The 72,089-nt window shown below is 28.1% G+C and overlaps 3 protein-coding genes across 9 annotated transcripts; all 3 read left to right on the plus strand.

The window, feature by feature from the left end:
- Positions 1-1,715: 1,715 nt before the first annotated feature.
- On the plus strand, positions 1,716-19,669 carry Rich (Guanine nucleotide exchange factor subunit Rich). Its single transcript, XM_015512987.2, has 22 exons — positions 1,716-2,143; positions 3,322-3,429; positions 3,509-3,661; positions 3,741-3,918; positions 4,000-4,133; positions 4,206-4,297; positions 4,362-4,758; positions 4,906-5,109; positions 5,175-5,544; positions 6,157-6,344; positions 8,309-8,537; positions 9,003-9,112; positions 9,174-9,305; positions 9,388-9,630; positions 9,863-9,977; positions 10,037-10,161; positions 10,228-10,367; positions 10,645-11,054; positions 11,122-11,287; positions 11,348-11,536; positions 12,357-12,694; positions 18,481-19,669. The coding sequence occupies exons 1-21, from the start codon at positions 2,006-2,008 to the stop codon at positions 12,691-12,693; spliced, it is 4,158 nt and encodes a 1,385-aa protein (XP_015368473.1). The 5' UTR covers positions 1,716-2,005; the 3' UTR covers position 12,694; positions 18,481-19,669.
- Positions 19,670-26,042: 6,373 nt separating this feature from the next.
- On the plus strand, positions 26,043-27,398 carry LOC149057433 (uncharacterized). Of its 2 annotated transcripts, XM_089221828.1 has the most exons (3): positions 26,043-26,355; positions 26,422-26,781; positions 26,842-27,398. In XM_089221828.1, exons 1-3 carry the CDS (start codon positions 26,241-26,243, stop codon positions 27,129-27,131), a joined length of 765 nt encoding a protein of 254 aa, XP_089077954.1. In that variant the 5' UTR covers positions 26,043-26,240; the 3' UTR covers positions 27,132-27,398. The 2 variants fall into 2 exon arrangements, with proteins under 2 accessions (XP_089077954.1, XP_089077953.1); XM_089221827.1 differs by having other exon boundaries at positions 26,086-26,355; positions 26,422-27,398.
- Positions 27,399-30,873: 3,475 nt separating this feature from the next.
- On the plus strand, positions 30,874-46,322 carry lig (ubiquitin-associated protein-like lingerer). 6 transcript variants are annotated; one of them, XM_015512989.2, is made up of 20 exons: positions 30,912-31,034; positions 31,633-31,703; positions 31,812-32,015; positions 33,608-33,685; positions 33,793-33,897; positions 33,986-34,085; positions 34,162-34,326; positions 34,381-34,638; positions 36,160-36,377; positions 36,444-36,600; positions 36,683-37,197; positions 37,442-37,792; positions 40,807-40,945; positions 41,069-41,238; positions 41,302-41,475; positions 42,240-42,359; positions 44,423-44,689; positions 44,772-44,942; positions 45,021-45,050; positions 45,711-46,322. In XM_015512989.2, exons 3-20 carry the CDS (start codon positions 31,881-31,883, stop codon positions 45,831-45,833), a joined length of 3,276 nt encoding a protein of 1,091 aa, XP_015368475.1. In that variant the 5' UTR covers positions 30,912-31,034; positions 31,633-31,703; positions 31,812-31,880; the 3' UTR covers positions 45,834-46,322. The 6 variants fall into 6 exon arrangements, with proteins under 6 accessions (XP_015368474.1, XP_015368476.1, XP_015368477.1 ...); XM_015512988.2 differs by lacking the exon at positions 31,633-31,703 and having other exon boundaries at positions 30,874-31,034; XM_015512990.2 differs by lacking the exon at positions 31,633-31,703 and having other exon boundaries at positions 30,874-31,034; positions 44,423-44,683.
- The last annotated feature ends 25,767 nt before the right edge of the window (positions 46,323-72,089 follow it).

Genomic DNA, 72,089 nt, shown 5'->3' on the forward strand with positions numbered 1-72,089 from the left:
GGAAATAGCAAATCTACGAAGTTCTGGACAATATTTTCTAATTGGTGCCATTCCAGCATTTTTCTTAGCAAGCCTTGTAATTAAATGTTTATTCTCACCAAAATTATCCAGTAACAATGTTGATGTATCTTCGTTTATTAAATTGTTATCTTTAAGGTTTGAAATGATGCATTTTAAAGATACAATTTTTTTTCTCTGGCGTCGAATTGTTTGGTTCAAAATTTTAATTTTTTTTGATTTCAAATTAGTGTCATGAGCTAGGACGGAAATTCCTCGTTTAAGAAACCGTCTTCTGGGTGTGTCATCGTCTTCCACAATACTGGCTTCAACAAACAATTCTCTATTGACCTAGTAAAAACAATAAGAACAATAAATACTAATATAAATATATATATTTAAAATGTTAAAAAAACATAAAAAAAAAAAATTAAACATACATTGGTTGACAATTCATTATTTGATACTAGACTGTCATTGGTAATTGCAATTTTGCCTTTAGAACTACTTGGTTCCAGACACTCAACTCCATCCATTTCAGGTTCAAATACCTTAGGAGATTTTGAAATGATGCTAAGTTTATCTTCTATATCATCCACTTTTTGTTCCTCATTAGAATTCAAATTTGTTGTTATCTCGGGATAATCTAATTTACCCTAACATAATACAATAATATTAAATTTAGTACCTATAATGAATAAAAAATTATTATGTACAATTAACTTACAAAACGAACACGTTGAACTATTAATGATGGTATAGCTGTAGGTTTCAACATAGTATTTTTAATATACACATTAAAAGAGTCAGCCACAAAATGAGCGGAACACACAACACTTTTATCATTTACTATTATGCTTCTATGCTCATCATAGTGTCTACTGAACTCAATCCACTTTTCACGGATCTCTGGACATTTTGGATACCTGTGTAAGCAAAATCATTCAAAATATTATATTAGGAAAAAAAAAATAATAGCGGAACTATTATAGATTTATAGATACTTTATAAGTGTGCACAACAGCACAACAATACAATTGTATACAAGGTAATGACTTGTCAGTGGATTAAATATTAATAAATCTCACTCACCTGTGAAAAGTAATTTGTTTCTCTTTACTCTTAGAGTTTTGTGTTCTACCACACAAATTACAGCTTGGCATTGCAATTCAAATTAAAACTGTACTTGAAATGTATAGAATTAATAATTTAAAGACGCACAACAAAGTCGATAAAGTAAACAACAACTAACAAGTAAAAATTCGGCGAACGCGAAAGCCGAAAATGCGAAATATGAAATGAATTAAGATTTGAGTAATTGTCAATTGAGTATGAACGATTGACCGTATGAGTCAATTCAGCAAACACAAAAACGTTATTGAAAATAAAATTTTTAAAATGAAAAACGTACAAAATATAAATTTGAGGTTAGGTTTTGCACGCTATCTTGCGGCTTATAGTTTCGTTAAGTGAGTACTGTTCCGATTGCCCGGCTTCACTTTCTTAACACGTACGGTATACACTATGCCCTCTCTATATTACTCTATGACTTTATTGAATCATCTACGCCGTGCTTGGATCACGGAATAGATTGTTGTTTAGTTGTTATTAATCTATAACTGCTATAATAAATTAAAATATTTATTTTCTAGATTTTACCCAGTACTAAATTGATTGGTGACTAACCACGTCCATGTTATCACAGAACGATATTATTATAATATATTATCTTAGTCCGTGGTTCACGATGACACCAAAGTGTATTGATAAATGATAACGTGTACATTAATTGTTGACGTTAATGTTATAAATTATAATGTTATTATTAAAATATTAATCCAGTAACCCACTAAAGTATAATGTTAATTTTTATAAATGCTTGTAGTGCAGTGGAGTAGTACACTATTGTACCAGTAATGTCAAATTAAAACGAACGTTGGTTATAAATTGCAAGTGGGATCTATGTGATTGCGAAAGCGCGTATTTTGTTCATCCTAGTGCAATAACCATGTATTTTCCGATAGGCTGGCCAAAAGTTTTGGCTTCAGCTCACGCTGCTGGCACCCTTGTCCAGGTGATTTGCAACAGAGACAAAATTCTATTCGCTATATTGTCTATTGAGCGATTGGAAATTTGGTTTTGCAAGGTGAGTTGTGGGCATCCTCAAGTAATGTTAATGCACATTGCTGTCTATCTTAAGTTATACCTCTTCTGTGCTGATTTGACAGCTTATAAATTTTCTAACATTCAAAATTTCTCCCGATTTAATATAGGATACTAGTACTAGTTTAAAAAACTCCAATATCTGCCTAAAAAATCCACTCAATTGTAAGATTTTATTGACGAAACATTAACCATTTTAAATTTAGTTCAAATAATGTGTGCATTGTTTCTATAAAACAATGTGTTTGTTTAAAACAGCTCAATATGAATATTAAGCTTTGTAAGTTAAACATTTTTATTATGATTAAATAAATAGTCTCGTTTAGTATCACCTAATAAATAGGTCAATAGTTTTCAAATACCTAATTATTATTGATAGGTTTTCAAACTTATCCTATTACTAAAAAAATAATGATTAATTATTATTTATTCATGTGGATCAATTAAAATATAATACATTTCTCATTATATGAAATTATAATTTATCTTAAAAAAATATATATATGTACTATATTAAGAAAATTATATTAATAATAAGGCTGATAAATCTTAAGGTAGGTATTTATCTTAAACATGAGATAAAACCCTTCCTTAGACTCTAAATCTGCGATTTAAATGACTGGCCTTGTTAGTTATAAAATATAGAAATATTCAAATTGATTCACTGAGCATCATATTCGCCCCCATTTTTTCCTTTAATTAAGGTTAGGTTAGGTTAGGTTAGCCAAACCTAACCTATAAAAATATAAATTATAATTTAAAATATAGCAATATATATATATATATATATATTTTAATAGGATTTTCATTTTTCTATTTTTCGTATTATAGCGCTTATTTAAAGATTTTTTGGTCATATTATTGTATATGTTTCAGTTATTTTTAGTACTTTAAAATCCGATCCCTGATTATGATAATAATCCTTAGAAATTTTTTCTTTAAATATAAAATATATGTAATATTGAATTAGTATTTATTGTACAATTGGCCATTTTTACAAATTATTAGTAAAAACTACAATTTTTCAATCACCATACACTTATGTATAGTTTCCAAACTCATTATCATGGATTAATTATTATTTCAAGCCTTATTATTATAGTTGTTTCCTCTTTATTAAGTTTAGAAAATAATTATAATTTAACCCAATATCTTTTATAGCCATGTGTGAAAATCACTTCATACACAAGATCTCCACAGAGTCTTGATGAAATTGGTTTTAATCGACGTGTAGAATGGAGGCCAGATTCCAGTATGTTGGTCATAGTGGTTAGTATTTATTTTTTTATGTTCTATAAATATTTAATAACTACTAGCTAAAATATATCTTTATTTAACTGTTTTGTAGACTACTAAAGGTTATTTAATATTTTACAATTTGAGTATTATTGGTGATCCTGGAAGCTTGTATCACTTAGAAGATTCCCATATATCTAGTCTAAAAAGAGAAAATGATGAGCTATTTGTGAAAGAGACCATACCATCTTTACATATTAAACAAGTAATATACCTAATATTTTAAAATTATTTACATAATTTATGTAAGTGACATTTTGATTAATTTTGTTTAAATTGCTTAGGATAAAATAGTTTGTGTTGATGGTAGTGTTGAATGTATGGCTTGTATTCGCGATGAATTAATGGTGTCTACATGTAAAGGACATGTATTGCGATATCACTGGAATAGTTCCATCAATCGAGATTATTGTTTAGATCTTCGTAGAACACCATTTTCAATTGATCTACATGTTTCTAATGGTAAACTATTGTGATTTGTTACTAAATTTAAATATTTGTATGTAAATTTGTATTATTATTATTTGCGTTTCAATTCTATAGCTGTACCACTAACTAGCAAAGATACTTTTATTATTGATATGGAATACTCACCATTAGTTGGAGGTTTTGGAATTATTTTGAATGATGGTCGTGCAGCATTACTTACAGCATCATCTTTAAAGTTTGATCCTAATGTAAGGTATATTTGAAAAATAAAGTATAAGAACATTTAAAAATAACATCTTATTGCATTTTTATCAAAATAGCAAGTACAAGGTATTTGGGCTCCTAATATTGATACTGCTACTTGTACAAGTTTGAACCACAAGTATAGATTGATTGCGTACGGACTAAAAAAGTTAGTTATTGTAATAAATTTAATTTTAAAATAATTATTCAACGCTTGTATTTTGAAATTTTAGTTCCCAAGGTATTGTATTTGGTCTTGATGAACGCACCGGTGGCTTACAATTATCTCATAAACTTATGATTCCCAGCCAAGTATGGCCAGGCGGAGGATTAGGTTCTGTGAGGTGTACTCGATGGACGCCTGATGGCTGTGCCTTAGTAATGGCGTGGGAGAATGGTGGCTTCGCTGTATGGAGTACTTTTGGAGCTTTATTAGTTTGCTCATTGGCATGGAACTTTAGTGTAAACATCGATTTAAGCTCTAGAAATCCTCTCAATATTATTTCCATGGAATGGTCTATAGAAGGCTACCAACTATGGATGATTAATGGAGCCTCAAAAGATACACATGATGATACAGTATTACAAATGTCATTTTTAAAAAGTGCTCTAGCTGTCAATCCAACTATGGTAAGTTATTAATAAAATATTATGTTAATTAATTTCAGAATTACTATTTGATTTGAATATTGTTTTCTAATTAATTGTAAAATAATAGGTCATTCAAAATAAAAATATTTAATTACGAAAAGCATAATATGAATTTATGTATTTTAGAGCCATCGTCCGCATTTGTATCTCCAAGGTGAAGATAAATTATATTTGAATGTAACATCTGGTCTTACCAAAGTGTATAAAATGACTCAATCCAATAACAAGACTAAAGACCAATTAACTATCACCAGTGCTTTAGTTGAAAATAAACAATGGATCATTGTTTATGCACCTTCTCCATATTTAGGAACAAATTGGCCAATTAGAGTAAATTTAATAAATTTTTTTTAGATGTTTATTCTATATTTATTAACAATTCATTTTAATTCCAGACGTCTTGTATTGATGATGATGGCAAACATATAGTAATTGCTGGGCGTTGTGGTCTTGCTCATTATTCTTTAATTACCCACCGCTGGAAACTATTTGGCAATGAAATACAAGAAAAAGATATGATAGTAACTGGTGGAGTTTTATGGTGGCGATGCTATATCATATGTGGATGTTACAGTGTGCCTGTTGATGAACATCAAGTGCGGATATATAATGGAGATTCTAGATTATCTAATGATCATATGATTTCGTACCAATTAACTGGACAAGCTTTATTACTTGATTGTTTGGGAAGCCGATTAGCAGTATTTTGTTCTGATGGGATTGTCAATTTATTTAATATTGAAATATCACCTAATCACAATATGGGTAATTTTAAATGTATATTAAATTTTCAAGAAAATATTGGTGCATTTTTAGATTATTTTGTTTTTTCGAGCCGCTTACAACATTACAAAATTTATGTTCAGCTGAGCCAATCTTGTGTACTTAGCTTAGTTTTAGTATTGAAGTGAATTAGCATTTATATCACTCTCAAAGTTAAGAATATTTAATGTAATTGTATGTTAGCTTCTTATAATATTTCAATTAGTATTCAAGTTATGATTAAATCAAATATAACAATTTAAAAATACATGTATTGCAGAACAGATTAAATATTGTTAAAAAGTCAACATAAAAACAAAGAATAATTTAATTTCAAGTTTTAAAATAATCAGTCAATTCATTCTTATATTAAATAATAAAATCCAATTCTAGTAGGTACAAGATTGGTTCTGTTGAGTGGTAATTTGTTATATTGTGAGTGGGTCAAAAAGATAAAAACAAATTTAACTTGCATTAAAAGTTAGCCTACTATATTTTGTTATTTAAAATATCAAATATCCATATGCACGCTTGTAAGTTTTAAAACCTTATAGTGTGATCGTAGTGAACTTATATAATTTGATGATTAATCATATAATTTAATTTTAATTTTAGCAATATTAGACAGAGTACAAACTATTGATATGTCAGCTTTATGTATACATCCTACTTGTGTGGTTTCTGTTCTACTTACAACTCTTCGCATTGAACCAAAAATTAAAGGTTCTACTGTTAGAGATAATTTTTTACTTAATATTAATGGAAATTTGTTGTTAGTAAACCAGCAAAGTTGTGATGATCAGGTAATGTATTAATTAGTTTTATTATTTTAAACATTAAATTATAATTGAAATTGAATATTTTAATTTTTAATTATAACTGTTCTTCATATATTACAATTTGGTTAGTACCAGTTAATCATGTGATATATTATGATTTGTGCTCAAATGTTTATGTTTTAAAAAGTTGAAATATAATGCTAAAAATAATTTTCTCCAAATTAACCTACATTTATTCTCTTAAAAATGAGACAAACATTTATTTTTATTAATAAATTAATGAATATCAAAATATGCTTTACTGTGAAAATTAAAAAAAAAAAAAACGTTGGCTAAATTGTATACAAAAAAAGTTGCAAATTACTATAAAGCATGAAAGAACTAATAATTATAAAAATATTAGACCATTTTATTTAAACCTAAAAAAAAAATTATTAGTTGAAACTACATGCATAAATGATTTGTTAGACCAATAAATAAATAATCATAAAAATATTGCTTTGATAAATAAATTTAAAACCCAAATATGCACATATACTTACATTGATGTTGTATTGATTTTATTTTTAACATAGAAAAACATAGGTAACTTAAGTATAAAAAATGTAGTGAGTTTTAGATACACTTCAACTTCCTAGGTTTAAACAAACATGTAATAACTGATAAATGATTTTTAAAATAGTGTTATATCTACATTCATCTTGACATTTAAAACCTTTCAATTTTTTGTTGTAAATCATCTGTCCCTTAAAAATCTAAAAATTCCAAAAGAATTTATGTTACACAAAAAATTAATTTTATTATTGTGTGTTAAGTGGATGTTGCTGATTTCCAATCCAAAATTTAAAAACCAAAGTCTAATACACCTTAAAAAAAGTATTTTCCATTAAAAAAAAAACAACCAAAATCAAATCATTCTATGAGGCGTTATAATCATTTCCTGTCAGATATTTTTGAACAAAAAACAGGCCATATGCTAGCCTCTTGAATCATCTTAATTTTCCACTCTGGAACAAAATCTGGATTTGAATAATGTACATTGCTTGATTTTTGTTTTAAAAATAATGTTTTATTAGATTAATTTATAAATCTTATAAATTGTGAATCTTTGAATATAATTTTTTTTACTTCTCAATAAATTTAATTTATCAGATTTTTTATTCATAACTTCATATCTATTAATATAACTTACATATATAATTTTATTTATCTCATTTATGGCATAAAATAATATTAATTAACACATTTTGTTGTCATGGAAATTGCGGGGTGGAAATCAAAAACATATTGCCAAAATTGAAAAATGCGAGTTAGATATTGATTATTAGGGAAAAGACATCGACAAATTGATTTGCGTCATCAGAATAGATAAAAACATACTGTTTCCCGGTTAAATCAGCATTTAAGTTTTAGAAGTTTAGGTATAGATTATACCCTAACCTAATGGTAGAGCCAGAGAAAATAAGAGAATAATAGTTACATAACAATAATAAATAGAAACGTCTGGAAATATTAAAATATTTTATTTTGGAAAAAGCATGTTTTGGTATACATTTTAATAGTTTTAATAATGAACTATTTCCATTAAATTTTCCAATACGTACTATTGTTATTACTTCAATGTTTTGGATTATTGTACATTTTGAAATGCCATTAAAATAGGAATTATACTCAATAAATGAATTTTTAAAAAACAAGGAATCTGTAATCCATTATACATTACATTTCTTTGGCTTCGGTTAAATTACATTTATAATAGAAAAAATGATACAGAAAATCAGTATTTTGACAATAGTACGGTTTGGATTTCCATCCCTTAATTTAAAAATGTATTAGGTATTAGGTTGTATACTTGTTTAATACTGTAAGACCTTAATGCTATATTTAACTGATGCCCAAAAACTAAAAATATTTATTTTTATGTATATAAGCAATATGTTAAAATATGTAAGTTAAAAACTAATAATATTTTAATTATGTTAATTTAGTCACAAGTTATTCCATCTCCTATTTTATTGGCGTCTTGTGTAGAGAATGCTTGGGTTTCAAGCCAATACCGCCGTGATAAGCCTCATCTGACTGAAGCGCTTTGGTTATTTTGTGGTGCTCATGGAATGAGAGTTTGGCTACCATTATTTCCAAAAAATGGGGATAAGTCACATACTTTTATGTCGAAAAGAATTATGTTGCCATTTCAACTTAAAATTTATCCATTAGGTATGATTTCCTCTTGAATTTATTAATTAATTAAGTATGAACTACTTTAGTAAATATTGTAACCATAAGCGTGCGTAGGTATTCTTGGCAGGGGAGGCAATACTTTAGCTAAGGAGGTCCAGACTCCAATCCCCCCACCCGATTTTCACCAATTGGTAGATATAATATAATATTTTGGTGTAGAGGAAAATCTCGCAGGTGAGGCAACCGCCTCCACTGCCTCCCCCGTGCGCACGCTTATGATTGTAACCTACTAGTATGATTTCAATACTTCTATAGTCTAGCAGTTTTACAAATTACAAATAACCATTTGCTTAAATAAAACATACACAGTTTAGGAGATAGGATTTTAAAGACATATATAATCATATAAAATGTATTTAAAAAGATTTGTTATTTCTATTATTATGTCAATCAAAAGTGATGAAAATAAAAATAAAATAATTTCATGTTTGATTGTTTCAGCTATACTTTTTGAAGATGCTATATTATTGGGTGCAGAAAATGATACATTATTATACACATCTGATACCACTAGTGTTTTTTCATTGCCATTTTGTCAAGTAGAAAGAACGGTATTTATCAAATATGAATTTTATACTTATTCAATTTTTATAATCAACTTAAATTTTACAGAGCCAAGTTTATTTACATCAAATATTAAGACAATTGATACGGCGTAACTTAGGTTTCCATGCTTGGGAAGTAGCTAGGTGCTGTACAAATTTACCATATTTTTCTCATTCTCTAGAATTATTGTTACATGAAGTATGTTTTATTTCACTTATTACTTGAACAATTTAATAATATTAATAATATTTTTAAGTAATAAATTATTTTACTTTTAAAGGTTTTAGAAGAAGAAGCTACTAGCAAGGAACCAATACCAGATGCTCAATTACCTAGTGTTATAGAATTTATACAAGAATTTCCAAATCTTTATTTAGAAACTGTTGTTCAGTGTGCTCGTAAAACTGAAATTGCATTATGGCCTTATTTATTTTCTGCTGCTGGTAAACCTAAAGATCTATTTCAAGAATGTCTAAAACGACAAAATTTAAATACTGCTGCTTCATATCTTATAATACTCCAGGTAAGTTCAAAAATTGGTTTATTTAATATTATTAGTTGTAACAAAAATACTAATCTTTCTATTTATATAACCTTGATTTGGTATATTGAACTGAAATTTAAATTATAATTAATTGTTATTTAATAATTGATATTTAATAGAAATTCAAATACACATGTCTTATATAAATTCATTTAATATAATAATTTAATATATATTGTTCTTTTAATTTTTTTTTTTAATTTACCTCAAGAATTTAGAATCATCTTCGGTCAGTTGTAAATATGCTACTTTGTTATTGGATTCAGCATTAGATAGTTGCCAATGGGATTTATCTAAAGACCTTGTAAGATTTTTGAAAGCAATTGGTAAGAAAATACTCAGACTTTTTTTACAGATTAATTATTTAACTCATATTGTGGTTTAGATCCAAATGATGCAGATTCTCCAAGAACATCATGCATTTTTCCGGCAAAATATAGTATGATAGGACAAGCAAGTACAGTGAACCCAAACGAGGAAGACTTATCATTTTTAATGGGAAACATTCAGGTACTTAAAGTGACAATAAACAAAATTAATTTGAATTATTAATTATTAAATAACAATTATTTTCAGGTAAGAGGAAGAAGTATTAGTACCAGTACTACACCTAAAATAGATATGAGTTCTACTTTTGTAAGAACTGATAGTAGAACAGAGCAAAATAGTTCACAAAGAAAAAGGTCTGTACTTTCAAATGGAAAATCAGAAAATGGGTTTGTGTTATTTTTGTCTATTTAATCATTTATATCAGGGGTCACCAATTAATATTTTTGAAGTGCCATTAAGAATCTTAAAATTGTTTACAGACCTTAAAAATTTCAAGTATCATTAAAAACTAATGAATTACAACACTAGAATTTATAATATTAACTTTTTTTTCTTGTTTGCGGGCAGGATAAAATTTGTGCGTGGGCTGCTATTTGGTGACCTCCTGGTTAATACTATAGTATATTTATATTATTTTTGTACAATTATGTAAATGCTTTTTAGAAAGGATACAGCTACTTGTAATTCCATTCTTGAAGAATTCTTCACTGACACAATTCTTCAAAAACATGCTGCTAAATTATTATCTAACTACAAGCTAAGAGCACTTGGATATTTTGCTGCTCGATTAGACTTTCATTTAGTTGAATGGTTAGCAAAAGAACGGAATGGAGCAGCTCGAATTGATAACTATATAGTGGCTTTGCGAAGTCTTTATACTGATTTTTCTATATCAAGACCACTAACTCCTATTCAGAAACGTTCTCCACCTCCATCGGGTATGTTGTTTAATATTGATAAACCTAAATGGGTAGATGGTGGTAGTGCTGTTGGAGATAGTGGTTATATGAGTTGTCAAGATGTTCCTCAAGTTTCTTCACAATATCCACAAGATGGATTCCTTACAGGGATTGGTTAGTAAAACATTTTTAAAAGATTTAATCTTTATTATTTGCCTTAACGTGATGGTTTTATTTAAAGATGAAGCTAGTACTATTAGTGAATCTGAAGATGCTCTGTTATGGAATGAAGAAAGAACACAGGCTAATATTGATAACTGGAATATTATTCCTAATGCACATATGTTAGAACAACTTTCCAGTGAACATTTATCACAAGACACTTCAAAAGCTGAAGTTCAACTTAGGTTATTACCAATAGTTTTAATTAATTTTATAAATATTATAATAAATACAATTTATTACAGATATTTGTTGCAATTATTATTTGAAGCTGGCTGTTTGGAGTGGAGTTTTATTGTATCAGTATTTCTTCGTGATGCTTTAGCTGTACAGAGACTTATATCTATCGCCAGGTCACCGGAACATAGTTATGATTCTGTATCTAGGTTGAAACAAGCATTTATTTTACTGTACCAATGGAGTTGCAATGAATGGTATTATATATTATTTATACACAATATACATAACATTTAACTAAAATCTTTTATCATTATTTAATATTTATGTATTTTATCTAACAACTTTTCTGAAAACTATGAAACAAATGTATTCAATATTAATAGATTCATTATAAAAATCAGTTTGTACTTTCTTACTTGAAACGTCTTATTTTTTATACCTTAAGTCGTATAGAAGAAGTAGTATTTTACAGGACAAAATCTACTAAACTGATTTGTTATTTCTTTTAAATACATAAAAGTACAACATTATTTTTATTTTTAGGATTAATTTATTTACCAAATTGTATTATTACTTTATTTGCAATATAGAGAGATGTTAAAAATGTATTCAAAGATCATGTTTAGCCCACAAACTATGTCTTGATTCATGGCCTAACTATTAAAAACATATTTTCAGGATAACAAACTAACCATTAATCAATATGTCAGAAATCTATTTATTAAATGCAATAAATCAAGTATTATTAACCAAGAAAAAGATAAGAATATAAGACTTATATAAAACAATTTTATACATTACCTATTTGGCCACCTATCTAATATTTGATATTATTTGAATAATTTTCTAAATTATTTAATTAGTGGATTTACTTTTTAACATAAATTTTCTGAAATATTGTATACTTGACACGTTGACTGCTCTGTGACCACTGGTTAGGTTAGGTTAGGTTAGGTTAGGTTAGGGAAAATGGCAATATACACCTGACAATTGTTACATTTATCTTATCACTAAAAATAAATTTAAAAACATTTTAAATAAATAATTATATATTCTGTTTTATTTAATTTTTAGCTTTGGTTATCGACCTTTCATGTCTACGTGTCAAGCACAATTAGGTGTATTAAATCGAATCATAACATCTAAACAGCCAGCACCTACTGTTACTCCACAAGCATCTTCTTCTTCACTGACCAGCGTTCTGACACAATCATCTAGATCACGATCAGCAAGTGAAGGTACTGGTGGTAGTCATACCACATCAGAAATGACTGATCATAGTATACAAACAGATTGTCATCCAGTTATTGCACTAGATTCTAGTTGTGATGAAATACAAGACAATACAACTAATTTTGATACAGCATCTGTAGTAAGCTTGCAATCACCTACTAGCTGTTTACTTTCTTGAGGTAAAATATTTATGATATATCTTGCATAACAGCTTAATAATTAATTTGATATTAAAAATTCAAAAAATTCAAAATATTAATAATTGGTATATACTAAATATTATTTAGACAGACTTAAGCAAATAAAGATACCCTTTTTATTATTTTATTGCTGTGTTTATACGTCCAATCATGGTTTGTAAGATAAGGTACATCTGACCAGTATTAACAACTTCTATAGTTGGATATTGAATATAATTATATATTATTTTGGCTTGAAGTCGTAGATCATATATTAGTATAATATGATTTGAGCATAATATAGTATTATTATAAATTATATATTTGGCTTTGTAACATCAACTTAAAACTATACAAGGTGATTCTTTTATCAAAGAACACTCATTATTTAAAAAAGTGTTGACTTATTTCAAAATATTTTTTTACATAGTTTCAAATTGTTAAAAAACCAATGTTTTTATCCTTATAATTTTTTTAATTTTTTACTTTTTTGAATGACAACATAAAGTAAAAAAAATTATAAGAATAAAAAATATTTTGAAAATAGTTAATACTTTTTTAAATAATGAGTGTTTTTTGATAAAAGAATCACCCTGTATACTTAAAAAATTAAAAAAATTATTTCAATAAATAAAAAATGTTGCATATAGGTATACATAACTTTCAATATTTATAAATAATTTACGACAATTTATTGAACAAGGGGATGTCATATTAAATTTTCTAACTATTTGTTCTAGAAAAACAATTTTTACCAACAAATGTATCAAAAAAACCTAAAAATTCAAAAATTTTACAATGCATAAAAATAGTAATATATTCAAAGTAACGTTTCTACTTTTTTTAAAAGTTTTTAAGGACTCTCAAAATGAGGTAGGGGTGTTGCTATACCTTATGCCAAAATAATTTATAGTTGTAGTCTATTTATTTTTATATGTAAGTTACTGAGTGGTCAATAATGTCACCAGTGTCTTCGGCTGTTCTACATCTTATAATGATTGTGGTCGTGTGTTTAGGCACATCATTGTTTTATTTGTTTATTATTCAAAGGCTTTCAATTAGTAGACTTTATAACTATGAATTTTATTTTTATAATTATGTTTTGTGATTTAACAATACATTTAAAAAATGTCCAATATAATTCCAAATTACTTGCACCGTGTAATATTGACTGATTTAAATTTAAAAAAAAACTTGTTTAAATGCCTAATGATTGAAATAGCCTAAAAATATAGTATAAATAATTTTTTTATCTTGTTATGTTATTATCTTAACATATTTGTGATATTTTGTTATTTATTATTAATTAATATATAATATTATGTGTCCATTATTGTTAGATGATCAAAAAATTATTTTTATCGAGCTTGTTTTGTTTTATATCAAGTTTTCGGAAAATATATTGTATACATATTCCCAATGCATTGATATATAATATATCACTGGTGACGCGGTAATACAACGTATCTCAATTTTGGCTATTGTTCAGGAGAGACTGACTACTGATTTATTCAAACACCAACCATGGTTACCAACATATTTTAATATTATCCAACACACACTTTATAATCATAGTATTTCACATTGAAAAGTCGTTACAACATAGAATTCTTTTAGATACATTTTGTTGATACGGCTTATTCAAATTTAAATATATACAGATACGTGGTATTTTGTGAAAACCTTTTTATTTTAAATTATTATTATTACTTTGTATAAAAACATTATTATAAACATTTAATAACAGCTATTAATAACAGTCTCATTTTTTATTAATACAATTAAAAATACTCTAAATTATACATTAATTAACTTTACTACTACTAATAATAAAATAAATATTAAAAGTAACGCCACTTGTGTTAATTATTAAAAATTGTGATAACAAATACACAAAACTTATACATTTTTCTTTCTTTGATTAAATAACTACTAATAACAAAATTAATATTAAAAATAACAGCCTTTTATATTATTAATTTAAATTTGTGATTACAAATAGGTACACAAGAAATATCATACTTTGATTTTCTTTCCTAGATGTAATGTAGTCTCATGTTTCAGTCCATCATAAAAGGTATGTGTATCACTTGGCAAATATGGTTTTAGACGTTGAAGATCATTTCATTTTGAGAGTGTCAACAATATTGAACTTGAGTATAGTTTTGATAATTTTAAACTCTAAGTACTTTTTGTGGAGTTTCCAAATAGGTACTCATTATCAAATGAAAGCTTGTAAAATATTTTTTCTGTAGTTGGATAATATTTCAGTGATCGAATAACTTTGACTTCCGGATCTCCTTTAAAGTGCGTACACACGATCGAACATTGTGCTATGTTCGAAGTGAGCTCATTCGAACTCGAACGAGCACACATAAGCATTTGGATAAATTCTGTTTGTTCGTGTGGACAAAAAACTTATGTGCTCACAGTATTCCTTTGAGCATGACAAAAATACTGACAGTGATCGGCTCGCCATGTAAGTCTATTCGACCTATTCGGCAAATGCTGACGAATACTTCCGAATGCTCGTGAACATTGTCTACATACTCACATGATGAGTTGCACACGCACGTGCATGAGCATTCACTAGTTTTGTTCGCTCGTGTGTATGCGCCTTTAGAATTACCAGGCTTAATGGACTTATATCTTTGTTTATATGATTTATAATTTAAAAAATCATTATAATTTAGTTGAGTTGCTTGACATGGCTTAGCTGGTGATTTTTGTGATTCTTCAGTCAACCTTCCAAATTTTTATGGTAAATATACTTCTTTGTCTTTCAAATGCCGTTCTATTGTAATATGCACACTATCACACTCCATCTGTGTGACGCCTTAGATAAGATATTTTTGTTTGATTTTGATTTTATGAATGATTGAATAATGTAATAATGCATTAGATAATATTAAATTTCTGTTTTGATATCCACATCCATCTGATGTAGAACAATTTTGTTGTTGCTGGTTTTAAAATACACAAATTAAAAATATGTTTTATAAGAATTGAGCAAAATATTGATGCTTCTGTCTCTTTGTCCCCTTCATGCCACCAATAGTTCATGGATTCTCGATTGGCTTAGTTGTATAATGTGAAATTATGTACTTTAAGTTTCATGTTATAATACAATGCACTAGCTTTGAAAATGGTACACAACTTGACAGCCATCATGTCCATAGTAAATACTGTTACACTTGTATCACTTTCTGCTATAGTTTTATCTAAATTTTTTTCTTCTTGTGCTCTTTTATTTTATTTATGTGTTGGCTCACATGTTTCTCCTTGAATGAAATACATAAATCACATTGATCATTTCTTGGCCCAAATATTGAAAACTATTTTATTTTCATAAACCAATTAAAAAAGTCTTGCTTAAAGATTTTTGTATCAGATTTTTACAATAATTCACATACAGTTCAAAATTTGACTTATACTTTCAAACGGTCGTTCCAGGTATAATCGGTCTTTGGTCTTTCTGCAGTAATAAGAAGGCATTTTTGGTAATTTTTCAAACCAAGTTGTTAGTATTTGTTTTCTTTCTTCTAAAGAACAATTATATTTTTTAATAAGATTGAGTTTGTTTTCATTTTCTCTAGTTAAAGAAGCTTGAGGTGTACACTTGTTGTTTTTAGAATTATGAAAACCATGTGAAGATTTCTTCAGCCAGTTATGGACTATAGACTCTTTTAGCCCTAATATATTAAGATACGTTTATTTTACATACTTGTTGTTCTAATTGTTTGAATCTTAGGTGATATTTGTTGAAAATATTTCTTCTAGATATTTCTTCAGTAGTAGACATTTTAGTTTGTGTTGTTATAACCGTATTTATCACAAATGTCTTTTTTTCGTACCAATTACTTTCCCAAAATGTATTAAATAAAGCAAGTCTCTAAACCTCATCAAACAAACTACAAAATCTTTAGATTGATTTTTTACAAACGATTGATGACAAGTTTCTGACATTTGTCTTTCCTGTTTTTGTACACCGTATGAAACTTGCATCATCTCATTTCTTTGGTAGCCTAAGTAGGTCTTACTGGACATTCTATTTCTTTTTGTTTGTTCTCTTTGCCATTCATTTCGTCTTTTTCTGTTTATACTTAAATCATGTTTTTCAACTAAAATAAAATACAAACATAATAATAAAAAAATATTATTAACTCAAAAATATTGCTGTTTTATTGTTAATATAAGTACCAATATCAGTTTGAAATGTATCAACATTTTCTGTCATTACTACTGTGTAATATAAAATTATTATTAATTAATTGCACAAATTTGCATGTTGAAATATCAATGTCAACTAAAAAAAATTTTAAAATATATAATACTGAAATAATATTATTATTCTGATAAAAACTACTCATCAAAATCACTATTATTATTATTAATTATAATATATTATATACTTACCAATTTCAGATGTGAATGTATCTACATTTCTAGTACTATTACTATTGGTAATCGCATTATACTTTGGTTCAATATTGTTAGATGGCTTATTAATTTTAGTAATCAATTCTTTAGAATCATTATTCAATTGCACAAATTGACATGATGAAAACTTATCATTGTCAACTAAAATAAAGTGATATTACAATATAAACATTGCCTTATTATTACCTAGCTAATAATATAATGAATTAGTATTTTTTTTAAATTCTCACTTGTATTAGATGCGAACGAATCAAAATGTCTTTTTTTTTTCTGTAATTTATTTTATTAGGAATATTTGCAAGGTTAGCTATTTTTTTACCTCGATTATGAGATGCCATTGTTTAATATATATTATTTTTAATAGTATCATATTAAATAATATAATTAATTATAGTGCATTAAGTTAAGATTATAAAAATTAAACATCAATATATTATTATAAAACAACATGGATACTTAATAAAAATTAACAACAATAATAAATCATATTAATTATAATGCTGAGTCAGGACGATATAATAATATTATCTAGTCCAAAACCAATAATATTATTTATGATAATAATATATTGCTATTAATAAACTATGAACTTGGAGATAAATGATAATTAGTGTCAAATTTCAGATACGATGTATGACAATAACGACGATAACACGCAAATTAACTTCTAAATTATTACTGTTGATATAATATGACCACAAAGAAGTTATAAAACTTTTGAAACCAAAATCTTATTTTCATAAAAAATCGAGATACTTGTATTACCGTGTCACCAAGATATATTTTGTCTTACATTGTTCGATTGTTCAAATTTTGACAATAACAATATATTAACATTGAACGATACTCATTATTTCATTAAGTATGCTACCTAAAATTTTCTTTTTTATATTAATAATTAGGTTTGACTGGTAATTATATTTTGATGGTTTAGTACCTACTATCTACTTTTTTTAAATTTTAGAACAATTTATAAATAATTCTGTAATTTTTGATTATTGTATGAATTGGTTTTGTTTGGGGTATTGTATATATGCTGGTTGTTTAAGTTTGAGAATAAAGTGAAAACAATTTTCAATAAAATAGAGACCATTTACTTGATCTAACAGAGATTATCCACAGAAAGTTCAGATTTATTTGTAGGTTTCTGCTACTATGGTTAATGTGCCAGGGCCCCTGATTTTTGTGGTGTTAAAATGGAAACATTTTAGAGTGGACATTTTTTTCTTATACAGAATCATAATAAAGAAATGCTTATCCATAGAATTAAAAGAAATTAAATCAGGTATAACTATTCACTTAGACAAGTAAAAGACTCATACATACATTCAACTGATGTGTTTCAGCATTTTGGCTGGACGTAAAGCTGACAAATATTTTTTTAAATAATTTTGAGTTTTTTACCAAGTAAAACTTAATTGTTTATTTAAATTAATTTATAAGCTAAGATAAAAAATGATTATTTGAATATTAAAACTGTAGGTAGCATACAAACGAGTACGCATTGCAAAAACATTCAGTGCTTTACTATTTATTTAAATATTAAGTTTAATAACAAATCATGAATTTCAGTAATACCATCGTAATTATAAATACAGCATTCCATAATTAACATTTTTGAATTATGTATTTAAAATTAAATTATATTATTTAAAAGTTGCTATTTATTCTAAAATTGTATAAAATATAATTGTCTTAGTTTATTAAATTAAATTTTTTTTTACATACAACTTTTTGTTCCACAATTATGAAATAATTGATGTTTTTGATTTTACTATATTACATTAATCTTCAAAATGTATTATATTATTTTTTGAAGCTTATTTAAGGATAAAAATTAAATCAATTAATATTTAATATTAATCAATTATAATCATATATTTTAATTTTGTACTTTATAATTATAACTCATGAGAACTTTGAGTAATTTAGTATTACTAGAAGATTAACTTATATTTAGCTATTGTGTAGAATAACTATAAGAAAAAGCATTTGGTAGTAGTCAACTACCTATTTTAATAGAAAAAAGAAAATTAGTATTATTAAACTCAAATTGTATAAAAACAAAGCAATTTTTTATGCCTTTTGTACAATCTGATTAAAAGCTCACATCGGCTGTGTTATTGATTAATACTAATAAGTAATAATACATTAGCTTCTTAAATATTTTGTACTTTAATTATGTCATATATTAGTTAGCTATAATCAAATATTTGTATGTGTCATACAAGGTGCTCAATACATTTTAGGGTTGTTAGTCACTTTAATCTTTTTTTGTCATTAATTTATTTAAAAATTAAAAAATTAATTGTTTTTTTGCGGCTGTACATATTTTCTATGAATAACTTTAATAAAAATAATCTATAAAGAAGTTGAATTAGTTTAAATATGGCTATTAAAATACATTTTAAGTTAATTTTAAATCGTATTATTTATTTTTTTCCATTAGTTATTATCGTTGTGGCATCCCTATTGTTATTATTTTATTAAATTATATAAGTTATTATTTATTTACAAAATATTGTATTTTTTTTTTTTACAACATTATTCATATTTATATTTAGTTATTATTTATTGTTGATTAATTATTATACTTAGATAATTGTTCTATAATCAAACAATATAATGAAAATTATAAATAATTGTCTTATTTATTTGATGTGTTCATTAATCATTTAGTAAAGTAAATACCTATTATGCTAATCTTCCATAATACTTTGTAGAACGTAACGCACTAGCGCGTACTAATGCCATATGCATAATTCCTCACTTATAATTTTTTAATTTGCAGATCATCGATAGACAACAAATATTATATTTTATACAATGATACAACATACATATATACAATATAATGTATGAAATAAAATAATAATATTATAAACCATACAATATGTTATGGTTTATAATACAAAGACATAGGTAGTAATTATTATTTATTATCATAGACACCTTCAGTAACGGATTGGACCACTGGGATATCTGAGAGCCTGTGGGCCGATTTTTGTATTGAACCTTTGGGCCGGTGAACTATGGTCACTAATTTTTGATAATATTTAACTGTGTATTTACGATTTTAATCTAATTTAAGTTATACTAATACATAGTATAATAGTAGTACATAGGAAGCACGTAGCTAGAATTACACAATTAGGGTCGCCTAATTAAATTATCTTTTGCATTTTTCTTAAGTGACACATATTTATCTCCCCCACTCACCATTAGGCATTAATTGAATTTATAATTATATTTATAAAACTACCTTCTCACTTAGACTTCATAGCTGTCTAGTCCTCACACATCCGATAGTTAAATACCTTGGCCTTACACTTGACAGAGGCTTGATCTCTTCGTTTTAAAAGAGAAGCATAAGACTCATACTCTATTTCTTAAGACCACTCTCCTTCTTTCTGACCTATCATTACAATATATCAAAATCATTCAATATATAACTCTTCCTCGACCAATATGGATGTATGGCATCTTAATCTGGGGCTCTACCAAAAATTTAAATTAAAGAATAATACAAGCTTTCCAAAACATCGGCCAACGTCTAATCACTAGTGCACCTGGTTTGTCTAAAATGAGTAATTAAATTCAGACCATAAATTACTCTCCACCAACAAAACTCCTGCTATCTACTATAAACGCTTTCACTCCAAACAACAGGATAATTCCCTCCAACTAATCAACGAATTACCTTCACTAACACTTCATCCCGGTAACCCAACCAGGCGCCTCAAAAAGAACTGGTGCTGCTACTTGATAACTGTTAGGTACTTATAATAATATTATGAGGTAGGTATCACAGTTGTGTAATTTCTTCCTCATGTGTATATTATTAAGTTGTCAACAATCTATAAATTTCCCTTTCCGTCGTCCCGTCTGTATAGAGGACATTTGATTTCCATAAGCTTTATAGACAAATATGATTATGGAACTGTGTTCACTTATAGTTTAGGTATTCTCCAGAGGACAAGTATATATTTCTTATTTGCCCGGTTGCTTCGTCTATTATTATCTTCTTTGGCTGAATTTTTAGTATTCATTAGTATTTTTTTTTTAAATATAAATATATGACAGAAAGGGTTAATATTACCTACTCATTGTACAAAATGTGTAGATTGTAATTTTTTTAAGTAAATTGAAATACTAATAATAAAAAATAAAGAAGTATATTTATTTTATTTCTTTGTTGAAACATATTTATTGTGTTTGGTATTATTTTAAGCTCTGACTTTAATAGTTCTGTATCAAATTGTTAATGCTCTGTTAAGGTTTTAGGTCATCATCATATAGCTCAGAAATTTGACATTTTTTGGAAGTAGATAAACAATTTTTTTTCATAATTAACTTATCTCATTCATATTCATTGAATTTAAGTTAATATTATTCGTTAACTTATTTTAAAATTAATTGATGTATTTGTATAGTAATTGAAAAAAAAAAACCGAACTTATTAATTTACAGACTTGTTCTTATAGTCTTATACACATATATGTTTTCTGCACTAAAATTTAGTTGCTCGTGTGAATATTTTATACTTTTATCTTGTTAAGCACGTCACAAAAAAACTTAGTATTTATAGTATAAAAATAGATTATTAAATAGATTACCTATACGTGCCTATACCCATATAAAAAATACAATATTATTCCTATTGCCTGCACAATTTTTTTTGAAATAGAAAACAAACTTAAACATGTTTACCACGATTAGGAAGTGAGTATGACGGATACGTCAACACGTGTTAATAATTATTAATATTATTAGTATTATTGTGTACTACCATAATATATTGTAATTATATATATTATAATCAATGGTACGACGTACTGTCAAGTGCATATGTATGTGGGTACTGCGTTACAGCGTATATACGTACCTACTACTGCACATTGCACAAGTGCAATTAGTACGAATTATGATGCGACATAGTATGTATAGCTTTTAGTATACATAATCCACAACAAAAATCTAACGGTAAAAAAAAGCCAAGTTCCAAACTCCCATAAATGTCGGCCTATCAAAATAGTGAAATCTACATTGTAGCCAAGTCTGCCATTTTTTAATTCATTGCCTCACTGGCCACTACACCCATACATTAAAAAGCTACAGTCTTCTTTTATTTGTATTGTTTAACACTTGCGGCCAGTTTCTGAATGAATGATTGGTCTGACTGAGACATAAACTAGACTTGGTCGTAATGTAGAATGTAGATACCACTACAGTAGTAGTATAGTATAGTAACTATGAATTATGATACGCTGTCTTTTTGGAGAAGATATCTAAACCTTTTTCTTTTTTTTTAGTTCTCTTCTCCCCATCACTCATGTAAGTCATAATAGTGAGTACATTCGATAAGGGGCGTAGCGTGAAAAGGTAAAAATAAGTTATTATTAATGTTATTATAACAATAAACAAATTAAAGTTAAAATTTAATCTTTGACTAATTTCTTTTTTAAGTTTCAACCTTAGATCATATTATACTATATAGTATATACTATAGTATAATAATTAATAATATATAGTATTATAGTATATGATCTAAGGTTTCAACAATAGTCAATAATTAATAATATGTTTAGAATATAAGATACTAATTTTGTCGACCACAACCATATTTTGGTCATCGTCGTCGGCCGTTGCGTATGATTGTGGAAAAACTAGAAAATCTATTTTTGTTCTATTACACTTGGTATTAACGCGTTGTATCGTCGTGTAACGTGTTCTGAAACTGCTTAGTGTTTACGTTAGCTAATAGACACGACTTACATACAATGTTGTAGAGGGGGGGGGGGCTTGTATTTATATACAATTTGTAAGCACTTATGATTTTGCATACATCACACTACCTCGGTACCAAACGTTTTATTATTTTTATTTTCGATAAGGCGATAATCAACAATAAATTATTTTCGTGTTAATATATTATAGATATAGAAATATAGAATAATATAGATCTATAATTGTTTACACTTATTTAATTATTGAAAATGGAAATGGAGCTGCCTTAATTATTTAAATAAAATTATAATTGTGCATAAATTGTTAAAAGTTATAAAATAAATTATAAGAAATTGTATTTATTTTTTACAATTTAAATGTAGTTGACTGTAAAGAAAAAAATACTAATACACTTTCAATACATTAGTTTTTCTGCTACACTTTCTCAAAACCCACGCTACGGCACTGTTCGATAATGTTTCATGCTTCATTCAGAAACTGGACTAGTGTAGTAGTGTTAAACAACACAAATAAAATAGGACTAAGAGGAGTGTTGAATGTTGATCTTTAATGTAGGAGTGCAGTGAGGTGATGATTTTATGAACTAAAAAATAGCAGACTTGACCACAATGTAGATTTCATTACTTTGATAGGCGGACTTTTTTGGTAGGGAGTTTGGATCTTGGCCTTTTTCACCGTTAGGTTCTTGTTGGGGATATCATTTATTTTTGTGGGCTTCAGCATCGTGGACGTCGTGTTTTTTTTTTTTTTTTCCATTATATATGTCGTAGATTTTTTTCTTGTAAAACCGTTTGGGTCTCTATCGAGAACATAGACAGGGCCGGCCCTAGGGTAGGTCAACTGGGACATTTGTCCTAGGCCCCGCGCGAATTTTAGGGCCCCGCGCTTACGTCATAAAAACTAGATAGCTAAATAATTAAATAAAAAAATATACATTGAAGACCTAAAGTAGTATATTATGCTGATGAAATAGTATTTATTGTATTTTATACAAAATTGACATTATTATTGTTATTAATAGGTATTATATTGTGGTCGTGGTCAATAATAGTAATAATTTATAAAAATAGCTAGTCGAAAAGTGATTTATCACATTAATATTTTATCGCATCATTCTGTTAATGCTCGGTATATGCAATCAGTCAGTGGTTTATTTCGTTTTATTTTTGTTTGTTGTACATATACAATTTGAAAACAATACGACTCGACAATACCGATCATTTCACTTTTTACTTAGTTTTATTTGACATTTAGACGTCGCCAACGAAAGAAGTCTTGATGGGAAATTCATTTTTTTTTAAATTTTACTGTTTATTTAATGTACGAGTATAATATTATTACATTATAAACGACAAAGGTAGGTATAAAATATACAATATTTTAATTTATTATACTATTTTTATAAAATTGATTGTACTTCAAATTGTTTTCTACACACTTTACATATTATATTAAGGTTTTGCACATCACTCTTTATTTTTTTATCAAAATGAGTCAAAATACTTCTAACATTTTAATTATTTTCAGTAGTTAAATTTACTTACCATGTCTATTACCATTTAATAAATTTTAATGTACGCAGTTGGCAACTGCATACAGGTATAGAGTAGGTACCGACATACAGCGACAGTTATTTTCATAGGTATTATTATTATTATTTTTATTATTATTATTATTATTATTATAGGTATTATTATTGTATTATTCGATAATATCAATAACAAAACATAGAACGATCGCAGACCGACGCGGTCATGTAGGCGGGATGCCGGGAATCGGGAGTACAATTATTCATTTGCCTCTATGCATACGCTATCGTCTATAATTACATTATTCTGTCGAGTATTAGGTTTTTTTATATTTTTATTTTTAAGTAAATTGACTGTTTTGAGGATTTTAAAATTTACAAAAATAAAGATTTTAAAAATGGGTCTTAACGCCCTCTTATACATACATGTATAATATAATGTGATATATTCGCTTCCAAAAAATCTAGAAAGAAAATGTTTATTTAAGTTTTAATGTGATAATTTATATTTTACCTTATTTTAACTTTTAATATTATTATGATAAAAATAATTAATTATACTTATCTATAATTTATTTACTTATAAAGAAAACAGTACTATTATAATACAGTATTTTTCATTTTAATTATTATTATTATTAATGTCTTAACTTCTAATAAAATAAAATATCTAATATTATTATTATATTTTTTTTTACCTATATCTCGAGATCACTGGGTCTCATTGAGAAAGTAGGCCCAAAAATATATAAAAATTATTAATTAGACTGCGACACATATTAATTATATCTGGGAATGGAGTAGTATAATAATATATACAATGAAAATATATAGGAAAATATTATCGAATATAGGTAGTTAGGTACATATTTTTAAAAAATACATGAAAAATGATTTTGTCCTGGGCCCCGCAAAAACTAGGGCCGGCCCTGAACATAGATAATATTAAATAATAATTTTCTATATTATCTATGATTGAGGAGCTGAGGGATTGGACTCTTGATCGTTGTCAATACCAGGTAAAAATAGTCAAGTACGATATCTCATTTTTCGTCGTCGAGACTTTTTAGATAGAATAGTTATTAAGTCTGGCCTATACAAAGAATAAAGATCTTAGACGGTTATATTCAACAATGCTTGGCTTTCGCCTGACAGGGATGAAAATTAAGAACTACCTTGAGGCTTGTCACCCTGGAGAGTGCTATGTATGCTTGACCACACGAAAATGTTAAGTTGCCAACATCTATCAAAGCAATTGGCAAACTTAATCCCGGACTCTTATGGATGGTAATGACATACGCTAAGCAAAATGGAAATAAATGTCGGTGTACATAAGCTCTTATGACTTTCTCACGTAAAATTATCGTCCGTAAACTGACGAATATTTTTTAAATATTCTGTATTTGAATAATTATATTATATTTTGTATTTGAATAAAATAATTCTACGAAAACATTATTATGTTTTATAAATATATATTTATATTAAGTCAACTACAATTTCATATTACCATATTCAATATTGGGTGCGTTCCGGCTGGACGCTTTGTACGCTTCAAGCGCTCATGAGCGCTCCCAGTGAGTTCCACTTGGCATTTATAAGCGCTCACACTACAACCGTGACGTCATGAGATCTGAGCTCTACGTCATCGTCACGCGCTCACCAACGCTCAAATGAAATAGGTAGTGCAGCGTAAGCGTTTGCGTCGTTTGCGATATCTTATCAGTTTATCACAGACTACAATTTGAAAATAAATGTACGGCAGTAATTTATTATTAATATTACATTTATTACAGCAGTAATAGTTTAATAATTTAATTCAATAGTAATATGAATAATAGCAATAGTAATAATATGTCAATTTCTATTATACTGATGGATGGAGTGGATGGAGAAACGTACACATTAAATGTGACGAGGGATGAGGCGAATCGTATAAATACAGGTATTATAAGAGTAAATCAAATTTTTGAACTTATTTTGAATTCAATTTGAATTTTTTTGTTCTTAGATATGGTATTCGCAGCTGAAATGTTGGATATATGCAAGAAAAATCAATCTGATTCACAACAGCCGACAGAACAACTTGAACAGACATCACAGAATAATTATTCTGGAACAGTACAAGAAGAACAGACAGCTGAAGTTGATGTCAATGTATTTAAATGGCCTCATGAGGCCATATTACTTCTTATTGAAGAATATAGAAAAACGGCCGACAATTTCTGTTCAGGGAAGATTTCCCAAAAAAAGATTTGGCAATCAATAGGAGATGAACTGTTAAAAAAATCTTACAATGTAACTGGTCCTCAATGTCAATCAAAATTCGGAGGTTTGAAGAGGACGTACAAGTCGATCAAGGACCACAACAGTAAGTCTGGAAATGGTACCAGAACTTGGCCATATTTTAATTTACTGGATGACTTGTTAGGAGCTAAACCGTACATTACACCCATAGCCACTCTTTCTTCGACGGGGAAAAGGGACCAACCAGAAGTGGAAAATTCTCCATCTTCTGCCATAAGCCCTGGTCATGAAAATCCTAAAAAGAAACAAAACTATTTTTCTCCTGTTGATAAGTTTAGATTAGCAATTGAGGAAAATAGAAAAGTGGTAGAAGAAAACAGAGAAAAGCGACATAAAGAAAAAATGGATCAGAAAAAGGAGGCTATTAATCTTTTGGCTAGACTAGTTAGTGTACTGGAAACTAAAAATCAGTGATTGAGATAACTGTAATTATTCAATATATATATGTGATTTGTAAAACTTTAAAATATTAAGACTGAGGATTATAATCTGTTAGATATGTTTATTATTTATTATTTATTTTGTTTATTATTATTATTTTTTTATTATTATATATTTATGTTCAATATTTTAAAGGTTGAAAATATATTTGTTTGATATTTATTTGTGAACTAATGTTGTTAACTGTAATTAGTCAATATATATGTGATATATATATTTAATATAATATATATTTTTGTTTGATGGTAGTACTATTACTAACTTATAATTATATAAAAATAAAATACAAATTGTTATGATTCAGACTAGTTTTTTTTATTGTAAACATATCATTGTATTTACACTATATATGGCGAAAAGGTAGTTGATCACACAAATTGTCCCTCTTGAATGCTCCTTGACGATTAATTGCAACCAACTCTCCACGAGCTTGTATATTTTCGTTTACCGGTGTTGTTTCAGGTAGACCAGGAAACTCATCATTTTGTAATAAGCATATATTATGTAAAATACAGCATGCAATAATATACTTGGGAATTAGATCGACACGCTTCATATCCAATGTTGTTAGGAGACTACGAAACCGTCCTTTTAGGAAACCAAAAGACCGTTCAATTGCCATCCTTGCAGAGGAATGACAAAAGTTGAAATTCTTTTGCTTTTGAGTTAAGTGCCCATTATCACGGTATGGAACCATAAGATGTTCATGCAAGGTATAAGCAGAATCACCAATTAAATGGGTGTTATTAGGAAATTTGGTTGCGTCATCAAGGTAATTTTTCAGTTCAGATAATCTGAAAACCCGTTGATCATGTACTGAACCTACATTCCCAGCATAGCAATGAATAAAACGACATTTATGATCGCACACAGCCTGTTGAAAAAAACAGTTCATTAAAATCGAATAAAATTTAAAAATTAAAACATTAACATACTTGTAATTGAATTGAATGGTGACCTTTTCTATTAACATAAGTTTCTTGATGGTCATGTGGTGCAGGAATGTTAATATGTGTCCCATCAATCGCACCAAGAACATTTGGAAAAGTACTGTTAGAAAAAAATCCATTTTTAATTTCTTCAACTTTTTCTTCATTTGGCCAAGTGATGAAAACTGGTGCCAACATTTCTAAAGCAACAATGACTCTTCTAATACATCTTAATGCAGTAGCTCGCCCCACACCAAATTTTTCACAAATTGATCTAAAAAGTTATTAGGTAGGTATCATATAAAAGATAGAACTACATATAATAATATGGCAAGTAATATTATTGCATCTAAAAATAATGTTATTTGTGTAACAGAAGTACCTGTAAGAGTCAGGAGTAGCCATTTTCCATATTGCAATTAAAAATTGTTTATTTGGTGAAATAGATTTGTACCCCGGCTTCATTCTTTTTAACTTTGGAGCGATTAGGGTTAATACATATTCAAATGTGGTTGGAAGCATCCTAAAAAATAATACAATAATTTTATGTAGAATATTTACATTTAATCTTATTAAAAACTTAAAAGCCTACTACTAACCTGAAGTGAGATTTGAATTGTCCATCATTGAATTGTGGTACGATGGTTTCAACATAATTCTGCAACCGAGGTATTGCAGTTTTAGTCTCAAGATTCTGTACTACGTATTCATACAATTCATTGCTGTCATCTTCACTGTCATCCGACGAAGAAGAAAATATAATATCACAGCATTGTTGTATAGCCATAATAACTAACGCACGATCATTCAAATTATTCATTATAAAAACAAAGAAACAAAACGTTGGTAGATTATTACAATTTAAAAAACAAACTAGATTTGTGGATTATGTTATCAATTTCATTTTTGATAAAATGATAACACGGTCTAAGCGTTCATGGCAGGTTCAACATCGTTCCACTTGGAACGTAAGCAAAGCGATTCTATGCGCTTATTTTCTAGTGGAACGGTTCATAATCATGAGCGCTATTGTGAGCACTGTGAGCGCGAAAGCGTCCAGCCGGAACGCACCCATTGTAACTAGGGTTGCCACCTTTGAAAGATGGCAGACCCGGATACGATATAGGCTGATAAGAAAAAAAAATAAAAGGTAAATAAAATTATATTATAATATTATGTACCTATGTGTATAACAGATAAAACATAAAAATAAAAATATAATTAATAAAAAGTAGGTATAACAATTTGAAAAAAAAAAGTTAACTTAATCACATATTTTATTAGATGTTGAAAAGTACAAAATATGTTTATTTGAGTTTAAAATTGTACTTTACATATTTTTAAATTTTCAATATTAAACAAAATTAGACCTAATTTTACGATAACCCGGAGAATAATTCATTGAACCCGTAGCCAATAGATTTATTTGTAAAACCGGAGTATCCGGGACCAGAGTGAAACCCGGAGAGGTGGCAACCCTAATATTGCAACGCTGTTTGTAAGAAAACGTTTAAGCACGCAACTTTATACGTTAAGAAATACACTCTCTAAAGCGTCATCAATTTTTAGATTTTTCCCTTTAGTTATACTGTAAAACCTACCTTTGTGTCAAATTTGAAATTTCACGTTTATACCGAAACGGGAAGTCTCTTAAAATTTTGATGATGAGTGAGTGAGTGAGTGAGTGAATCAGTAACAATATTGCAAATTTTGAAATGGCTCAATATTAAGGGCTTATTTTCTTACAGCGTCCTAAGCTACTCGAGAGTAATCTGTGTTTAAAATGTCTTAAATTTTATCTTAAGAGGAACACGAGATATATGGGTTAGAAAAACTGGGTGAATTGGTTCGTGTACACTTGCATTGCTGCAACTTGACCAGGCGCTTAGATATACAAACACGATAAACATAAAACGAATTTTCGTCAAAAGTGCTCGAAAAAAAATGTCGGACCATTCGGATTCCGATTTCGGACGTCTGAGAGAGTGAAAGAGACATGTAATAAGTAATAACATTGATTATAAATACTAGTATTTATAATCAATGGTAATAATAATAATAAAAATAATAATCTATAGTAGATTAATAAATACCGCGATAAACCTAAAGTAGCCCATACACGATACAATTAATCGTACAACAGATTGCATAAATTTGTTTGATACGATTTTACAAACGATTATCGTAACGTGTATGGTATTGTTGTACAACGTGTAGTAAGACGAGATGACGTTTGAACTTGCATAAAATCTATCGTACGACAAATCGTAATGACGCTCCTACCAATATATACTATGAGTTGAACAACTTGTAGTACGATAAGTCGTATCAATGTGTGTCGGATATCGCGTACTGCAAATTGGTACAACTAGTACATAAAACCGTTGTACAATCGGTCGTGTGATTAATTGTATCGTGTATGGGGCGCTTAAAACCGGTGTCCAGTACTCCACTACTCCAGTAGTCCAGTAGTCCAGTACTGTCTTCAGTCTTGTGAGAAGGCATCGGGTGAGAGGGCAGACTGGCAGAGATGCATAGAGAAATAAAAACATTAGTCTTCCCCGAAGAACACAATATATAATATTATTGTGGTGGTATCCGGGATGCGGTTTTGGCATGGCGGAAAAAGTATCGTCCGTGGCGGTAGCGTACTAGCGTCATCGTTTTTTCCATGACTAACCGCGTCTCTGTCGACCCGACGGCCAGCCGGTTCGGTCCGTCTCGTTCTAGCCGGCGTGCACACGCGCATCGTTGCTGCGCACTGTACACACGCACGCACGCATTCCTACTTGCACTCAACAAACACATACACGCACACACACTAATGTATTTTTATTTCATTATTTACATTTTGTGTACAAAATACAAAAATAATGTTAGTCTGATACCGAGGTTAAATGCATCGATCGCGCTCCCGTATTTAGTTTTAAATGTGTATCGTATTTTGGTAAGTACGTCTCAAAACTTATTATTTCATCTAGTTACGGGCTCCATAATCGTTTGGCTCGTCGGCAGCGATTTTGGCGGACGCCGGACCGCAAGATTTTGATTTCTCGGTCGTCGTCTCGTCGAAATGGCGTCATCCATCGTCTCTCCAGCGCGCCAGTCCCCACCACATGTTTCACGCGCGTAACGCCGTCGCGCAATGTCTGTTTCGCGCCGACCAACTCGTCGCCTTGTGGTGGTGTTTACGCATCAGAAAAGCTCGACGGGCTTATGATTTTCCGTCCCTTCCCCTAATCTGAAAATTCCGTAATTATCGCGCCAAACCGCACATATGCTCCCTTAGCGTGTTTTTACTCCCTCTCCCCCACCAACCCCCCGGCCCATGCTCACCGCCACTGCCGCTGTCCCTACCACCACCACCCTTGTCACCGACACCGCCGGTGTGTTTCACACGTATTTATATGAGAAAAGAATTTTGGACGTGTGCAACAAAGAGGCTCCAGTCGGTTTTTCACGTTTTTCGTTTTTACTTCAGTTTATCTGTAATTGTTTACATTGTTGTTGTTGTTTTTAACGCTGTTGTTATTATTGTTGTATAGCTGTAGAGTTCATTCACTGCTTCTTTACCTGTGCCATTATACACATGCATATTTATTTTTCGTCACTGTGGGTGGGTACTTGCAGTGTTTGTCTTTTGATAATTCTTATTTACCTGTTTTATTCTTGACTTAGTATAAATGATGTCAAATCTACTCAACTAATTGTTTTGTCGTTTCAGATTACCCTGTAAATACCGTTGTACATAAGGAATAGGTGAACCATAAGCGAAAAATATAAATACATTATAATGAGCAGCGTTAAAGGTGTTGTGAATCGCAACGCCAAGACGTCTGGTAAGAATAGCACTACCAACACAGCTACGCTGAATGCTGATTCAAAAGATGCAGTACCTAACAAAACACACGAAAAAGAAAAATTGCAGGTAAATTCAATTTGTTGCTTACATTCTTTTTCAGTAGTATTTTATTGTCTGCAAATCTTTAATCATTAAAAAATTGAAATTTGACTTCTAGCATTAAAATTATTGTTGTCAATTAAACTTACTTATGGACATAATATATATCAGTAATATTATCTACATCTTATAGTATAAATGTTATATTATGTTAGAATTAAATGCTAGAATACAATAATAAAATTTAACTGCTTTTTTATTTATAGAAAAATTAATATCAGCTTAAGAAGTCGCCATATCCGCATGTGTTACCTTCGTCTTACAAGTATGGAACATAGGAAATTTAGTTCAGCATATCACGTTTAGCTCCGTTATTTTAAAATTTTTAAGTGAATCGACCTCCTATAAATGTAGTGTTAAGAACATTATCTGTGTTCATATGTTGAGTTTCACAATAGTTCAGTTTTATGTGTGTTATGAGCATTTTTAATTTACGCTATATATTGTTTGCAAAACTTGCTAAAAAGTGTACTATCCTATAAACCCAGCATACAAATACAGATCTTACCTTTAAATTTTATAGGAAGTCAATTCACTCTCATTTTTAAACTAACAGAGCTTAACATGATTTGCTAAGCTTAAATTTGGTATGTTACGCACTTGTAAGACGGAAACAAGACATGTGGGTATAGTGTCCAGAGTGTCCTCTTAATAATATACCTAATAATTTTTTATGATCATAAACTTCCATCCAACTTAGTTCTTATGATAGCAAAGATTACATTGTATTTTATGTGTGTAATGTAAGTAATGAGTTTAGGAAGAATCTACACTGTCATTTGTTGTCTCTGTCTTACAATTGCATAACAGCCAATTTGCGCTTAGCAAATTATTTTTAGATTAGTTTGTTTAAAAATTAGAGTGAGTTGACCTAAGTACTATGAAAATTAATGGTAAGAACAATATCTGTATGTGGGGCTTTTTTTATGACAATTCAATTTTTAGCTAGTGTATGTATAATATACAGTTAATTAAAATTGCTAATAACTAATTTGAAAATAAACGATTATAAAACCCATCTGCAAACACAGATTGTCCTTCAGATTGTGTTCTTACTATCAAGTTTAATAATAGTTTGATTTGCTCTAATTTTTGTAAACTAATTTGATATGTTACACACTAGTAAAATGGAGATAACAAATGTCTGTATAGTATCATCTTATAATAAATGAGAAACCCATTAGTGGATAATTTTATTATCAATTTTGGTGTTCTTACCTAATTTAAATTTTGAAAGAGTTCAATTATTAAAACGTTAATACTAAAAACAATTAAATTAGAAAATGATTGTATAAAAAAATATAATATACTATGTAATAATGCATCTAGCATTTATCACCCATACTTCGACAATTTTTACAAATAACAAATGTTACATTTTACATTTAAAAAAAAAAATCTTAAATTAGAATAAGTTTAGAATTTGGTATTTAATTAATATTTTGTTCCTGATTTCATATTTTAATATTAACTTACATATCTAGTAGAACAATGGTCATATACTGTTTTACTTGACACATTAAAATGTATGTGTATTTGAATATGAATTTTTGTTTTAGCCAACAGCTGAGCAACTCAGAATTGCTAAAATTATTGATCTTAAACCTGATGAAGAAATTAACAACAAAATAAAGCAGGTGTGTGTTTTGTATTTTTAATAATTTTAATATACATAAAATATTAAAATTTGTAAGTACATTTACAATTATCAGGCGTTTACTATAAAGTGCTTTATCATTTTTAGGTGATGCAAATAACTCAAAAAACAGAAGATGAAGTAGTTATTGCGCTCCATGACAATGCTTTAGATATTGCATTAACTATTGAGGCACTTTTGGAAGGACCACAGGTATGCTTAGTTTTAAAGTATAAGTTATTAGTAATGTATTTTCCTTAAATTACTTAATCCAACTTAAATGACTTATATTTGTTGTTAGGAATCATGGTCAACAACAGGCAAGAAAAAAAAGAATCGAGCAAGTAGCGTAAACAAAAAAGAAAAAGATGATGTGATAAAAAATGGTGAAGCAGATGGAGGTAGTTATTAATATTGTTATTGTTGAACAAATTTCTCAGTTTATCTATTATATTGTATATTATTCTATTTAACTAGATGCTGAATGGGACGAAACCATTACACAAGCAGCTAGTATTACTGCTCAGAACAATGGTGGATTTAGTGAGCGACGGGGTCGAGGTGGCCGTGGTGGCCGAGGAGGCTTTACTAATAGGCCTAGACCAACTGAAGGTGGTCAGCGATTTGGAGAGTCACGTAAATGTTGGTGTAATTTTATTTTATTTTGAATTCACTTAATTTATTTGATATTTACAGGGAGAGAACGTGAGAACAAAGAAAATGAAAAGAATTTAGCTGAAGATGGTGCTAGTGGTGAGAATCGTAACTTCCGTTCTGAAAGTAGAGGTTCAAGAAGAGGCATAAATGGACCACGTTATAATGGTCGGTCTAGAGGTACTCGTATGTTCCAGAACAGTGAACGTGGTAATTCAGGACCCGGTGGTGGTAACAATAGCGGATTCAGTCAACCAATTGATACTTGGTTCAATCCTACTGCTAAAGAATCAAAGAAGGGTAATATAAATATCAAATTTAATTTAATTGCATTTCAATACTATTTAATCATGTTAATAAATTTAAAATCTTGGCATTGCATGCACTTTTCTAAAAATTTAAAGACATTTTGTTTTATAAATAGTGAGTGCTTATTGTGTAATAAATTGTGCCACTATTATATCTTTAATTTTAATTTTTCCATATATTGCTTAATAGTTAAAATTAAAGATGTGATAAAACTAATAAATCAGTTAAATATTTTAATTTCTGTTGTTTAACAGTAGGATATTTCAATAGTTCATTTAAATTGTTTGTTACATTTGTTGACAGAATTGTCAGAATTGTCTATAATCAATAATATTTTGATTGCTAGAGATTAAACTAATTTGCTTATTGGTTAACTCTTATTAATAGGTTATTTCTAACCAATCTTATGTCAACATACATATTTATAACACTGATAACCAATTATATAAGTTATCAGAAAATTTATTTATAATTTAAATATTAAGTTCTTTAGTTAAGTACCCATGTAAGTTAGTCAAAAAATATGATAAATGGTAAAAGTTTAATATAATTAAGTTAAATAATTCTTAACATTAATCATCTTATTAATATTATTAGAATAAAACCAGTTAATATATAGTATTTATTATTGTAACACCAATTACACATAAGTATCTAAATAAAAATATTATTATCAAGGCTCGTGACTTGTAGCTTTTGCATATTTTGGTATAGTCCGTAGTTTTGATGCTATTTTGATCTTTTAAGCACTATTTTATGTTAGTTTTGTAATTTGAATGGAAAAAATAGATATTAAGCAAAAACTATTTTCCGCTTGATAGAATCTCAGGCTGTAGTCACAACTAAGGTTTGAAATTTTCATACCGTAAAAAAAGAGAACATTTACTGTGCAACATTGCTTTTATTTGTTTGATATCACAAATACAAAAAAATAAAATAAAATAGTTATTGTTTAAAAAATCAATATTTCAAACTTGAATAACTTTTTTTGTATTTGTGATATTAAAAATATAAAAAACAATGTTACATAGTATATGTTCTTTTTTTTACAGTATGAACATTTTGATTTTTAGTTATGATTACAGTCTAAGTGGTTCTATCCCACGTGAAATAGTTTTTGTTATGTTGTATTTGTAAGACAGAGACAACACATGCGGGTATAGCATCTTCTTAGTAGCTAATACTTGAAGATATACTATACATTCCTTTAGTTTGACTTAAAATTTTCTATAGATACTTGAATTTCTAATTTTTATAAAATTTGATAATAATCAATAAATAAAAATGTTTTCTCTTATGATAATAGTTATTATTTTGGTATTTGAAAAACAATTAGCATAGGGACTTAGAATACTATTCCATAATGTGATAACATTACATTTTTATACAACTTTGACTAATTTTAAGCTATTAATACTATTCTACAAGTAATTAACCATAATATTCTTTTGATATTTGATCTTTGATTCAATTTTTTTTAAAAACTTTTTGATTAATTGATTTATTTATTAGAAAATTGGGGTACATTTCCATCACCTGAAGACTGGGACAATGAAGAGTATACTGGTTCGTTGGCTGACACTAAAGTATTTACACCTAGTGGTGGTACTGAGAGTACTGTTGTTAATAATGATGTTGAGGTGCCAAAACCAAATGAAAATGCTTATTTAGAAGTTGAAGATTGGAATGATGCTGTTCAAGCACCAAATCAGCAAGCAGCAGCTTCTAATGTAATTATTCAAAAATAAAAGTATTATATTTAAAACTAATTTATTGTTTTTATAATGTAATACCAGAATGCTACTTCTGAAAACCTTGCGGCATCAATTGCTAACAGTAAAACATTAACACCTGAACAGTCTCAGTACTTATCTTCATTAACTCAAGAGAGTCAACAAAAAAAAGTAGTTACTCTACCGCCAGCTGCTGCAACATTCAATTCTCATCCTCCAGGTAAAAATAAAATTAATGAAATACTTATGTTTTAATAATTTAACTAAAATTTGAATATTAAACATACATTTTTGTGGTTTAGTGGAATTTGTTTCTTTGCCTTTTGAAGAGAATTCAATTGGTCCTGGGAAAAAACCAACCTTACGTGCGCGCATACCCCCTCCTTCTAAGATACCATTAAGTGCTGTTGAAATGCCACCTGAAGATTCTAGTGTCAACATCAACTTCTTAGATGTATCATTTGGTGCTGTCGATCTTTCTGGTGATGTACCACAACTTTGTGATCCATCACAAGATCAAAATTCATTGCCACCTGTTGTTAAATATGATGACTCAGTTGCTCAGAAAGTAGATTCTGTCCTTACTCAAACTGAATATTCAACTATATCTAATCAAGCTTCAGTTCAAACTCAAAGATCACCTCAAGTAAATCAAGCGCCTCAGCCATCAACAAAAATTGGGCCGCCCCCTGGTGTTCCTCCTCCTGCCGATTATTTGACTAAGCAGAATGCAGCAGTAGCTAATCAATATCAAAATATTAATACTGGACAACCAACATCAATGTATAATTCTTCAGTTTATTCTAATAATCCTCAAGTATGTATCTAAACATTTTTTCAAACTTGGTTTTTTTGTTCCTTGTATTGTTTGTATTTTTTCAAATATCAAACTTAACTATAAATAGCTAGTTGCAGCACATAGCAATTAAAATGTTTAAGTAAAAAAACAATAACAAAGGAAAATATTACAAATTAGTGATTTTTAAAAGCAATTCAAATGGAGCTTAAAAACAATTAAAATTACTTTTAATTTTTGTTAAAATAATATCAAATTTTTCTAGGGTTTATCCAGTCATACAAGTTTATATGGTACAACTGCGTCCAACATCGGTGTTAATAGTACAAATCCCCACATTCCTCAATTATCTCAATCTAATCATTCAATTTTAAATGCTAACTACCCTCAAACTGCAGCACAACCTCAATTCCCTTCTTATTCATACCCTCATTCATATCAGGCATCTGGAATTTCCTATCCTCCTATTGTTTCAGCTGCCAATTTAGCGTCAATGTATACCCCATCAACGTACTCTAACTATATACACCAAAATTTGCATCAAACTGGGAACACAAACTTGTCTAAGTCAACTGTTTCGCTAACTTCAACTACTAATTCAACTAAAGAAAGTCTGGTGAGTAAAAGTCAATATACCAACAACATTGAAACAAAAGAATGTATTTATTATTCAAAAAAATGTGATTCCTTATATTTTTATGAAAACTTACATCTATTTCTAATGATAGTATAATTATTTTTGAACATATAGTTAATTAGTTGTAAGTAGGTATTTAAAGTATTTACTTGAAATTTGTGGGCACTGATATTATATATATATTGGATTTTCTTATAACAATTTTAAATTAGGTGCCCTAAGAGTTCAAGATCTGTCACTGGCCAGTGTTCAAGAAATTCTCCTAGTCATTTTACATTTATTTTTCTATTTACCTGCTTGTCACTAGATGGAATGTGCACACTTATTTATGGTATTTCAGAATTTGAATTCAAATAATTTGCTTGGTTGTATTGTCCCCTTAGCGTTTCCAACATTATTCCCAGTTTATTTCCAACCATTTTAAAATTTTCACATTGTGACATGACCTGATCATTGAGATATGCATAATGTTGTGTCACTTCTCCGTTCGTCTGATCATTATAATTTCATTAAAATGTGTAAATGCCATGATGCTACTTTGAGCTAATCCTTCATTTATTTTGATGCTTTTACTCTGGTATGTAACATACAATGTAAAGTCTTTCGTCCTTGATATCTTAGTTTTACAAATTCATAATCATTGATTAAGTCATAAATTATGTTTTATTAGTATCAACTTAATCCTGGTTAACTATTAGGCCTATTCTCTGTACATGATTTCTCTCCTCAAAGTCTTGTCTGTTGCTTTATCAGCTTTGCATCTATTGTCCGTGATAAGCGCTTTAATGTCTTTTGAATAGTTTGAATGAGTACCATAGTAGTAAAAGTGGTCAGATATTCTTTGGATCATCTGGTTGTTGTTTTCTTTTTTTTAATAAAACATTTATAATTGCTTTTCTTCCATTATTTAGGTATTACATTTGATCTTGCTACTTGAACATATCCAGGAAATTCTTTCTGCAACCTTTAGGTATACAATTTGTTGAAATTGTTAACTAAATGCATAAAGCATATATAATTTTTGATACTAGTTTTATCCTAATTACTTCAAATAAAATTTTCGATTTACTTACATTTACTATTTTGGAGTTTTATCTTTTAAAAGGTACTTACAAGTTTTTTTTTATTTGCCTAATAAATAACCCCGGAAAAAATAACCCTATAATAAAATTGATTGGTAAGGTGTACCTCCAGGCACCTTCCTATTTGTAATACAATACAATTTCAATAATATAATAATTTAAAACAAATTTTTCAATTACGGTAAAAACGAATGGAAATGTCAATAATATATAAATAAAAAATATTCACCATAAATGTGTAATACAATGATGTTCATGATCAATTTTAATTAAACGTTTTTTATCCAGGGAAGTTTTTAAAATGCATGGACATTTGTGACTATTTTTTTTTTCAGCATTTGCCATTTCCACCTTATAAAATTTAAACACTCTTTGTGTAAAACACATTTTTTAAATGCCAACTTTTTTTTGCCCTTCTGGCTCTCAAAAATATCTAGTTTATCCATATTATTATTCAAATAGAAATTAAAACAAAGCTCAGAGAAATATATAATATACGAAAGCACACTGTAGTACCAAATACTGAGAAATGGACTCACAGGACTTGACAAATTTTATAAATTACTGCTTCTATCAGAACATTAAAGATAAAGGTACCTTTCTTATCCATTATAATATTATTTCACATTGTCGCTGTACCTTGTTATTATATATCTGATCGATATGACAGACAGATTGGTATCATGCTTTGAATTGTTTTTATCGTAGGCAATCAATAATTTATCATTGAATACAAAATTAACGTTATTTGTGGGAACATAAAAATTGTATGTAGGTAATAGGTATATTAAACATTTTTTAATTTTTTTCACGCAAAGACATATTAACACCAATATTTAGATTAATTTGCAAAATCTCATTTGGGGTTATTTTTTCTGTGGTTATTTTTTCACGGGGTTATTTATTCGGGGTCTAAATTTCCGTGGTTATTTTTTCGCGGTACTGGTTTTTTCACCGCTGCTGTTATTTGTATTATAAATGACCTGTGTTGTGATTTTGGTATATGTATTATTACTGTTTTTCGACTTACAAATTTTTTCCAAAACATAAATATCATCTGGATCATAACTTTTTCTTCATTTTCCATTTTGAAATAAAGATAATAGCTTTGGATCATTTAAAAGCATTAAATTGGTAGTACTAATCTATATCTATAATTTATCCACTTTAATCTGTAACTGTGTAGCTAAATAGTGTTAAGTTAGGTTATTTATATTGGTTACACAATTTTTTAAATTTCAAATTAGAGAGTAATATACTGCCTTCATTATAGATATGTCAAAGTAGTCCTATCCTTTTTAACTTCTATTATAATTAGCTTAAGGATTTCTGCGGGAATGTTGCACAAAAACAATATTAAGGACAATAATGATTATGAACTTGTTTCAATTAATTATTAATTGTTTGTTTAGTTATTAATTTATGAAAGAATATGCTTATTTTATTTATTATGAAATTCAATTTTTGAGTGTTGAAATTTCCAGTAAAATATTTTGCTTGTAATATGAAATTAATAAAATTTATCTTGTCACTTAAAATATTGAAAAAATAATATTTTAAAAAACTTGTAACTTATTGATGTAATAAAGTTTTTTTGGGGTATAATAGCCGCCGTAGCCGGGGTAGATTAAGGTGTCGGTTGCTACTCGCCATTGCCGGTTTGAATCCTGGTCATAGTTGTAATCACTTTCCGGGTAGTTAATACTGTCAGGAAAGAGAGGCCGCCGCCACCCCCCAGTCATAACAGAAACCTACAGGTGCTCATTCGAAATTCTGCTAAAAATATCCACGAATTCCCAACCAATAGTTCCTCCTCCACAGTTCCAAAGGCTAATGGCCCTTGTTGTCGAAGCCTCAACCCCCCATTAAAAAAAAGTCTTTTTATTAAGTAATAACATTTTTTTTTAAAAGTATGATCAGTCTCAACCTTCAAATAACTCATTGACGTCAAGTGCTAGTAATCCAAATGGAAATAATATAAGTGGTACAACGTCAAGCATTGGACTTGCACAGAGTACTTTATTGACTACAAAAACGACTACACCAACAAGTAATTATTTAATTTAATTTGTTTAGTGTGGTCTTTTCTATTTGTTTGAAGAATCTTAAAGCTTTTAAGAATTTCGTTTATTATAAATTAAAATGAATTATGATTTTTTTTAAAATATTTTAGCAAATAAAAGTGGTGTACTATCAGGAATGCCTCCTGGTGTTGCTCCACTTGTTGGTGCTCAGTATATATTAAGCCAACAGGGTATTCCTGGATACTATCACCAATCTCATCCTGTAATGTATAGTGAGGAACATTTACAAATGGTGCAATCAAGGTTACCTCATCATATGGTAAAATATATAGCAATTATGAAATAAACTAAAAATTATATAATATTAAATTACTAATTTCAGACTAACTTTTATTCGCCTGATCCAATGTATCCTAGTGTATCATCAAGTCTGACTGGAAGAGAAACTGCTGGAACTGGTATTTCAAATGTTGCAGGTTATTCGTCACTAACAGATTCAAGATATGCACGTGCAGACAATAATGCTTCACCAGTTTCATCTACTCTATCTCAACAGGTAATTTATTATCATACTGTATGTCAAACATATTATTTTATTGAGCTCAGCGTGTGAAGTTTGGTGTATATTAATGGCATGAGAAAAGATACAGCTAGGCATTATTTATCATCACTGCTGCAGTGTCTAGATCTTTATTTTAAAATTTAGTTAGTCTGACAAAAAATCTCATAATAATAGTTCTGTAATATATATATTTTTCTAATGTGTATATATAAATTACTAGAAGATTAAGGATTTTATGGGTTGCAAAATTAAATTAGTGCATTTTAATGTATGAATAATTTTATGGTACAAAAATTAAATTAAGTACTTTATAATATTTCTGCTGTATAAATAACTATTTTTAAGTAACATTGAAAATATTTTTATTTTTTATTTTTTGCTTTATTATATAGTCCAAAAAACCATGTATGCGTACATTTTTGAAAATACTTTAAAACTGTTTCATAGTCAAATTTATTTAATTTAATTACTAACAAATATTAAGTTTTTTAATTATATAATGAAAATAAAAAAAATAAAAAATCAATATAATTGCAGAATTTAAATTTTAACAATAGCATATTATCATAAACGGGCTAGCTAAATTTATAATACATTAAAAATAATTAAGTATTTACTGTGGTTAAATATTTAAAGATTGAGTTGGCATGTTTGATGTAAATTATATTAACTATTTAGTATATAATATTGAATTAGTTTTTTTAATTCCCATTATTATTTGTTTTAAATAAAATAATAATTTTTGAATTTTTTTCTAGACGGGAACTTTGGCTCATCAGCAAACATTGTTAAATCCACCTATTACTCCCAGTTATACATATTATTATGGACAATCTGTTATACCTGCTAATCCGTTCCAATATGGTACAATGTACCCGGTAAGTTAATTAATTTATATTCTAAGAACACTTATCATTTATAAATCTAATTTTTAAGTTCTTTGGACTATATTGCTTCCTTAAACTATACTTTGAATAATATCTAAGTGTACACTTATTAACAATATTGTTAATGTTCTTCAATTGTTATAATTATGTTAAAAATATAAATGTATTTAAATAATAACTTAGTTTCTTCGATTTAAATTGCTTACCCTATAGATATATGTTTCAGTAATATATTTGCATAAAAATTCACTTAAAATATTTCAATTCAATCATGTATATACTGTCTAAAGTTATAAATTAGTTATTACTTTATAATTATAATATATGGGAACATAATAGTGTGAATGAATAAGTTATGAGTGTTGGTTATTACTGGGGCTGTTATATATATATATATTAATTTGTACTTCGATTTTCCTTGAAAATACTATTAGTGTTTTATTAAAAAACAAAAATTGGGTGTAAATTTAAAATCAAAATACTTAAACAAATGTTTGAAACAAACTACCTATATATTTTTTTAAAGTTTTTGGGTGGAATTGATTAATATTTTATGATTAACGTTTTCTTTAATTTGTAAAATTTAGATTTTTTATGATCATCAAACTGTAGGGTGGTAATTGGGTGTTTTAGAAAAATATTGTTTTACGTCTTGTCAATTACTTGATGAAACTATTCACTGTTTTTACAGTAGTCTTAATATCTGTAAATTAATAATATAGTTTTTTTTTTCTGATAATTGTTGAATAATTAAAAATTTAAATTTAAAATACATTTGTATCACTTTTTAAATATCAATGTGATATTTTTTTTAATACCTAATAATAATTATTTAAATATTTGGTTGTTTGTGTGTCATTATTTCTAACATTTAATTTAAAAACAAAATATTTTTATGAACAAGTAGTCTTTATTTCTTTTTTTAATTGGTCTTACTTAGGGGTATCATAAAGTGTGAAATATTCCAACTCAATTATAGATGTATTATGAATATATCATTCTTACCTTAGTAAGGCATTTGGAATGAAGCTAAATAGTTTCTTAAATTTCTCAAATTATTTGTCTTGGATTTATATGATCTGATTGTTGTCATTTCATCATAAAAATTACTATTTGAGTATAAGCACATTAAATTAGATAAATATTTACAATTTCAATTGTTCTAATTTCTTTATATATTTTGAAAAATTGTTTTATTATTTTTTAATTAAACATTCTTTTGACAGAATTAAAAATAATAATGTACTTTTTTTGTTTTATATAAGAAGGAAACTCAATAGTCTGTTATTAGTTTATTACATAAGTGGCTGAGTGTATCACATACCATTTGATTTAATACTATTTGACAGTCTGACAGTTATTTATTGTTAAAGAGTTTCCTTCTCATATTGAACCTATTGAGTATTAATAAACTATAAATTATATATATATATTAAATATTATCATATTATTGACTTACCAAATAAGAAATGATTAACTCAATATATTTATTAACACATTTTAAGGTTCAATTCTAAGAAACAGATTTAAGATGTAAATAAGGGTGTGTATTTAAAATCACCACTTTAATTTTATTGCAACTTCGGTTCTTAAGCATATTTCTGTATGATTTTTTCTTTTTTTCTTTTTGTTAGATCTATTGCTACACAACGGACGAACAAAATACTTGATGAATGTTTAATCATCCAAATCACCTTATCCAGTTTCAACTTATTTTGACATCCTTTTCCTTAGTATTAGTTGTAAAAAATTGTATAAAAAATTTCTCAGGATTTGGGGGAGCAAACATTTTGTTTATACCTTTTCGTTAAAACTAAAAAGAATAAGTGTATATATAAACATACTGCCTATAATTTTTTAAGTACATATATAGTATATATGTATTTATATTTATGCATCAATATATCATTTTTTTTCTTTTTGGGTTACTAATTCAAAAAAAGTAAAAAAATTATATCAGTATAAAACTCTTATGAATGTTTATTTTGATATATAAAATAAATAAATAATAAAATGAAACACTGAAAAAACACACCGACGCGGTTCGTTATCAGATGGCGCCAGCAGCAAGTGCAACCAGTCATGGCACAGGAGCTACAAACACTATGTCCGGGTACAGTAAGACTGCAGCTGCACCTGCTGGTTACAACAATGTTTATGAAACTCTGGGATCGTCTTCAGTCACTGGTTCAAGCAATGACTATGGCAGTTCAAGTAAAGTGGGTGTGACCGGTCAACAGACTTCTCAAGCTCAGGGCAAAACTAATTCGTCTGATCTCGCTGCTATGTATTCCAGCAAATCGACATTAAATAAGGTTAGTGTAAGTATAATATAAATTACAAGACATATGATTTAATGAAAAACATTAAAAAACTAGTCACGTAATCAATTTCTTTATTTAGCCTTATGACAAACAACAACAGTCATTTCAATCTCCACCGCCTTTTTCTGTAACTTTAAATAACGGTGGAGTTGGCGGTCATCATAGTGCCGGTAGTTATGCTCCAGTATTCATTTCTCCTCTACCTCCTGGCAACCCGCAGCCTCATCATATCGCACCTTTGCACCATCAGGTTTGAATTAAGCATATTTCTGTTAGTTTATTATTTATTTTAATATCAAACTTTAATTTAATATCTATTTGTTATTAGATTGATATGAGAGTTCAGAACAGGCAAGGGGTAAGTAAAGTAAATATGTAAAATATATATATACAGTATGTGTAACAGAAAAACCTGACCAAAAAAAAAAAAAAAATTATGCAAATTCAATGTATGACCAAAATTTTTAATATTATGTGATAAGTAAATAATTTCAGAGGTATACTCATGTCAGCAAATCTCAAAAATCATTTTTTTTTTTAAATTATTACGTTCTAAATTAAACTAACTATAAAAGTTTTAAAAATGAACTACTTTACTTAGATTAATCTTTTTACCTTAAAAATTGTTCTAATAATCAGATTCACAAATAGACTATTTTGAATTTATCCAAAAAAAAATTGTATTTTCTAACTTATTATAACTAATCTTATTATAGAAATGACTTGTAGAATAACTTTTGTTCAAATATTTTTTTGTTAAATAAGTGACCCTAGTGCTATGTATAATATATTTTTTTTAATGTTTATTTTTTAGTACTGAAAATAAAAAATGCATTATACATAGTGCTAGGTTCACTTATTTAACAAAAAAAAAAAAAATATATATATATATATTTGAACACAAGTTATTCTATAAGTCAGTTCTATCTGTTATACCTTGTATTATATATATGTTTTATATATTATATAAAACACTACTTTAAGGTATTTGTTATGAAATGAATTTGTATGATTTTAGCAAGAACTTAGTAATGGAACAAGCAATATGAGCCGTAACCAATCCGTAAATCCTACAGCCAGCAAGGTGAATGTTAAACAGAACTATAGCCAAGGAGCTACACCCTATTGGAACTCCAATTAATGACTAATGTCATGTCTGCATTTACACTTTGACGACCTGTCTTTAGTCGTTAATGAGCATTACCCATTGGGAGAATGGTGATCATACAGACGTATCATTTTCTCCTATTAACCTATTAAACCCTTTGTTTATTCAATAGTATCAGGTATCATTTTTTTTTTCTGAGTAATGTTTCATTTTGATCACAAATATCAGGTGTAATAATTTATTATTTTGAGTTAAATATTTTTTTTTTTTATGTTTATTTTATACAAAACGAAAAATGTATTATACGCTCCCCTCCCCACCTAAAATAATTTTTTTTACAATTTTTTTTTTATGTTTAATTAAACAAAAATGTAATAATATTATATGGGAAAAATGATTATGTTTTTAATATGATTATTTACATCTATATATCTTTTCTTAATTGTAACCCATGGGTGGATAAATAATCATCTGTCTATATGTAGTTAGTACCTTCATTAAAATATATGTATTAAAAATGAATCTAATAGTATATTTTTAACTAGATATAGGTTATTTCGTATATTGATTTTATTATTTTCCAAATGAACATACATTTGAAAAATCTAGTTCATGAAATGTTCAGTAGTCAAACAATACTACAATATTTAAAATAAGAAGCAAAAAATTTTAATCATAAAAATCTATGAATTTGAATATAACAAACTTAATTAATAATTGTAAATTAATACAATTAGATTAAATTAAGTTCTCTCTTTAATTATCACTGGGAGAAATTGGTTGCAATTCTTATATTACATAGATTTTTCTCTAATTAGACTGATAAATACCTATTTCTATAAAAAAATAGTGCAATTGTCGCGTTACAATTTATATGAAACTTGTTTCTATAATTAAACTAATTTTATAGTTTTTTATAAAAATTGAGTCAATAATTGTTATTTAAAAATTATTCAACAATTTTATTGTTGATTTTGCTCATTCAGTTATATCTTGAACTTAGTGTTCTTAATATAGAAATACCATTTTGAATTCTGGGGCCAATAGGAAGTCAAAAATTACATGGTAGGGCCACAAAAAATTAATATAGAAAGAAATCTTAAATCAGCAGTTAATATGAGCTTAATACTTTGATAATTTAAATTTAAAATAGTTAAATGATTACAATTTACAAAACTACTCAAAAATAATTCTACAATTTTCCTGTGCATTGGCCAACTTATTATTTTATTAGTAGCAATTGATTTTGTTTCATATTTTTCAATCTATATAATACTTAAACTTGTATAGTAAATATCTAGTAACCTATTTCCTAAATAACTTAATGCTTTAAATACATGAAAATATAAATTCACAATAAGGTGACACAGGTATTGTTACAGCAACAGAGCTTAATTATATGCTTCTGATAATGCCATTTCATATTTCTTTAGAAAGTTATTTAATAGTAAAACAACATCTTTAATTTTTAAATAACGGTTCATGAAGTTAGTAAGCTACTGTAAAAGTAAGTATGGTGTCATATGTTTTAAAGATTCAGAGCACTTATCCCTCTAATTATATCAGAATTATCACCTAATGTCTTATCTAACTTATTTATTATTTTGTCTAATATGCAATCGAATATTCCGGTTCTAAATTAGTTTTCTTCGTTTTCTATAGTGCTATTTTCATATACAAATTTTTCTAACCCTTTTGGTTTTGGTTTATTTGTTATAAGTACATAATTACAAATATTAAGATACTAAATACTTTCATTGATTATGAATAGTAGTATTTATAATCAGTGATAATATCTTAACACGTGGTTTAAGTTTTGAATACTTGTTACAAGTACCTACTCTGAGTGCAGTACCTATTCAGAATACTTTATTAACGAACTATCAAAGATTAAAAATAATTTCTTTAATATTTTGCTAAACTTGTCGATATTAATACATGTTTTCCAAATTGGTAGCTAACACTAAAAACAATAAAATTAAGCCGTCTCGTAAAATTACCTTTTTTTACTCGTTTTTATTTTGAAAATACTTACATATGCTATTAAGTAAACTTTTATTAGTTTTTGAGATTAAATATCCACATAGATTATATTTTCTGATTCCATCTTAATAGCTAATTTTTTTTTTTATATGAATTCGACTATGAATACGTTTCTAGTTGTTTTTCAGCAATTTTTTTTTTACATCTGCTTCAAGTTAATTATATTTTCATGCGTTTGTCGGCTATCCTTATGTGACCTAGCGGCTAGCTCTGATCAAAATAGTTATTCTCGATTAATGAGTAAGTTAGTATCGAGAAATACTTAGCGCCTTCTATTTCTGTAAGTTATTTAAACCCATTTTCTTCATGATCAATATTTTAGATGTACAGCGGCGATTCCGTGATATGGCCCGCAAAATATAACTTAATAATATATAAGTCTATTTAGGTAAGTGAGTAAGTGACTCACTGTCATTTCCTTTGCTTTTCGCCATTTATTATTTAAAATTTATCAACAATGTCAAAAATTATATTGTATAATGTTCTATTGCTCATTTGGTCTTAAATTCTTAAATAATATAGTAGGTAACTAAAGTTTGATTAATCATAAATTTATTTGAAACTTTTAATTTTATAATTAAATGTAAATATCTATAGCTAGGTACCTATACAATCGATGACATAAATTTATTATTTCATTAAAATAATTTAGTTTTCCCTTTCAAAGACTCACAGTTATAAATATCTAATAATATCAAGTGTAAGTAGCGTAGTTTTTTGTGTTATTAATTTTTTTTTCAATGTGGAAGTAAATATATTTAAAAGAAATCTTAGGGAAAATATTTTAAATTAGGTACCTACCTACAATAATCATACTTTTTACAACTCATATAAACCAAAATGTCAAGTAGTTAATTCATTAAATTAGTTGCATATAAACCTATAAATATACAATACACATTAAATACTAAACTATAACAATTTGTAGGACGTAGTTAAATTAACTTTTAAAGTAAAATATGTATTATTTCCAGGCAGAGGCGGCGCCAGAATTTTAATGCCAGGTGGGTCAGCAGGTTGGGGCCCAAATTTTTAGGGATGGCCAAATTGTTGACTTGATATATATATATATATAAACTAAAGTGATGACAGGCAATTTCGCAGAGGGGAGAGGGGGATGGTCAACTTACATTTTTTTTACACTTCAGCGTGTTAACTTAATAAAACAATGATTTGTAAACATGTATTAATAGTATTTATTTCCTAACAAAATATATATTCATGTAAAAGTATATTCATCAAAAGTATATGAAAATAGAATGCTTTCCCTTGTATTTTCTTTATCATAGTTGGTTAATAATCTAATCCCGTTGTTCATGGAATTTTCAATAAAATTATTAATAACATTGATTAATATTTAATAATAACTAGTAAGTATAACTTATTATTTTCGTATTCATCCGCTAGAAAATACACGTTATTTATGAGGCTTGAAAGCATAGTGCATAGTTTTCAACCCATTCAAAATGTTGTTCATGCCATCTTTTATAACTAATATTTTCATATTTTGATTTATTCATGAGATATTTTTTAGTATTCTAGTATGATTAAATTAATTTTTTTTTTGGGAGGGGGGCGAGACTTTTTAAGGTGGGCCCGGGCCCACCCTGGCGCCGCCACTGTTTCCAGGTTATTTTATCTTCATCTAACGAAAAACAAAACTAGTATTCATTAATCAGTATAGTTATAGTCTTATAGATACCATTGTCATGATGCTGCATACTTTTGGATTTACATACATTTCGAAAAACACTGGACCAGGCAATTGAGAAATGTAGATTACAAAATTCCATTTTATGTGCATTAATTAAAACGCGTTCCGTCCAATAAGCACTTGTAAAATTACTGACGCGTTTCCGTTACTGGCAATGACTTAAGAATTTTTGTCAGAGCATTCAACTATTGTTCTGAGATATTCAATATTTATTTAATTTTTATTCATACACCTAACGATTTATCAGTCCAAGTTTTCAGTGATAGTAGTTTACAGTGGACATTATAAATTAGGTAGGTACCTACATACCATCTATAATAGGCTATTGGTTATAAACTTATACGTTTTATTAGTTGTAACACTTATGTAAACTTATTTAGATTTTAATTAGTAAATCTTAAACTTCATTCAAGTAACCATTTATTTTAAATATAATGCACATACGTACAAGTGAGTGTGTCTTATATAATAACAACTGTATATTTTATATATAAACTTACCTTAAACAATGTAACTGATATCAACATCTTATTATTACATCTCCCTTTTTTAAATCTATTCGTTAATACTATGTACATTAATAATTCATTAACATCAAAAGTGCCTTTATCATAATATTGTTTTTGTTTATTTTGTATTTCTATTAACTTTTCTCTTCGGTATATTTTCCTTTTTCATCTTCTATAGGTAACAACCCCTTTATTTTCCTACCCATTAGTATTTATTGGTGTGTTTTTATATTCTAGTAGTGTTAGATATATATCTTTGTTGTCTTCATCTGCCTTGACCAACATTTTTTTTACTGTTTGTATATATTATTCCGTTTGATTGTGCATTAGTGGGACTCGATACTATATGTTTTATATTCCATTATTTTATAAATGTTTATAAACTCCTCTGATGTATATTGAGTACCACCGTCAGATCTAATAATTTCGGGTAAACTGTGCCGAGAAAAGTTACTTTTAATTGCATTAATTGTGTTTAATGCAGTTAATTTTGGTATCATTATAAATTCAATAAATTTAGAGAAATAATCCACCAACATTACATAATTCTTATCTTGAAAATAAAACAAATCAGTTCCTACCACCTGCCATGGTTTATCTGGTACTTCTGAACACTCCAGCGTCTCTTTTGTGTTTGTTTTTCTATATTTTAAACAAATTTGACATCTGTCCATAACTTCTTCTATATCGTTATTCATTCCTAACCAATATAAGCAACTTGCTCTATATTTGCACTTCTCAATTCCCATGTGATTAAAATTAATCTTTTTCAACATTTCATTTCTCAAACTTTCTGGTACGATTATCCTATTTGATTAATACAGTAAACCGTCGTGCATTGTTATTAATTCTTTAGAATCCCAATACTTTTTATTCTCTCCGTTCAATTGTTCTCTTTTTTCTGGCCAACCATTAATGACATAATTTTTTAGTATGTTCTTTATCTGATTCTGTAGCCAACTTAAATTGTTCACGTTTATTTTCACTTATTGCTGTTCACTTCTTCAATATTTATTTTAACCTCTGTTTTCTCCCAGTCGTCAAATATACGGCGCATTCGAACTGCATCCCTAAATGATATTTTGTCCTAGTTGCGTCCGCGATTTTGTCACGACACATCCGAGTTGCGTCCGCGGTTTTCTCGTCACATATTTTTATTTGAATTAAGCCTCGGCAACAATGGGTTTAACTCTAAATTATTTACAATAAGTTACTTATTAAATTCTATTAATAAGGTTAGACTTAGTAATAAAGGTTATTATTTGTCTTATATTGTCTGGGTGGAGGGCTTCTGACAGGATGTTTGAGATGCCTGCTTCCCATCTATCCATTTCGTATGAGAGGCATTCAGTTATGATGTGCTTGATTGTGAGCAGTGTGCCTCGTCACATATTATACGAGTTGCGTCCACATGTTTTTCAGCGACTAAAAATAACGTTAAGTGATAAACTCGTAGATGGTATAGATATCTCAATTATCAATACGTTATCTGTCCCGGAAATTATAAATAGGTACACCCTTACAATTTATTGTTGGAAATGAATTATGTTCATGTTAGCATCAGTCACACTTCGACATTCCATGTTCGACAAATCAACACAAATTTAACAGGTCTTAGTTCGTTCAAAAATCGGCATACAAAAATTTACCCATTTTATAAAATAATATACAATTACAGTTTTTAACTACACCATTTCATAAAATTAACATTTCATTTTAGAACAATAAATAATTTAATATATATCATCATTAATTACGATACATCATTAAACCACACCATTTATACAAATGGCAGTCTTCAGTCTGTAAAAGTGGGAAGGAAAATATGTATATGGCGTATAGATATGTACCTATACTATTAACCAATTAATCAATTATTAACCAGGACGCAACTCGGATATCGCTAAGTATATTTTCGTATTTTGGGACGCAATTCGTATGCAGCCCAAATATAGTATCACCCTTTGATTCTATCCTACTTGATGTATCGGCTATAAATAGTTCTTTACCAGGTTTATATTTTACTACTAATTCATACTGTTGTAGTTTTATTAAGATCCTTTGTAATCTCAGAGGGCATAATACTAGTGGTTTTTTGAATATGGATTCTAATGGGCGATGGTCAGTTTCTACTTACTTTTCTACCGAATATGTACTGATGAAACCTATGACACCCAAATGCAATACCTAGAGCTTCCTTCTCAATTTGAGCATATTTTTTTTTTGAGCATCGGTTAAAGATTTCGATGCATAAATAATTGGTAAATTATTTTGTAATAGTACTGATGCATCAACTGATAATGTTGAAGGTAGTATGCTATCATAATATTGTAAAACTGGCTCACTGATTAACATTTCTTTTATTTTATCTAAAGCATCACTATGCAGCTTTGTCCATTCAAATACAACATCTTTTTTTATTAACTCTCTTAATGGAGCATTTATTTGTGCTACATTAGGCAAATAATTTCCAACATAATTTACAACTCCCAATATTCTTTGTAGCGCCTCCTTATTTTCTGGTGGTTTTAATTCCTTTATGGTTTTTATTTTATTATAATCTGGTTTTACTCCTAAACTTGTTATTTCATGTCCTAAAAAATTAACTTTACTTTTATTAAATTTGCATTTTGATTTATTAAATTTCACATTTCTTTCACTTGCTCTTTGAAAAACTTTTTTTAATCTCTCATCATGTTCCTCCTTATTTTTACCATAAACTATTATATCATCTATATATGTGTCAACACCTTCCAACCCTTCAAATATTTGTTTGAACTTTTTATGAAATATTTCTGGAGCTGAAGAAATACCAAAAGGCATTCTCAAGTACCTAAATCGACCCATTGGCGTGGAGAATGTACACATTTTGGAACTTTCATTTGTCAATTTTATCTGATGAAATCCTTGATTTGCATCTAAAGTACTAAAAACTTTTCCCCCAGCCAATTGTTTTAAAATCTCCTCTACTGTTGGCATTCGAAAATATTCTCGTTGTATCACTTTATTTAAGTTTTGTGGATCTAAACATATCCGTATTTTTCCATTTGGTTTTTTAGCTAAAACGATAGGGTGTACCCATTCTGTGAATTCCTCTACTTTTTCTATTATTTGTAGTTTACATAGTTTATTTAACTTTTTTCTCAGTGGTTCTTCCAATGAAAATAGAATTTTTCTTGTTGCACAAGCTATTGGGACAAAATTTTCTTTCAATTTTCTTTCATAATTTCCTTCTATACATCCCACTCCTTCAAATACATGTTTAAATTCTTTAATTATGCTTATATTTTCATCATTTTCATTTATTTCCAAGAGACGTTTCACTATGCCTAACTTTAACTAAATTACATTTCCCTAGAACTTTAATATTATTTCCATCATAAGTGCTAAGTTTTGCTTTAGTTGGTTCTATCACTACTTGTGGATTTATACCTTTTAATATATCACTTGGCAATACATTTGCTTGAGCTCCTGTGTCTATTTTATATCTTATATCTGTACGATTAGTTCTCAATCCTACTATCCAACCTTTATCACTGTTTTTATTTTTATTTTCACCTACAACTCCTATAAAAAATTCTTTCTCTTCTATTTCATTAATTTTGGTTGATTTACATTGTTTAACAAAATGATTTAATTTTTCACACTTATTGCACTTTTTACCATAAGCTGGACAATTATAAATTTTATGATTTCTCCCACATCGTTTATGTGATAATATATATTATCAATCCGATGTTGCCTTCCTTCAGTAGTCTTTCTTTTATTTTGTTGTCGATCAATCCACAAATAAGTCATCCTCTGATCAATGTGTCCACCACTCCACCAGCTTCCCAAACTCACACGATGATGCCAATAATCTGAGTTATTTTACACATTCATCGATGCTTTCGCCAGTCTTTTGATCCCTTGTAAAAAACATGTGCTGTTCATACACTATGTTCTTTTTTGGAATAAAATATTCATTAAATTTACTAACAACTGTTTCATAATCAGCTGCGTCGCGCGTCGGTGGATTTCTTAAATTCGAAACTATTGTAAATTGGTAAGATTTCAGAACCCAGACAGTGTAGCATTAAAGCAGTTTTTCGTTTTTCTTCGCACTGTTGTTGATTTTATGCCATTAAATATATATCAAACCTTTGCTTGAACAATTTCCATTTCTCAACTACATTACTTCCCGATAAGTCAAAAGACTTTGGTAAGCTAATGTTTTCCGACATTTTACTAGCCTCAAATGCGTGTTTCTGATTTTTTTTTACTTATTATTTTGAAATTAAGTAATTGTTTTTATTATTTATTTAATGTACGCTTTACATACCGACTGCGCCATGTAAACTTATTTAGTTTTTAATTAAGTAAATCTTAAACTTCATTCAAGTAACCATTTATTTTAAATATAATGCACATTGTGACATACGTACAAGTATACAAGTGAGTGTGTCTTATATAATAACAACTGTATATCTTATATATAAACTAACCTTAAACAATGTAAATGATATCGACATCTTATCATTACAACTTATAAGCAATGTCAGCAAACAATGGGATACGACATTATATATAAGTTACAACTGCAGGTGAATTGCCGTTGACCGTTTTGAAGGGGAATCGGGAATAATCAAAATAGGTGTCCACGCATTTCTCCAAAAATTCCGAGAAATTGGATCCGTTTGGATAATGTTCTGACTAAAGGATGTCTAAAACACTGTATAATGAGATTTTTGAATTTACGATTCCAGTAGGTTCATTGTCATAGTTTATATTCGTTGAAAAAAGTTATACTTTGGCATGAATTATCATCGCAGTTGTTAGATTGTTGCGAACCTTGATTCAGCAGCGTACTTATATTGTTGAAAAAAGTATATAATAATATATTCGAGACATTCGAGTACTTTCTTTGACCGACGACCACACTATATTATATACGAGTAGGTTGAAAATCTCAAATAATTTCTCTCAAATGTAAGTATTGGTAATAATTTGAAGTACTCTCTTGATTAGTGTTTCCCCCGAGCTTTTTGATAGCCTAATCTGACTTTGGCAAGAAACTTTTAATGAGTGCCTGGCGGTCATTGAATTGAGTCCATGCTACTTTTATGTGTTTGAATTGAGTCCCTGCTACTTTTATGTGTTTGAATTGAGTCCCGGGTAATCTGATAGTGTGTTTGAATTGATTCCGTATAGAGATAAGATATCATAACTTACTAAATATCCGGACGAGTGTGACGACAATAGTAAACAAATTTGCAGATTCGAGTTTTTAAAGTCTATATTTTTTAAATTTTTATCGGCAACTATAATATTTAAATTATATTATACGAGTATTTATATTACACATAATTATTTTTAAATTAATTAACTTTTTATATTTTATACTAACTTGTGTATTATAACGATTTAAAAAAAAAAATTGTAAACAAACACATATAATTACTTAAATTATATTATAAACTTATTAATTCACATATTTTACTTCATACATTTTATAGGTTTATACCTATCTAATACACTACAAAAGTGGCTAAAAAACTTGGCGTTGTATTAATAAGTGTCAAAATAAAATTTAAGGAGTGTGTCCGAATTGGTTCCGAAACGTCCGAATTAGTTTCCAGGTTCTTTCAAAGGGTATATCCGAATTGGTTTCCGGGTTGTTACAAAGGGTATATCCGAATTAGTTCCCGAGTTGTTAAAATGTTGGCTTAATAAATAATATATAACAAACATTTTTTTAAAATTAAAATCTTAATTTAAAAATATAAAATAAATATAGACGGTATATCTTTTTTTTTAATTCGTTCATTTTTTTTATAGTTTTTATTTTCTATTATTGAGGTAAAAACTTATAACAAACATTAAAAAAAAATTCAAATCTACCGATTTCGTTATTTTTATATTTGTCCATTTCTGTTTTTATTAATATTTCCTTATTTTTAGACTTCAGGTTTTGTAGTTTGTTCGAACTTCGCAATTTTATATAAGTTTCAATTTGAACTTCTTTTAGTACATCCATAAATTGAAATATGTTCGGATGTGCGGAATAAAAGCAACTGTTGAATTTGCTGTGAAATGATTCACAGCAATTAGTAGTTCGTTCTATACTACTGGTATAATCAGCCCACATTGTTGGTGGAAGTGAGCTATCTTTTTTAATATAATTTTTAAAATATAATCGAAGAATTCATCAATTTTTTCATTTAAAATATTAATTTTAATATTAAATATTTCATTTATATTATATTGTATTTTGCTATTTCGTAAGTCTGTATCGGGAACCAATTCGGACGTGTGCCGCCTACCTAGAATATCTGGAACCAATTCGGATGTCAATTTTCAGGTATGGGAACCAATTCGGATGCAGCCAAAATTTACACAAATAATATCAACGATGAAATTATTGAGATAAATGTAGTTCTGATTCACAATCATGACAAAGATGCTACATTGAATCTCCAAGAAGTAAATAATTCACTTAAAAGAAAAGTAGTGAAGTCAATATTGTAGAAAAACCTACCTACCAATTTTATTTTTACTGAAATAAAAAATTGTAATAACGAAAATAATTTAAATACAGCTAATTGATCTTATTCATATTAGACGAAATGTGTATAGTGCAAACAAATCTATTTTGCCACCTTTGCCTAAAATTATTGAAGAAGTTCACAATACTATAAATTTAATGGATATAAAAACAAACCGTTTTGAATAATTTGTTTTATTAAATGATCAAGATACCCATATCATAATATTTTCTTGTATAGAAAATTTAAAATTTCTCTGTTCTAACATAAAAAATATTTTTAGACGGTACATAAACATAAATGTATATGACTATTGTTTTATTAAATTTTTATTTTTTTTTCAAACAATGTTTGTTTTAAGTTTGTACATTGTACTTTTCTATAGTATTACGTATTAATGTTGTAGGAGTTAATACTATCTTTTATAGGAGTTAACACTAACTTTTATAGGAGTTAACATTATCTTTTATAGGAGTTAACACTATCTTTTGTAGGAGATTACTGTATATTTGTAGGAGTTTGCTATTCCCCGCATTTTTGATTCATTATGGATTTGATTAATAAACCTTTTTAAACCATTTTACAAATTCTGATGCTCTATTTACATTTTTATATTGTACTTAAAAGTCATTCTCAGTATCATGTTAAATAATAATATGTCACTTGGGTACCTAAATTTTAATATTCTGGCGTTAAATACCTACTCTTCCATATCTATTAAACAAATATTAATTTTTTTCTTCAGTTCTTTTCCGAAATTGCAAAATTTAATTTTATGCGCTTTCCACTCATATATTGATTAAATATATAAATATACTAAATATATATATAAAAAAACAATTATAGGTGTTATGTATTATTAATATAAATAATAACATAAACGTATTATATAGACATTTATTGTTAACAGTATAAATCGTAATGACATACAATATATTTCTACTCGCTAATAACCGATGGACAGTCCCCGCACCGATCGTAATATGATACTTAAAATTATTGTTAGTATAAACAGTATAGGTGTAATATCATATAATATAAATGCTGAATATGCAACAATAGGTATTAGAATATTGAATGGAATCTTAGGCCTGAAATTTAGCATTTTTATAGTTAATCAAGCTCCTTATACTCTGATAGTCCGACATAGTTTGGCGGTAATCATTTTATATTAAGAGAGTGTATTAAATACTAATTTACTTACTGTTAAATAAAATAGTTACCAATAAATTAATAGATTTATAAGTAATGTTTAAATAAAATATTTTAAAATATTAATAAGAAATGCAATAGAGGTATGTTTTTTCAAATCAAATTTACCAATAAATTATAATATGGGGAAATACGTAAAATGCGAATGTGCTATGTGCATCAGGATAACGTATAATAATGTAAATAATTATAAATTTATATATTACTATTATACTTAATAAAACACCTACTCAAAAATAGAGGAATGAAAATTGAAATGTATCGGTCCGAGAGTTACATTCGCTTACAGGCATTTGAAGCTTTTCCGAGATAATTAGGTGCATGTACTTACTGATAATTAATGTTCTATCGATTTATCATTACGGAGTAAGGTGGACGGTGTAATAAATATTAAATTCAAACACGTACTCAATTACTATTACAAATAATTCTTTTTAAAAATTATCGAAAATTAAAAAATGATAACATTTTTTTTGTTTTGTCATTAAAATCATCGTCCATAGAAACTACTCCCTTGCCAACCCTCACAAACCCACTGATTGTGATATATTATATTATAGCTAACGCAGCGATCTGAATTTCACATTTTCGCATTCCTAACATTTATTATATCTATATATTTTAAATTTATAACTATATCTACTAGGAATTTATTATTCCGTTCAAGCGTTATTTGCGGGTTCTTTTTCCACGACATTTTGTATCAATACCTAATATTGCAAACGACGGAATCGATCTTCTGTAAATAATAAGTAATAAATACGCATGACTTGTTATGATATCCAACATTATAGATTTATATTATACAGCAGCCATAGCGCATATAATGTCATATAATTGCATATGACAGTAAAATATACTTTTAATGATAAACAACGTTGTAATTAATAATCGATTGACGAGGGTCAAAAAGGTCGAGTTTTAATTTACTTTTTTTTTCCACTCCATAATTTAGTTTCTGGGGTTAGATTACCATTTTTAGCCATGTATAGGTACTATCTAACAAGTTTATCTAATTCGTTTTATATTCGTGCTCAGACTTTCAATTATTCTATTATAATAGCAGCTATAATGCATAGTATTATACAATATAGGACAGCTCAACGTGCAAATGTACGTTCTTGTTGCTTATATAGCTGACCTGCCTTTCGCTGGAGCACACCCCTTTTTCCAAATGTTTTATCTAAAACAATATAGTTGTGGTCGTATTGTGGACTGTGGTAGGTATATCATTATACCAAAAAACGGCGTTATTGTGAATGTGTATATTTTATGTACCAACGCTTCGGCCGCAGTGAACGTCAATAATCGTCCGTAGTAAATGATGTTCATTTAGTCGACATACATATATATTATACTTTTTGAAACCTAATTGTTGTCATCTATCACGTTGCCGGAGAATTCATTTATTCGATTTTAATTCGATTATAGCACAATTTAAACGAATTAAGCATAAAAACATGGCGTCGAGGTGTATGTTAATATATACAATAAAGCAAGTTATGTTAGGTTTACCTGCTACTTTATGTAGCGTGGTGCCTATATATAATATACTAATATGTACATATATTATTTGAGCATATGGCCTTCAATATATTATGTAAGTATACACTGCACCCTCAAAATCAAAATTGTGTCAACAAGATGATGGAATTGAAATCGATACAGTGAATATTAAAAAACATAATATGTATTAAATATATTATTGAAGCGAGGCGGAAAAATTTTTGCGCGATGGTTAGAATATGTATAGGTATTAGGTATTGCATATTTATTTTGTGAACTGCGTTTTATATCATTTTAACAGGGCACAAGGAAATTCTAAAAACCAACAAATTTACAATACAAAAAAAAAGGTAGTAGGTATGTACCATTGAATACGAAAAACGATTCAGAACGGGGATGATTTGTCAGTCTAGGATATATTATATTTAAATATTGTCATATATTCTATTTTGAAGCAAATATTTTATTTTTCAATTAGGACGCATTTTGCATAAGGCATGTTTAATCAATTTTTCCAAAAAAATTGCATGTAGTTATCATAATTCATAATACCTTATATATTATCATAGATATACGTCATATACCTGGTTTGAGGATAAATCGTTATTGTTACGAGATTTCATAAAAATGTAAAACTCAAACGCCCAAAACATTTGTCCTATAATGACACTTCAAATTTTCTTTATAGCTGTTTGAAGCAAAACTTATGGAAAACTTAGTGTTGAATTTTTTAACTTTAGGTATAAATACAAACAATTTTATGAATTTTTAACTACAAAATAATTTGCAAATATTCATGGTTTTAACGAATTTTTGTCAATATTATTTGAACTTCAAATCCTAATAAAAAAAAAAATTGTGCCTATGTATTCTTATAATTTTTTAATAACTATAAGAATAACTTATGAGGAACTTTGTATTAAATGTTTAAATATTTTGATTGGGCCAAAAAAATTTTTTCGACACTTCAAAAAATTTTTTGAAAATTAAACTGTATATAGATAACACTAACATAAACATTTGGTGAAAATTTACAGTATTTACAGTGATTAGTTTTTGAATTACAACCATATAAAAAAATCGATTTGGTCGAAAACTGATTTTGCGTAAAAATTTCCGTTTTTCTCGATTATTTTAAAAGCTGTTGGAAATTGTTTAGTTATGACCTGTGTAATGCACCAAGGTTATTTACTTTTCTATCGGAAACCACCCCCAAAGTTTGAAATTGAAACATTATTTCGACTAGTTATGCTGCACGCACACAGACACACACAGACACATACACACACACACACCAAGTAGATAGGTACCTATAAAATAAATTTCAAATTAATCAAATCAGATTTATTATGTACCCTACTCACCGTAATTCTTAGTACTATAATATAAGTATACAATTTATTATAAAGTATTCATATAAGTCATTTACAACATTAACTATTAAACTTAGAATATAACGTATATAGGTAATCTAGAGATTTTAAATACCCACAAATAATATTTTTAAATTACATTACAATTATTTTACATGACCACGTGATCCATACCACCACCATATTTTAGTTAAATAGACCTGTTACACCTTGTATATTTTAAATGTAAGCTTATAATTAATTACATTACATTAATGCGTGTAATATATCATTTAGTAATTTATAGTCTTCCAAAACTTACTTGATAATTTTAATTGATATTTTTATTAGTATTTCAATATTATTAATTATTATTTCTCATTCATTTTCATAGAAAATGTATATCATCGAATCTGATTAGGTATACTATAGGTATTATAGGTATACAAAATATATTATTATTTATTAATTTGATTGTGTCAATACTCAGAGTATTTTTACAATGTCATAAATTAAAATATATTATAATCGATGTGAACGAAAAGTGAATTTTAAGTTTTCGATTATACCTATAAGTACCTACCTATTCAATAATACAGCCTATTAAGACATTGACTCTAATTTATTTATCACTGCCTATAATTTCACAAAAGATAAAAAAAAGTATGAAATTGGAAATTTACTTAAATCTACGGAAATAATTGTTAGCCAATGATAAAATTATCAGTTATCATTCTGTTGATGTATTATATAAATAGTGACAGTATAATAACTACTAATAAGGTGATGGACAATCGTTCATACACTTTAAATTCCACCAAACATATTGTAAAATATCAGTTGTTTTTCGAAAACATAAATAATTTAATAATAATAATACGTGGTCACAAATTTATCGTTTTCTTGAAGTTTTCTCGTAATTTAAAGTCAGCCGGAATTTGGAACTCGGAGAATTATTCTCATGGGTGAACGTAGTTTCTTTATTGTTACCACCATTATTTTTAAATCAAATTAAATTCATGTGGTTTATTGAGATTTTAACATTTTCTTGGGTTATGGATAATCCAATTTTCAGAAAAATGTTATAGGTAAAATGTTATAGGTACCTATCAGGAAATGACACTTCGACGTTAATTCGCAGATTTGAAATTTAAATTTATGATATTAAAATGTTAAAATTCCCATCTCCCACACTAGAACCGTGTTATACTGATAGTTATACTGATAGGTACTAACGTCAGAGACAGTATTTATTTATTATATATAGTTTAACCAGATTTATTTATTGTTTGAATGTATTTGTATTTATTAGGTGTCAGGTGATACATACACAGCAGTTAGGCCTTTTTTTAGAGTACAGAATTGCATGTAAGTAGATACCAATAACATAAACTTAGTAAATTAAATTGTTTAGGGCACGCGTAAAATGTCCGGTTTGTTATATATCTGCTCGATTCAGTTGAACACAATAATTCTAAACGATTACCTTTAATACCATTAGGTTTTTCACTATCATAAAATAAAAACTGTTGATCATCTTTGTTATATTTTGTTGCTAACTTCCAGTGATTTAAAATGAGACATTTAAAGAAAAATGCATAAGAATCACTTGCATTAACAATTTTGTATTTTCTATCGGCGAGTAGGTAATGCGTGTAGTGTGATAGTATTATACTGATACATACCACATAATGTATTAATATAATAAATTGAGTATTTTTAGAAATGTTAAAATGAACCACTCTGAGTGACTACTTTCGTATGCTGTTAGAATCAATTACATTGGTGTAAAGAGAGGTGATTTTTTATGTGGTCGTGAAACTTTTTGAATACCGTGAGTCCACTTAAAACAAAAAAAAATTAAAACTTTAGGCGTCGAGGCACCTATTCAGGGATTTATTGCGTTATATTAACTCTACCGAGAAAACGAATAAAGGGAGGTAAACCTGACTAATTTCAAACCACCCGAGTACACCTAAATAATAATATTAATTTTGTTATTATATGTATATTATACTGTATAGGACTTTGATAATACTATGACGAATATTACCTTGCAAGAATTCGTCTCCCGTCTTTTATATTAATAACGGCAGCAGTGGACAAAATGCGAATCATGTTGTATATATACAACCGTTGAACATTTGTACCTAGTGCCTAAACAGCGGTACTGTATAATGAAAACAATAATATATATTTATGTATACTAGTATACAGTGTGCGTGTCCTTTGTAAAAATTAAAAAAAAAAACTGTACCTACCATTATTTATCGTGCTCGGCGACGGGGCCGGACGACCACTGTGCGTACCTACCTATAGCTACCAATATATAATACGATGGCGCTTGAAATTTATAACTCGACACCTATATTATATACAGACGCGATGATTGCGAGGGGGTGGTCGACCGAGCACAGGAAACGGTGTAAAAAATAAAAATAAGTAAAATATACCTACGGTTTAAATCCACAATTAAAAACTCAACGGTTGGTTTAATGGCGGCCGAAATAATTGCCGAACCTCCGCTGCAATAAGCTGAGCCCACGCGGTATAGGTAGTCGGAATTCTAGGAATCTTACCCGGAGCAGTATACATAATATATAACACCCTAGTATACACTACATATATACATATATTGTCGTATAAACGGTCGCATATTAGGTGATATAAGGTATATGTATATACGTATATACATACATATACGTCGTGATGTGGTGGCCGAAATATTTTGCACGAGAGTTAGCTTTCATCGGAGCCGAAATGGCCGTGTCTGATAATCGAGGAGGGTGTTAGAGTATATTGTATGCCACTTTTGTGGAATCGAGGGAGTAGGTTTTCACCACACTCGCGATTTATTATATTATATTATATAGGTATGTCATATATTATATTATTATTACGTAATAGTACTACGAATTTAGAAGTGTGTTCGGCGCGTCGACAAAAGCATTTTGGCTACGGGTCGGGAGGAGGTATTAGTGTAAAACGAAAAGGTCGGAAAAGGATAACAACGTTTTCCTTAAGTAGTAGGTAGGTGCGGTGCCTTACTTATATATACATATACATCGGCAACCGTAGCCTGCACACTTATGACAGCTGGAAAATTGCCATGTAATGCCGCCGCCACCACCCTGTAAACGTGCATACAATTTGTCGGCGTTGGGAAGCGTTTATGACGCAAATCGTTATTCCTCCACAGATAAAGTCTCATATTAACAACGAAAATGGAAAAATTCGTTCACTGATGTTTTTAATTAAATAAACTTCTGGGCGTGTTGCATGACAATCGATTAAATTTTAAAATATTGTATAATACGCGATGTTGGTAGGTACCTACAATGAAAAAACAAAAAATATTCTTTCACCTAATTGTGTTCAGTTGAACAGTAAGTTTAATGGATAAAATAAATTATATGAAATTAAGTGTGAAGAGACCTAGCTCCTGGTGGAAATAGGTACTTGTTCATAAAATGATAACTATAGAATTTTAGGTAGGTGCTAAATTCCATACATAATACAAAATATTACCTAAAAAAAATTGAGGTACGTAAATCACGACACCACTGTCTTTCTAGCCATATCTCGGAATTGAGTGAAGCATTTAAAATTTTTTCAAATAATACCTGATTTAATAATTTAATTTTAATTGTTTATTACTGTTATTTTAATTTTTTTTTCTGTGGATTATTTTTCCCGTGGCATTTTTTCCCTACATTCGTATAATATACGTAATAATAATTAAATCTTAAATTATAATAACATAATAGTATACAACAACCAGTAAGAATGTTACGTACCTATAAAATATGTACAAGATATCACGCAATTGTGATATAAAATAAGTATTAACTATGACTAAAACTAATAAGCCATTAATATCAAAAGCATGCAGAGGTCAACAATAGGAACGAGATGAATAAGAAATAAAATTGATTAAATTATAAAAGTGTTTTCACACGTCTCTTTTCAGAAATGGCTGTAGACCCGTGTGAAAGGATACGAAACGGTCAGCATATTAAGTTGAATCACAAGACCAAATGTCGAAATGTAACAGGAAAGTCGCCACCACTCCTAAGGACCAAATTATAGATAAGAGAGATGGAGACAAGAGCTCGTCAGACGGTTTTTAAAATGTGATCCAGACGGTTCTTAAATGTGTCGATAGACGGTTAAGGATATTCAAGACGCCCAGAGGCAGGTCGCAACACCACTCATTGTCTTTAATCAATATTTCAGTGTCAGGTCGTAACACCGCTCATCAACACCTTATACCTTACTACATTGTAATTTTGTATCAAGTTTAACCATAAAATAAAGATTTTTAATACTTATACATCAGTATTTGCATTCCTATGTTGATGTATGAATTGACGTTCAGTCGGGACGTAACAAGAATAAGAATAATTTATTAAAATAAAATGCTCACTTTGAATACATAGCTTATAAGTTATAGTCTATAGATATAAATATAATGATATAATAAGTATCATCATCATTCATGATATAGTCTATGACATAGCCCGATATCCACTTATTTATGAAATCGTGTACTTATTTTAAAAATCTTAAATATTTAATAAAAATATGAATTTGTTGATAAAACCGTACTGATATTATAAGATAGCGATATAATAACATGGAAATAATAGGTACCCCGACAAAATATCGCGAAACAATTATATCGTAAAAAAAATAATACCGCCGTACATTTATTATCGCATCTGTATTATGCATTTAACTTGATTTTATATAATCGTATTCATCTTTTACTTAGCAATTCATTCAACTATACTGGTTTTTCATTTTATAATTTCTATTTAGTAATACAGTAAAACCTCTTTATAACGGACCCTCTATTAAACGGAATCCTCCTTATAATGGAAAATGTCAATAGTCCCCGTGCAAATAATATATGCAATTTCTATCTCTCTATTACGGAAAACTCTTTATAACGGAAAAATGTTTGGTCCCATGCGATTCCGTTTTAGAGAGATTTCACTGTACTTTGTTCTGTCACTGTGACTGACGCTTTTACAGTTTTACACTTTTATACAGTCTTACAGAGCTAAGAATTTGTGAAGGATTTAGCAACGGATTTACTCATTTACTTTCTTCTCAACATCCTTAAATCTATAAATTTATGAATGGTTTGAGTCGACAACAAAACCTAACAGAAATTAAAATAAGTCAAAGTATAGCAGGAAATCCAAATACGCTAAATAAAAAGAAGAAGACAGCCAGTTGAGCTGAACGAGTAAAGAAAGTAGTACCTAGCAGATTATCATAATCGAGAGTTTGAAAATTATTATTATTATATTGAATATATACTTCCATTAATTAATATACATATTTAATTTTTTTTTACTATATACTAATACTTATATCAATTTTATTAAATTATGCATATTTTTATCATTTTTATCAATTCTACTATACCTATATTAATATAACAATATTATATGTTTGAAATATGTTATTTATTTATAATTAAATTACTGCTATATTTCATGTTGGCGATATTTATTCCATGCGATATAATGGTTTCGCGATATTTCAGTTGCGATAATTTGGTCACGCGATATTTTACCGACGATATTTTGTCGGTGATTCGAAATAATATTAAACATACATTTAAAAAATGTAAATTTTATCCGAACGACTAAAAATCGTCCAAGTTCTTTAGAAATATGAATTTCATCCACGTTCAAGTTTTATATTTGTTATAATTAAAACATGATTCTAAGCGGAAATGGTCGATCAGCTTATGCTGCGTATGTTACTAATTAAGTATATTTTATGAAATATTGATTCAAGTATTTTATTATAAGCATTAGTGCTAATAATACTTATAGTAGGTTAAATTCATATTTGTCGAAAAAAATGCATTTGAAATTTGAAAATGTTATTATGTGTATAAAGTAAAATTTTTACCCATCTGGTTTCTCTAAAAGTTTCAAGTATCAATGAATAATATTTTTAAATTACATCAAAATAACTAAAATTGTTATTCTTGGTAAAAATATATAATCTCGTCTAAATTTGAATATAAAATAACTATTAAATAACTGAATTTATTTATTTTTTATTATTTCTTTGTTAAAGAATAAACTTCTTACGTGAAACTTTGTTTTACATTTTAAATCCTTAGTAATAAAAGTTGAACATTTATAAATTTGATAAAAAAAATAAAAAAATAGTTTGTACATTTTCAAAATTTCAAAATTTGAACTTTAAAATGCCTTAAAAAAATATAGGTAATACATATTTATTTTGAATATTTTTCAATTGGTGTCAAAACTATATACATGGAACCTTGCAATGAATTTTCTTGTTTTTTGATCCAAAAAATAAAATTTGATAACAGCTAAAATGTCTTGAAAATTTTATCAAGTATAGAAGATTATACAATAATCGAACACGCTGAATAGAAATAATGAAAAATCATGACGTTTACTTTTTTTTATGTGATGCCTATTCTATCTGATATAAATATGCAAATATGATGTCGGGATAAGTATGAATAACCCAGTACATATTGTGTTTTCTCAATAATATTACAACGTTCCAGTTGCGTATATATTATATGTACTTATACATGACGTGGTAAATATGTTAAGTTAAAAGATGAGAAGAAAAGAAATTACGTACATTGAATACCTGAACAATTATCCTTAAACTTTATTCCATCGATGCAAATGATGCGATACATTATTGTTATACAAAATATCCTACATTATTGCTGTTATTATTATTATTGTTGTTGTTATACTGTGGTTAATTGTTATACCATTGTGTTATTAGAAATGTTTTAATAAACGGAAAACTCGTGTTACGAAATAATTAATATCAACGGAAAACAATTTCTGTTGTTTTGGTCCGTAAAATATTATTCAGGATAAGATTAATTACAGCGTGATATTGTACCTATAGTTTAAAATAATTAACAGTTTCTGCGAGTGGATGTATTATTATTATTATTATAATTATTATACATATTCACAGTAAACTATAGGACTCTGCTCGGTACAATGCACGACATAATATTATAGTACACTGAATACGAGCCAACATTTACCCTCAGAATGGTCCAGTTATTTTGTCCCTCACGATCTTTATTTGTTGATACACCAGTCAGCACAAACTTAATTTACATGATATCTCTGACCCAAGCCTTTTAAAACAACAATGCAAAGGGAACAGATTGAAATGAAACACAGTTAATGCATTCGACTACAATTTTATATTAATAACCGGCCACCGGATTCAATAATAATATGTATATATTTAATGGTATAATATGTCTAAAACATGACTTTCTTACAATATTATTAGTATGGTGCATTAAATTAAATTTTTTGGTTACAAATTTGACAATAATGATTGACCCTGGACATAGTGTATACTATAATGTCTATAATATATTACATATGCTCTTAAATATTTCAAAAAATTCTTTTACGTTTATTATAATTTAGGTTCAAAAACAAAAAAATATAATGTACCTATACTGTGTGTCTGTATTTATGCTAAATGTGAACTTTTATACGAATAATTTAAATTTGAATTCAATGATAGATGTATCAATGTGTTCGAATATTGATTTTAAGCTTGATTATAATTCATTATCAAGTATATTACATTTTATAATATTGCTATTAAAATAGGTAACTTAAGTATTTTACATAAGCATTACACTGTTACGGTAGATTGATTCAACTTTGTCGAAAACATAGATTATTATATTATAAGACTATTTATTAATATTTGATTATTATAATAGTGTATATTTCTACAAAATATGCTGTTATAATATTATTGTTATTAACTTTTTAGCCAATACCACTTTACTGTAAAACAATATGAAGGTACATCGTATTATAAAGAGGTATAATAATTTAAAAAGTCTTAATATTTTGAAAACGTTTTTGCATATAGTAAAATGTATGATAAATATTAATTTTATGTCATCTACATCTAAAATTCACGAACAATGTTTTAAAATTTGAACAAAATAATTAATATTTTGTTTTTTTTTCATTTTTTAATGCATCAACTCCGTGTTATAAAAAAAATGTTCGTTTTTCCTTAATCTTCTTTTGTTTTTCCCAACACTTTAAAAAGAATACTGGAAATTTTCTATTTGGACTTCTCGAACGTAGGTAACCATCTAGCTACACTTTCTCACCAGAGAAGTTACAAAAGTTTAAAATAAAAGCATTATTTCGGCTAATAATTATTGTACACACAAACATATTCAAAAAATAAAACTTCATCTTTGTAGGAGATTGCAGCATTTATTCACTTAATTATTTCTATTGTTCTTCTGAATACTGGTCTAGATACGATTAAATGATTAATAGTATAATAGTATGGTGTACAATACTTTGTATACAGTATACACACATGTTCAAACATTTAATAAGTACTTAGGTTATTTGATAAATAAACATTTTTATCAATGCATTAGGTTTGGATGCATTTACGTTGAACATGTAAGTAAGCTTAGACATTTTAAAAAGAAATTGGGAATGAGACGCCGTAACAAAATAATATAATAGCGTGTAATTCTTTAAAAAAAGTTAATATAATATGGAAATTTCAGAGGTGTAACTAATGTAACCAGTTTATTCTCTCATGATGTGTTTATATAAGATATGTTTTTTTTGGAACTAACTGTTAAGTTTTAGTACTGCACTAAAAGTAAAGGTTGTGAATACATTTTGAAATAATATATATTTATTATATTAAGTTTGAAAATCAAAATTTGTTTAATAATAATTTACAATTTGGATGTTTAAAATACGATTCTTCATCTTTGAATGGACCTCTTCATGGATAGATAAATTCGTCTCGAAGATCCACACGTGTAAGTGCATTGGTCCTGTTACTAAATTAGAATTTTGAAGGAATTCCTGAGAGGTGTTATGTTAGTAAGAGATGTTCAAAATTGTCTGTGTAAAAAGGTTTGGGTGAACGGATGACTAGCGTCACCTGCGTACCATGCAATGCTTGCAGATTATGTGTGCTCCAGTGACTTGTAAAAAAACTAATCTAGAACTTTTGTTATTAATTTGTAAAGTATTTCATGACATTTAATGAGTTTCACATAGAAGTGGTATTCGTGAATCTGTTTCTACAACGGATCACATAGACCGGTCGGTGCTCCGTTCTGCGACTCACGTACTATATTTATTTGGTGTTTCGTGGATTCAAAGTTTGTCATGTAAAAGTATTGGGTGAACTAAGATCTTGGAAAAATTAGTTTTATATATTATATATTTAATTTTATAATATTAAGTTTATTATCAATAATTTAGTGTGTGTAAATGTTGTTTTTGTGTCTGTGCGAATGCTATATATATTTGTTTCTTTACCTATATACAATTTGTTAATTATGTATATTAATCATATCCATACATTTAATATTAAAGTGTTTTTGAAAGGTATTTTGAATGTCCATATAGAAAACTTCATATTATAGGTACACATCATGCCAGTTCAAAAGTCGTGCAACGTACAAGATAATGGTGGCGTGTCGTCGAAAACTATATTTAGGTTAACACTGAGCAATTTTTTTTTAATTCACCAGTGGCCAAACTCTGATTTAATATAGTATATCCATAACAGAGATAGCGTGAAGCATAACATATTTGTTTGCTTTATGCTTGTATGTAGGTAATAGATGGCAGTAAGGCAACATAAAGTCTCGCTTGACATGTAACTCATACCGGACTATATTTATTTGGTATATCTTTTACTGGAAATGTTGACATTTTAGGAAATGATAACAATTCCTAGTAAATGTTGACAATTCCTAAAATCGGAAGGAAATGATATCATCGCCTAGGAATTGTCATCATTTCCGTAGTTTATTAGGCAATGTTATCACTAGGACCCGGAATTTGATGATCTAAAAAATATTTTAAAAAATGCATAAAATTACATTTATTAATTTTTTTTTTAATTATATTAAAAATGTATATTTTACTGTAAAAATTGATAAATATTGTTTCGATACAAATTATAATTATTACTTAGGCCAATAACCTTTGTTGTTGAGGCTCATTTAAAATAATAAAAAAAATAAAAAAAATTATTATTATAAATTAAGTAAATAAAACTATATATTATAGTCCTTTACACTATATATAGTAGACACTATCGAACTAGTAATGCTGTCGAACTCAAATTAAATGAGAAACGCAGACACACGGGTATATAACATAAACTTATAAAATTATTTTATATATCTGTGCGGCGACATGAAATTATATCAAACACGGGTTTATGTCGATTGCGATAACCGATTTTAAATACGCATGTGTGTCCCTGACATAAAAAAGTAAGTTTGGTGTCAACTGTCAATATTTTCCGAGATTTAAAAATATCAGGTGGGGAAATGACTGATATCAATAAAATGGTTGATTGAAAAATGTCATGGATATCGCATATCGCAGTATTTTATTAAATAAAAATGAGTAACTACGTTGGAAATCAAAAAAATTTTTAGAAAGCTAAAATACATAAATTAAAATGTTGAAAAAATATTTGTTTATTTATTGATTATTTATTGAGGTGATAGTAGATTAATTAATAATTGTTTTTGATAAAAGTAATATTTAAATTTAAAAAATGTGGTATCTTTGCCTACTGTTGTTAGGAAATGATAACATATACTAGGCGATGATATCATTTCCTTCCGATTTTAGGAATTGTCAACATATGTTAGGAATTGCCATCATTTCCTAAATCTCAATATTTCCGGTAACATATCGATATATGTTTATATAACTGGCGGTAGGTCAATAGTATACAGTAAACTTAAATGTTGCAATAAATAACAAATTATAATTTAGGATAGGCATAGAAAAATGTATAAAAAATAAAAGAGATTACATAAATCAAACTTTACATACCTAAGGGCTAAGGTATAATTTATATTACGGGGCGTGGTGTGGCACGTTGGTTGGCTTCAGTCACTAAATATTTACATCAGCCGCCGTCACTAGTGTCCATATATCGGTGACCCACAGGCTTTTTAGTGACCAATCCTCACCCCACAAATACGTATTCCGAATCTACCTTACAGTAAAAAACAAGATTATAAGTTATAACCATCATCCAATGGCTTATGATATCGCAGGTTAAATAAAAAAAAATAATAACGGAATCATATTAAGTAATGTAACAAAATCAATAACTTACAATATTAAAATTTATTCAGATGGTTCTTTTCGTAGGGAAACCATAAGTATACCGTTGGTGTTATCAGTGGCGTAATTAGGAATTTGTCTTAGGGGGGGGGGGGGGATAAACATTTTTTTCCACACAAAATACTTAGATTTTCAAGTACAATATCTGGGACTATTTCATTTCAATTTCCATTTCAAACTATTTCATCAAAAATTCTTAAACTAATATACATATAT

The sequence above is a fragment of the Diuraphis noxia genome, unplaced genomic scaffold (genome assembly GCF_037042655.1).
Source record: "Diuraphis noxia isolate RWA-SAM2 unplaced genomic scaffold, SU_Dnox_SAM2 contig0003, whole genome shotgun sequence".
NCBI lineage: Eukaryota > Metazoa > Arthropoda > Insecta > Hemiptera > Aphididae > Diuraphis > Diuraphis noxia.

Coding starts and splice junctions, on each gene's coding strand:
- Rich (XM_015512987.2), top strand. CDS start 2,006: ATGTATTTTCCGATAGGCTGGCCAAAAGTTTTGGCTTCAGCTCACGCT. Junction 2,144..3,321: donor TGGAAATTTGGTTTTGCAAG/GTGAGTTGTGGG, acceptor TATCTTTTATAG/CCATGTGTGAAAATCACTTC. Junction 9,978..10,036: donor AAGATTTTTGAAAGCAATTG/GTAAGAAAATAC, acceptor ATTGTGGTTTAG/ATCCAAATGATGCAGATTCT.
- LOC149057433 (XM_089221827.1), top strand. CDS start 26,241: ATGAATAATAGCAATAGTAATAATATGTCAATTTCTATTATACTGATG. Junction 26,356..26,421: donor GGCGAATCGTATAAATACAG/GTATTATAAGAG, acceptor TTTTGTTCTTAG/ATATGGTATTCGCAGCTGAA.
- lig (XM_015512988.2), top strand. CDS start 31,881: ATGAGCAGCGTTAAAGGTGTTGTGAATCGCAACGCCAAGACGTCTGGT. Junction 36,601..36,682: donor ATTCAATTCTCATCCTCCAG/GTAAAAATAAAA, acceptor TTTGTGGTTTAG/TGGAATTTGTTTCTTTGCCT. Junction 37,793..40,806: donor ATTCAACTAAAGAAAGTCTG/GTGAGTAAAAGT, acceptor TTTTTTTAAAAG/TATGATCAGTCTCAACCTTC.